The 72,089-nt window shown below is 32.9% G+C and overlaps 1 protein-coding gene across 1 annotated transcript; it reads right to left on the bottom strand.

The window, feature by feature from the left end:
• Positions 1 to 25,265: 25,265 nt before the first annotated feature.
• Positions 25,266 to 64,747, bottom strand: LOC130897789 (potassium voltage-gated channel protein eag-like). Its single transcript, XM_057806693.1, has 11 exons — positions 64,628 to 64,747; positions 59,113 to 59,234; positions 56,873 to 57,268; positions 47,906 to 48,063; positions 43,618 to 43,883; positions 40,619 to 40,818; positions 35,771 to 36,023; positions 32,503 to 33,003; positions 30,913 to 31,334; positions 29,233 to 29,499; positions 25,266 to 27,264 (listed from the first exon to the last, which is right to left on the bottom strand). The coding sequence occupies exons 3-11, from the start codon at positions 57,266 to 57,268 to the stop codon at positions 27,136 to 27,138; spliced, it is 2,592 nt and encodes an 863-aa protein (XP_057662676.1). The 5' UTR covers positions 59,113 to 59,234; positions 64,628 to 64,747; the 3' UTR covers positions 25,266 to 27,135.
• Between the last annotated feature and the right edge of the window lie 7,342 nt (positions 64,748 to 72,089).

Below are 72,089 nucleotides of genomic sequence, written 5' to 3'. Positions count from 1 at the left end.
AAGGAAACATAAAAATTTTAGGATTTTAGAAGACAGTTTGAGAATCAACTGGTTCAACACGCAATAGATCGATTCGGGGGTGTAGCGTGGAGTATTAGATAGTTTTAATAACATTACCAAAAATCGACGTCAAAAATGACTAAGACCATTTTTTTTTCAAAACTTTCCAGTGTTCGCATCGACCATATCTCTACAGTATATTTTCCTTTCAGCTCTTTAAGAATACATTGAAGATGTATGTTTGATGTGACTATACTATAGATTATTTCGCATATTTCGAATTGTTCACAAAAACTTCTATTTAAAAATTATGTGACCTTTAATACACCGTATACTTGCACAGCTCACAACTAACTACTGACTGTGAACCGGAAATGCTACTGGAAGTACCTATTTATGTTTATTATTCTATTTAGAAACCGGTTTTATTTGGGAATTCCAAAGGATTAATTTTTTGTACAATATTGTTGTTTATCTATACTTTTAACTGATTTACTGATTCTGAAAATTAAATATTGTAATGCGGATCTTAACAAGATGTTTACTAATCGTAGTTCGGAGTGGAGCGGTCGAAGCTCCACCTGTTACAAGAAGCTCTTCGTCAAGAATCTGAACCTTTCTAATACTTAAAAAGTATTGTTCCTGAATTTTCAGGGGATGAAATGAAAGCTGGTATTTTCTTCAGTACACAAATGAAGAAAATCATGACAAGTTAAGAATTTCCTATTGAAAAACAATCATCCAAATGACCGGTCTTACAATACCTTATAGGATATGTTTTCCGTTCACAAGAACCTGTACTTGTACTTGCGATGGATATTTGTTGGGTATTTTCTTTGCCGAGCTTCTGTTGGTATTCGAAGGCAAGTTCTTCTGCCAAATGGAATAGAAATTCCTGTTTTTTAATTTCTCCTCCCGTAGTTTCTTCATTGATCCCGGCTAAATCCAAGATATTAAAATTACTTGCAAAGGCCATTTCCGAGATTTAAATTTTATTTTGATCGATCACGTCTACGCCAAATTTTGTCCCATTACAATTGAAGAGTCTCCGGTTTTAGGATGTCAATTTCTTCAACTTGTAAACTATCAACATACAATTATTTGAGCGATAGAGTTTGGTTGAGAAAAGTGCCATATCGACGTTTTTCACTTTAGCCAGTTTTCCCAGTCTTGATAGCTCTTTTCTATTTGCTCGAATCGTAGTTTTTTTGTTAAAAAATTTGTTGCTAAAGGTAGGCTTGTACAAAGTTGTCCGTGGTTATATTTCTTCTACATCCTACATACGATTGTACTAATTTCATAGTGACAAACTCTCCAAGATGAACTGAGGATTCTCTACTTTTTTCTTATCCCAAATGTCGAAAGCCGTACATCATAGGATAACCAAAATTTGTCCAGTTTATTCAGCATGAATTGAGTGACCTTAATGTTTCCAAAGTTGCTTAAAGTCCCTCGAAGTACATATGCTATATGCTTACTTAGAACAGCTCAAAGGTAACTTTAGGGTATGAGCAAATACTTTTACCGAAATATAATGAACTTTGAACAATGTTATTGAGTAGGATGCAACAAGAACATGAGTTAAACGAGTTTGACACAAGAAATTATTTGGAGATATATATTTATTATTCTTTGCTAATAAAATATAATAACACTTGAACCGAAGTGTTTGTTTGCTTTTGTACTGAAATAAAAACGAAATTTTCTCATTTCTTTATACGTAATTTATCAAAATTATCACTGTATCGTTCAGTTTCAAAAACCGTGTTTACTTGTCTAATTTTACACCACGTAATTATGAAACTGCTTCCAAGTGATTCTATATAATTGAATTGGCTCAGAGTTTGCTCTCTTAGAAACAGTATATTGTGTGGCAAAGTAGGAAACAATCCGAGTTCAGACGAGGGTGAGGGCCGGTATCTCTCGTAGTGTGAAGCCGTGCCACACACAATATTTGTTAAACTAGTGTAGTTAATTTTGGAGTCTTAATGTCTAGTGCCAGTCGCACACAATTAAACTCGTTTGTTTGTTTAGGTAACAAATCGTAAATAAAGATCACGGCTACACTTTTTTATGTACTGATAGATAACGATTAACGAATTCTATCATATAGAAGAATTTCATAGCTTTTTATGGAATACCGAGAAAATTATTGTTGGAGAAAAATTTGTAATAGTTTAATACTTAAGCTCCAAATAGAGACACAGAATATGGCACTCCTAGTTCAATAGTGCCATTGTTTCATATCTAAAATTCACTCTGACCAAAAACATTTTTATGGATATCAAAATTGACACAATTTATTTTTTATATATTGTGAAAACTCTCAGGCTTAGGTTACCCCTTATTCTGGATTCGCCATGTTAAGGTTTGTCTGGGTGATTTGGGATGGGACAATACGCACTCTTATTTGAATAGTGCCATATCCCAAAATAAAATTGACATTTTCCAATGTATACTTGCCAGTATGTCATCTCATTCCGTCGAGAGATGTTACAAAAATCAAAGCTGTTGTGCCATAACTCACACTGATTTTGATTATATAAAGAATCTTCAGACGCAAATCGGCAACTTCGACAGAGACATAAATGGAATAGAAGATTAATCTTCAAATATAAAAGTCGTGAGATACGATGAATATTTTGATTAACTAAGAAGCCTCAGGTAAGTGGGAACACCTATAAAAAACCGAAATAATTATGCGGTAAAAATAATTATTCGATGAGTTTATTACGAGAAAAATGTTTATTATCGTACTATTTAATTTTTTATTTGAGCTTCTATATAGTTTTAATGGGTTAAACTCACAGTCATAGAATGGCAATCGAAGTTTAACACGTTGAGCCCCAACCAAAATTTTTTTTGTGCGGTTCATAGGTCCGCTCGGGACCGCTGAAACTGTTCCCAGGGCACAGAGCGTGAGGTGTTGATACTTTCTACAAAGCATGCTTATGAGACAGTAAGCATTGACAGACGATCAGAAATGGTTGTAAAGCCTTAAGCCGTAGTCGACTATAACAAAGACAAATCTTCTATACATCTATCTGAACATATGGCAAGTTACAACACTTTTTGAGAAGAACGTTAAAATGGCATAGGAACATTGCTATTGAGCTGTTATTTGATAGAGAAATGGTAAATGCTCATATGAAAAATAAAACAAAATCAAATGAGCCAAGTGTAGGGTAATGTTCCAAGGACCCAGGACGATCAAACCTATGAGTAAAATGTATTTAAATACGGTCCCTTGGGCCGCGAAGGAGGTTTGGAATAAAATACGTCGTGCAGTCCATAGGACCACTCTGGGTTGTAGAGAGAGTTCAGTTGCTGGCCTATGGATCACACTAGAGCCCAACGTGTTAAGTACGCCACGTTCTAGAAGAATTTCATATACTATATATTTTATTCGTTTATTTTCTGTTGAGCTTTCAAGATTTAATGTTTATTAAAAAAAAAGGCAATGAACGATTTTTCATTAGTCGTTCAATTATCTCCGATAGGATTGGTACTAATGCAATAGGATTATAGTTACTAGTGTTATTTGTTTCGCTATTCTTGTACAGGGGAACAAAAATTATATGTTTTTAGACAGCTAGGAATAATTCCATTCTTAAAGAATTGTTTGATTAGAGAACATAAAACTTTAACCAGCACTTCTGGAAAATTTTATTGTGGTACTAGTATCATGTCCGTTTTTATTCTCACATTTGATAACGTGGTTGAAATTTGCTAAGCAGTTTGACATCCAACCAATTTAAGTTTTACACATTGAAAAAGTCTACTATTTTTACTATTTTAAGCCTATTTTGATTCCAAAAAAGAAAAATGCTGAAGCACTTCACGAAAGAGCAGGCGGTGTTCTTGAGCTTCATTTGGATCATCTTGGTGGGAGTTACTACGGATTTGTGTTCAATTTTCCGCAATAGAATATGATTTTAAGAAGTACACAAATCATATTTATGATCATAAAATTAGAAAATCATGATTATTCAGTCAGTTTTCTGATATTATCAGTTTTAAATGTTTTTTTTTATCTCCTTCTTAGCGAAATGTAATAAGAAATTTTTCTTTTCATTATTTCTTGTAAACATTAGAAAATATGAATTACTAATTCATTAGAATATGTTGAAAACGATACATTTATTATTTTCATTTGATGATAGATGTATATATGTAAATAACGTTAAATTTCCGTCACATGTGTCTACTCAGATTTCTTTTGTGTGAAGATTTAGGTGTATCTGTTAGTTTTAAACTCTGTTTGCATATAGATTACCTCATTGAAGATACAATACAGGATTTTATATACAAAACGTACTCAAATAATATTTTCATGACTCTATTTAAAAGACAAGATGCAATCGAAAGAAGTTGAACAAACGTTTACTGAAACATTTATCTTAATTAAATCCTACAAAGCGTTTTTCTCAATTTTAACAACACCAGAAGCTTCAAATACATTTCCAGCGTCTATTCACATTTTATGACATCATATATACAGGGTGTTCTGGGACTTGATGCAAAAAATTCGTGATGAAAAGTACGTCCTTGTCGAATTCTAATTCACTATCATTACAATCGTCTAAATTCATTTTTTTCACGTGATAATAAATACTAAATGTAGTGTGAAGCAAACTGTCATCGACAGTAAAGAAATTGTTGCTCCGATACCTGGAGCAAAAGAAAGTTCATCCCGGGAGATAATAGGCTGATTTAGTGCCGTATAGCAGGGACGAAAAGCGAATGTTTTATCCAGGTGAGAGGCAAGAAATGAGGCAAGTTACGCATAAAATATTAGAAAAATTAAGAGCAATAATGGCGAAGAAAACACAACAAAAAAATAGAAACTTGTTAAGTGCCAAAATTGTTAGAAATAAGGAATGCATTTATTAAAAAAAAATGGTTAATGGCGCAGAATGTAATAAAAGAAAATCTAATTTTGATAATTTCTGAAAACTAAAAGTTTTTGAAACCCAGAATATATATCTATGTACTGTAGTTCATCAACGATTAATACAACAAAGGCGGCCTAGAACTTTCCAACAACCTATGAGAAAATGCAACCACAAGAATTTTCTGTCAAGAAATAATAAGTTAGAAGTATCGGTTGGCAGGAACTTTATTTTTTAGACGACTACGAAATTTCTGTAGGGCTATTAACTGGTGCTCTGAATCCTGATACACCTGGAACTAATAGTTGTGAGAAGATGCTCGAATCTCTGCTAAAAACAGATGAAATAGTCGAAATTATTCAAGTCCTGATTTAGATATTCGTAAAATGTATAACCTGTATCTAGAGAAATGTGTGAAAAACTATCAATCCTTTGTTAGAACATGAATTTACAGGATCCAAAAATCAGCTGGAAAAGTTCTTGTTTCAGTTTTTTGGGATTGCCATGGAGTAATCATGATTGATTTTTTGGAAAAGGATAGAACAATAACTGGAGATTACTATTCGACATTACTGACCACTCTACGGGAAAAAATTGAAGAGAAAAGACGCGGAAAGCTATCCAAAGGTGTTTTGTTTTTGCAGGATAACGCCCCTGCACACAAATCTCATGTTGCCAAGCAAAAAATTCGTGATTTAGGGTTTGAATTACTAGAACAACCCCCCAATTCACTAGATTTGGCTCCGTTCGACTATTATATCTTTCCTGAACTGAAAAAAAGTTTAGAAGGTCGTAAATTTTCTTCCAACGAGGAGGTAATAAAAGCTGTGGAGGTCTGATTTGTAGAGCAAGAAGAACCATTTTTTTTAAAGGTCTAGAAACGTTGCAGGTAATAAATGTATCCAATTAAGAAGAGAATATGTTGAGTAATAAATTATTCTGATATTGAAATAAAATTCACTTTTTCATCGCCATCTTTACTCTTTATACTTTATAACAGAATAAACGAATTTTATTTATAACTAAATGCAATAGAATTGCGAGATATTACGATTTTATCTTATTTAAATGAAGAAACAAACATTCAACTGTATATTCGGAAACAAAAAAAATAACTCCAATTTAATAAAACATGAACTTTAGTGAGAACTCCTGTTACCTCGACTGATGTAAAATCCAATTTATTATTAAAGACCAGTTAACTTCCAACAAATGAAATATTCCCTGAAAAAAGTCGACAAGCGTCATGTATAACCATAATTGTGATTTAAAATAAAAGCAGTATCGTTTTTCAAAATGAAATGTTATTCGTGGAGCAGCAATACCAAACAGTTGTTGGTTTGCCGCCGTTGTCGTAATTTGTTTTGATGCGAAATTCCTCCTTTCAATCTATCTCCCTTCTACGAGAGGCGTACTGATTTATTATTCTTGTTTGCGTTAAAGTCTTTGTAAGTTCAAGCCTAGTAGTTTATGATACTAGTTTAGTTGCTCTATCTGCTTCTAAACTACTCATTTATATCCTTCCAAGTTCTCCGTTAATCAATATTTTATAAATCGTTACTTCAATTATGACAATAATTACCTATCCATATCAAAATAAAATCACGAAAAATATATGGAATGACATTGAAATTTTGAAATTTTACCACGTAAATACTTGATTCTAATCCCATCAACAACCCATGGAGTAACAGCTGGGCAGAGGGAACTTCTTCATTGGAAGTTATCCTCTACATATTGTCTTTGAAAAACTTGCCAAGCGTCAATGATTAGGGTGGTCGTATACGGATTTCAAAAACAAAAACAGGTAATTTCAAGAAGAAATTCTTCATATTGCTAACTTTTAAGGGCGAAACTTGTCACGAAATAAGAACAAATACCGCTACTTGTTCCAAAATTGCAATAGGAACGGTGATGTGTACCAAGATTCAAATACCTCGAATCCGGGAGGTCTAGCCATTGGAAGGTGTGCACAATTCGATTCAGACAGAAGCTATAAACTCACAAATAATCAAGTAAATAACTAAAAAACTAGACAAGTAAAACAACGTTCTTCTAGCCTATAATCTAAGAGTGTTTGCATCCTTTCACTAGACCAGAACTGTTTTTTCCATTACTTAAAAGCAAAACTGAGAAAATAAAAAATCTCACACGAGCACTTGAATGGTGATTGGTATCCGGCTTAAGACAATAGGAACGGTTCCTTGGAAACAATAGTCCTCCAAAGGAATATCTTTGGATCGATGAATCTAAATTTGAGCTATTCGGTTCATAACGAAGAATTTACAGTCGCCGCAGTGCCCAAGAAAAAAATTGTGTAGTTCCAACAATCAAGCATAACCATAGAACTGGCGATTTGTTCAACATTGGCGGATTTATGGAATAGATACAGTACAAATAAATTTTAGAACAAAATGCCGATTCTTCGGGTTTTCAATTAATTAGATATGGATTCATTTTCCAACAGGACAATGATCCCAAGCATAGTTCTAAATTATGAAGAAGATATTTGGAAGAGAAAGAGGCACAAAGGGTGTTAATAAATATGGTTTGTCCTCCTCAGAGCCCGGATCTTAATCCCATTGAACTTTTGTGTTTCGTAATAGTTTAAAAGCTTTCAAACATGAGCACGGCATGTTAGAATGCTATTTTCATTTTTGTTTAATAAGTTTTCGGTGGTTGTAGACCGATAATTCAACGAGCATGGCATAAATAGAAACAGATATTGATTCTACACTCTATCTTATCAACTTTATAAACTTTATATATTAATTGACAATGTCTTGATATAACAAAGTTGAATAAACAACTTAAGCCTCAAATTACCTTTACTTCGGATATTTGTATGTACTGTTTATTTTCTGAATTCCAACACTTCCCCTGTACTCAGCAGAAAGTTATTCTACAGCAAACTCTTATCGATTGGAGAGTATTCGTCCTTGTTCAACCTATGTAGGGCTTTTACTTTATTTCTTTACCCCTGTTTATATATTTATGGTCATGAGATTCTGAGAGATATATTTTTTAATAATACAACACATCTTTCTTGTATCCTGGATATTGATTTGTATAACAAGGTCATTCATCTCTCGAAAAATATTATGTTTAATAAATGGACGAATCTTCCCGAAATGGGAACTGGAATATGTTATTTCGAATGTTAATTTGCTTGTGGAAAATGTACTGTTTGATTGACAATTTAATTCATATGTATTTTATGAATGGAAATATGGAAGGAGGAAACGTGGACTTAAACTCTAGAGAGAAGCCTGACTTATGGTAAAATATGACAGAGCGTATTAGTCTCTATGAAGTGTTCGTACATATCACATCCTGTAAAAAGACATTCAGTTTTTAACTTAAAAATGGTTCAGTGATCAGTTTTAATGTATTTCAATAGTGCAATAATTTCATAGGTTAACATTAGGCTACGAAATTTTTAAAGATTTTATGCAATTTATTTCGAAATGATGCTTGATAACTTATGTTCTGCGTAGAGTTTTAATAATAATAATAATAATTGTAGTATTAAATTCAAAAAAGAATGAAATGATAGACTTTTCGCATATTAAGAAAAGTATATTTGACATACGTTTCGAATATTGAAAATGCAGGCCAATACATTGCCAATATACCATAAAAATGATAATTATTCATATCTCGATTTGAAATATTATTTGGGAAAGAACCAAGTGCAATTCTTCGACTAACCTACTCCTGACAACGTTAATCGGATTATTGAAATTGGGTTAGAATACGTTTGGTTAGGTTAGGTTAGGTTAGATTAGACTGGGTAGTGGCTAATATTTTATTTCAATTTTAATTCATATAATTCATGTAGCGACTCTAAAAGCTAAACAGGATTCTGGCAAATATAAAACGCTCAGATCGCTCAGGACGCGTTGTGTTTGTCCACGTTGCGTTATGGATGCTCTGAAAGATTCAAACAAAGATCCGTTGTGTAAAAAAATCTCCAGTTCGATGTCTTGTGCTTCCACATCTTCAGTACCTGCTCCAAGTAAATCTCCAGCCTTCTTTTGAACTTTTTGTGGCAGTAAACTCATCAGATAAATCCAGGTTTGCTTAAATTCTTGTTTTATTATCTTCGTATGTCCGTTTAACTGCTTTCATTAACATGTTTGTGATGTTTGTTTGTTTGTCTGTTCTAGTGTTGTCCACAGTTTGCTAAATAGTCAGCGTCATATGCCTTCTGCAAATCTACACGTATAATAAATGGAATCATTGGCCTATTGCAGTTTTTTTTTCGATCAATTGTGTCACACAGCATAGGTGCTCAGCTGCATAAACATCTAGGAAAAATATACATTTCTTTTTCGACGTAATCTCCTTTTACCATGGACAGCCGTCATCAACTTTTCATTGTTGCAAAATTTTTGACAACTGAGCCATATGTTCAAGTCTGGGAACAGAAAATAATACGAGGGGGCTAATTCTGGCAAAAAAGGGGCATGAGGTATGAATTTAAAGTTTAATTCATTAATTTCGGCCATTGCGAAAACGGATATGTGAGCAGGTCTTGATGTAGCGACACTTTTTTGCTTGATTTCTTGGCTCAAATGTTGCAATATAATCGCGTAAAGCTTGCCCAGAAAACCGACGCCATGATATTGTTTAGAGATGAAACGATCTTTGCCTTCTATGGAGCCGATTCTCCCTTTTTATTCTATTGTTTTGATTATTCTTTGTTTCGGGTGTGAAGTGATGGAAATATGTTTCATCCATGGTTAGGAGACGACGCAAAAATTTATAAAAAATTACCAAATACTCGAGGAAAACATCTTCACGATGTTGTTTTTGTTCTATTGTTAGCAAACGCGGCACCCATCTTGCACATAGCTTCCTTATGTCCAAATTTTCAGTTATTATGCGATATACCGCACCTTTCGAAATGTCTACTATAACTGCTAGCTCGCGTATTTTCAGTCGGCGATCATACAGTACCGCTTTGTGGATTTTTTTTAACATTTAGGGAGTCGCCACCGCTGGTCTTTGTTGGTCTTACGGCCTCGCTTAAACTCTACTACCCAATCTTTTACTGTCGATAACGAAGGAACAGACTCACCCAGAGTAGCATCTAGTTCAGCTTCCATATTGGCTGGGCTAAGGTCTTTCAAAAAGTATTGTATCACATAACGATGATCAATTTTTTCCATATTAACAAATTCACTGAAAACGTTCACTATTGATGGCTGCCAAACAAATACTAAACCTCAAACTTGAAACATATGGTTTATAGATTGTGTATATTCTAATTCATTGGTAATTTTCAAGCAATTACCGCCATCTCTAGGTCGGACTAAGTACATCTGGGAATATCCTCGTAACAAAAAAAAATTAAACAGGATAGTATTTATAACATTGAGCTGGGATGCGGATGTAATTATTAACCGTCCCGTTCTTGGAAACAAAAATATTTATTCCTGACTATGAATTATTAATAACCTCACCTCAGTATGAACTAAATAAAATTACTTCCATACCTGTTCATTCACTATGTCTACAAAATTATACGAGATCGACATTTATAAACTGTGTTAGACCGAGTTTAATATATATTTGTGAAGTTATTGTGAATATTTAACTTCAAGCCGATTCAAAATTTTCAGTCGCATATAAATCAATATTTCTTATGCGTGATTTTGAAATGAAAGCAGAATGACGAGAAATTTTGAATGCGTAGAGCATATTTTATATTCCAGGGTAATGACACGTTACATTTTGAATACTAGTACCGGAGTTGACGAAAAAAATTCAATTTAAAAGTATTATTACATATTATACTTTCACGTCCATTCCATTTTCTAAATTTGTAATCACCTGAAAACTGTGCTTAGCAAATGGTTGAGAGTAAATTATTTCTACCACCGAAAACCACATCGAAAGCTGAAAAACGACAAAAAAAATCTCATGCATGTCAGTTTGGTGGGATTACAAAGGTGTTGTGTTTTTTGAGCTGCTTCCAAGGAACCAAACGATCAATTCTTATGCTTTGGAGCTTGGCTGGGAAGTGATGCCACATCCCCCTGCAGCCCTTATCTGGCACCCTCTAATTACCATTTAATTGGAAGTTTGTTGAATTCTTTGATAGGTCAAACTTTCACAAATCACGATGACCTTCAGTTTTTTGCTGATAAGGACCAGAAAGTTTATTAGAGCGTAATTATGAAGCTGGATGGAATAAGGTCATTTCAGAATGGAAAATATATAATTGATTAAAAACTATTTGTTAAAAAAAAGTGTTTTATTTTGTACTACAAAACCGAAATTACCGAATTTTCACTAAGTAGTTAATACTAACAATTTACACCAACTTTTTGTTTTTGAATTTAGAAATAGTAGATTATCGAATCCTCATTTCGATTTGGCTCTTCTAATAGATTTATGAGTATTTTTGTATTCAAATGATTCTTTATTATCAAGTATATTTGAAATAGTACACTTCATTATACTCACATCTCTAAAAGTCTTTTCCTCTCTGGTTATTTAATAAAAAAATGTACAGTAAACCAAGTAACGAAAAATATTGAAGTGTGATTTTTTTTTGAAAAAAGATATAATATAATGAAAAAAAAACAAATCAATAGTTCGTATGACCGCCTCTTCTTGTAATCAATTAGCCAACGCGTCTCGGCATCCCGCGAATCCAGCTATCAACAACATGGTCAGCCATATTGTCCTACTCTTCTTGAACGGCAGCAGTCAGATCTTGAAGGATTACAGGTGGGTTTTCTCGCTTGGATATTGCTCTGCCAATATAACCCCACACATATTCAATGAGATTCATGTCTGGCAAATTTGATGGCCAATTCATTTTTTGGATATCTCCTTCCTCTAGGATGTTTTGTAACATTTCCGTGCGATTTGGTCTGGCATCTTGAAAAATGAAATTTGCTCCATATTCATTGCGCAAGGGCTGAACTATTGGTTTTTCAGCGTATATGGTACCTGTCAATGTTCGCTCAATGACAATAAGTGGTGTCCCCCCAAAACATCACGGATCGGTCATGATAGGGAACATCTCTGGTAAAATTGAGACCTTTGCCCGCTGACTATCACCAAACCCAATCCCTGTGCTCTTGAGCCCACTGGAGACGGGCAGCTATATGTCGTCGTGAAAGTCTAGACATCCTTAAAGGTCTTTCTTACCTTAGATTCGATAAATGGGCTCTATACATAGGCAAACGTAAACGGGGGGCCAAGACTTTTGAAAATGTGTGTATAATTATTTGTTAGTGAAAGTAAGAAAAATTTGTAGATAATAAAACAAACACGATAGAAGGGAGAGAAAACAAGATATCGAGATTTACTTCACCAACTTAGAGATTTATAGATATTTATACCCTTATAAATTTTAATAAAAAAATACCTGCTAGCCTACTCACCTGAAATCAGATTCTAAAAATTATGCCTCTCATATTTAGTTCCGAATATGTCATTTACGAGTATGAAATCCTATAAGGCCTCAATTAATTAAAGTCGTTAAACTGCCCGATCCCCCCATATACCCCATTAAACATGCATGTGTATATCCATTAGTAATTCCAACCCCGCTAACTTGGTGCTAACATACTGTGAGCTCTGTTTGTGTAGCAATAATATTCCCGGTACACTGAGTCAGTCAAATTCTAGTCGTAACATCTTTGTGCTTGTAAATCGCAGGTTGGTTAATTTATAGAGCGACTGTGCCGTTGGCGTTTGCCTACTAACAGGTTATGCCGTTTCGTACAGACTGGGTAAAGTAATGAAAATATCTCATAGTCTGAATAGATTGAGTGTTTGATTATCGTTCTAGTTTTGTAGTCGTTGATCGGTTTTTTTTTCAGTCATTCACTGTTAGTAGCGACAAGTTAATATGGAAGAAGGAATCGATATGATTTGTAATCAATTTAATGGATTTCTACTATTTTTAAAATTCCTGTTTTACAAAAAATAAGAAGATTGAATTGAAGGACTTCTATATAATTTGTTATACCACGTATTTTATCTGGTGACAACATAAACAATCAAATTTAAGAATTGATACGAGAGTTGCTATTTAAGTTTGACGTATACCAATAAAAAAAAATATTTATAATTGGACATTATATTATTTTTCAAAATACTCTCCGTAAAGATCAATAAACTTTTTCATGCGTTTGGATCAATTGAACGCCTCAACCGCTTCTTCCGGTGTAGAAAAACGAAAAAACGTTACCTCGCAATTTATTTTTGATTTTCGGGAATAAGAAGACATTTTTGGCTGCCAAACAAGGATTGTATGGCGGATGACCTATCAATTCGGTGTTTTGACCGTACAAAAACGTTTTTGTTAGTTAAAACTGATGTGAGAGCTCGCATTGTCGTAGTTGGGAAGGATTCGTATCCTGCGTTTGGTTTCCCTGAGTTCGATCACTTCTGACAAACAAATGCTAGTATACCACGTAGAATTGACAGTTCTAATGGAACTATGACGATATGTCCAGTTATTTCGAAAAAAAAAATGTGCTTTTAAAGCACCGTTTTGGTATTTCTTTGCACCAATCGACACGACCTTCGTTTTTAAGTGATTTTGAAATTAAATGGTATCCAACGCGCATAAATTTTTTTGGCAGCCAAATTTTCATGCAATATTGAATGTGTGTGAGTGGATCTAATGACTAAGTATGCCTTAATCTCACGGCATATCACATGATTATCTTGCAATATCAGTTTACGCACAGCATCCATGTTTTCTGGCACACACAACAGCCGATTTTGGACGAACTTTACGAAATTCATCCTGTAGCAAAGTGCGACCACGATTAAAACCGGGACGCCCAAGATCAATAAGAACAGAAGACACAATTCAACAAGTTAGATCTTCAGTTCAACGTAATCCTGGTGTATCGACTCGCAAGCGATCAGCCGAACTTGTGGTATCCGGCGCGTCGCGATTCAACTTGTGCAGAAATTACAGCCAAATGATTTAATTTGAAAAAGAGCTTGAAGAGAACCCACGTGCAAGCAATGAAAAGCCTCTGCATTCGCCTAAAGTAACCGTTGGTGGTCATATCAGCCCACGAAATCATCAGATTCTATTTCTTTCAAAATCAACAGTGGCAATCTGTCACTGTAATTTCTGAACGATACATAGCCATGTTAAGGGATTTTTCCTTTCCGCAACTGCAACAATTTGAAGCCTATAATCGTACGACGTGGTTTCCACAAGGTGGCGCGATATGTCATACATCTAATGCCTCTTTGGCGGTCGTAAATCAGATGAATGCTGGAAAACTGATTTTTCGCCGAGGTGACATTGCATGGCTGCCTAGAAGTACGAACCTAACACCACCGGATTTTTTTATGTGGGGATACCTGAAAAGTAGAGTCTACTCCAATAACCCAGCCACGTTTAATCAGTTGAAGACCAACATCCGAGAAGAAATAGCAGCTATATCCCGCGCAATGTGTCAGCGAGTTTTTATCAATTTGAGATCTAGATTTGAGGAATGTTTGCAGCGCAAAATAATTTATACATCACAGTTTAGCTTCGCATGTCTTCATTACCTAATGATGACAATTTTTGTGTATTGCTGTTTATTGATTGATATTTTATCAAATCTCTTAGTTAAAATTGGTGGTTAGGTTAGGTTAGGTTAGGTTAGGTTAGGTTAGACATACGAAGCTAAACTATGATTTATAAATTTAGCTTCGTATGTCTAACCTAACTATGATTTATAAATTATGTTCTTTTTCTGGAACTTCAAAGTTGAACAACTATGTGAAGGGATGATTTCTGCGCCCTACATATATACATCAAATTTTTCAGCATAATTTTTTTCTATAGCATACTAAAATTTTAACGAAATCGGAGGGGTGTAACCCAATCTAGATAATTACCTAATTTTTTTATTATTATTTTTTTAAATTCGCAAAACTTTCTGGTCAATCCTGTACAAACTTGGACATTAATAATTAATTCTGCTTCATTAGTTAATTTTCCAATTTTGAATTGAAAGTATAGTCCGTTGCCCGTCGAATTAATTATTGAGAATAATGAAATTGAAAAAAAGTTGGCAGCATAATTTAAATAGCATTTCGTCGCGCTTCCACTACCGCAGCCAATAAGTTATTATCAGTGAAGTTGCGCGAAGTTAGTTGAGAATTTGTTTCTACTACGCCTGGAGCTTATTAAACTAATTCCGAAAAGGTATCTTGCCTGTTAATCGTACGGACGCTTTGGTACAGGGCCGTACTCAAGCAGAAGAACAATAAAATTCTTTCAGCTTAGCACATTCATGTTTTATTTAGTATGCTGATTCCTCATATGTTAATTATTTCTTCTAATTATACAAAATTATCAACAGAAAGAATATTTTCACTAGAGTTAAAAAATTATAGTGATATATCATTACTATGGATATGGAAAGTGTTTTTGTATGATTAATTTAATAAGTAGACTGTATTTCTTACGCTGCTTTGACTGTATTTGGAAAATAAAAATATATGAGGGTGCAAAATTGTAATAGGGTTGTTGGTGATCGTGTGATAATGTTCAGTGTTTCTTGTGTCTTTAGATATATCAATTTGAAAATTTGAGGGATTATACCATCACATTTTGAAATTATTTACAATCTTACAGTGTATTCCAGTGCCATATCAAACTCTATATTTGGCATCAGCTTGAAATAAAAATATTTCAAGAGTTTACGATTTTAGGTATAAAAGAGGAAGTATGTTGGTAGTACCTTTCGATACTTAGATTTATTTCAAAACCCAAGATAATTAAGAATTAATATTTTTATTTACCCAATACGAGATTCGATGAATATTCAAAATTTGATTAATTTTCCAGAATTTCTACTACTATTCCAATGCTTTGGTGGCAACAGATTTCTCTTCCATTGTACAGGGTATTGAATTTGCTACGACTTTATGTAAGATTGTAAATAATTTTATATGTCAAGACCAATGATAACTATAATTCCTCAAATTTTCAAATTAATATCTCAAAGGACAAAGGAGGCACATTAATCGGTCACCCTGTATATACTACAAAAATTTGCTCATTATACACAATGTCATTTTCGATGCCTCCTTTGTCTTTTGATATATCAATTTGAGAGTTTGGGGGATTATACCGTCAAATTTTGAAATTATCTACAATCTTACAAGGTGTTCCAGAATGCTGTGCCATTGTAGAGAGTATTGAACTTGCTACGACTTTTATAAATTTTTAAATACCTCATAAAACGCATCATAACCCTAAATAAAATATGGGGTGTTTCTTATAAAAATGTAATGATCCCTCAAACTTTCAAATTGATACCCCTGAAGACAAAGGAGGCACTGAAATTTATCACACTAATCAATCACCTTGTATTTAATAGAATGGTTGCTGAAAGTTCATCAAATATTATGTAATTTAGTGCATGTAATTTAACCTTTCACGTAGGGATAAAACTTTTTTCTGAAAATTATTTGTTTAACTATTCAGAAACGAAGTAAATTCCATACTGACAATATAAAGGAAACTACTAAAAAGGTTAAAGATACAATATAAGCAAAAACTAGTTCTTATGGAAATAACAATGTCTGGTGATTACAATATAATGATTAAGCAATTTATTTAATGTTAATTGAGGAATTTAAACTATACAACATGTGTTTATTAGTACGTTGAACTGAAATGAAATAAATAGCTTGTGTCACTGACTTTAGAACACTACAAGTTTTATTCATTTATTTAAACTGTATAATTGAGATGTTATAGAAACGGCAAATCCGTTAAGACAAATTTTATTTTGTTATAAAAAGAGTTTTGATTCATTTTCCTTCACAATAATGAATCAAGTTTTCTATACATTGCGCCCTCTTCTAAAAGATCCTGAAATCAACCGTAACACAACATTGTAATCTCTTGTAGAGACCTACAGAAAAACTCAATAAATAGAGTATCTGATAGATACGTTCAGAGATGGCACGACAAGCACATAACGGAAAATTATTTTATTTTCAATTTCATAGAAATAAATTGATATATCAATTTACGTAGTACCTGAATGATGTTATGAAAATTTGTTTTTATAATTTGTTTTGTAATTTGTAATTAGAGAATTTTTTTTAATGATGCCATGATCCACTTTCTACACCGTGAAGAATAAATATATTTCTTCACTTCTTCATGAAAGTTTCAAATTTGTTTAAGTTAATGAACTAACTACAAACCACGTCTCATTATAGATGAGGCTGTTCCAGCAACAAATGATTTTTAGTGAAAATTTCTTATTCCAATTCTCCGCAGATACATTTCTTGTGAAAGTTGTATACTTTTAGAAAGGCTTCGGAATATATGTAGCATAATATACGAGGATATATTGAAAAATTCTTAGCCTACTATAGAACCAAACAAAATTTCAATGTCAATATCTTTTATTACCCAACATATTCTCCTCTTAATTGGATACATTTATTACAGCGAACCTGCAACGTCTCTAGACCTTTCAAAAAATTGTTTCTTCTTGCTCTGTAAACCAGACCTCCACAGTTTTTATAAACTCCTCGTGGGAAGAAAATTTACGACCTTTTAAACTTTTTCTCAGTTGAGGAAAAAGATGTTAGACAGACGGAGCCAAATCTGGTGAATAAGGGGGGTGTTGTAGTCATTCAAACCCTAAATCACGAATTTTTTGCTTGGCAACATGAGATTTGTGTGCAGGGGCGTTGTCCTGCAAAAACAAAACACCTTTTGATAGCTTTCCGCGACTTTTCTCTCCAATTTTTTCCCTTAGAGTGATCAGTAAAGTCGAAAAGTAATCTCCAGTTATTTTTCTACCCTTATCCAAAAAATCAATCATGATTACTCCATTGCAATCAGAAAAAACTGAAGCAAGAACTTTTCCAGCTGATTTTTGAACACGAAACTTCTTAGGTCTTGGAGAAACAGAGTGTCGCCATTTCATCGATTGTTGCTTTGATGGTGGATCCTAGAAATTTACCCAATTCTTATCCATAGTAACAATTCGGTTTAAGAAGTCTACATCGTTTTCAAATCGAGCACAGATCGATACTTCTACCATTGCACGCTTTTGGTCAACATTCAAATATTTGGGAATCCATTTTGCAGCAATTTTTCTCATGACCAAATTGACGTGAACTATATGATGAACGCGTTCGTACGAAATATTCAGTGCTCCAGATATCCGTTTTAGACCAATTCGACGATCTGATAAAATCATGTCATGAACTGCATCGATATTTTCGGGGACTGACACAGAAACTGGCCTTTCAGATCGGTCATCATCTTCAATGGAAATTTTACCTCTTTTGAAGCTTGCAGTCCAATTTTTCACTGTCGCTTACGAAGGACATTGATCACCAAGGGTATTAAGCATATCTTGGTAAATCTGCTTACGTCTTAACCCTTTTTTCTTTTAATTTATTGCGTAGCTCTGGTTTACTTTTTTTACGTCAAACTTTACACTGACACTTCTACTAAGTTATTGTTCGTTGCTATGGTAACGCAATATTTTGTTTATGCATGGAACTGGTAAGTAGTGTTTTGTTATTAAAACAAAAATTGATGCTTTGAAAGCTTTATTTAATCGAAATAAAATTAACACTGTGCTGCATTCTCATTTGCAGCAAATATTTAGCGAATATAAATCCAATATGTGATTGGAAATATTTATGACAAAAATATAAATATCCAATCACAATTTGGATGAAGAAATATCACAAATCATATTTATGTACAGTACAATTATATCAGTATATTTTATTGCTACTCATATAAATTCTATAATAATCATAAGTCATGTAGTCTGCTATAATAGGTGGAAGTGAAAAGATAAAGAATCAATACAACAATGATCAACAAAGAAAATGTAGATTTTTTCTTCAAGTTCAAGATTTGTTTACTTCTATTTTGAGTTAGAAAACATTATCAAACGTTTTTTGGGAAAAGTATGATTATATTCATGAATAAATCTATCTATTTTATAAAATATTAATGCTGACCAAACCGAAATTATTTCAATATAAACAAATGAACCCAAAATTGTCCTTTTCTGTACAAGTGATATGGTAATTTCAAAGGATGGATAGAAATACTTTAGATCCTTATAGAACAGCAGAAAGGGAAAACTTTATGATTAATTTTTAGGTGCAAAGTATGATTCTACTCAACATCAACATTAACTAATCTGAGAATGTTTAATCAAAGCAAGTTAAATTGAACTTTGAATTAGATCTTTCAATGCTAGCAAAACAAAATAAAAGCACCGTCTTCGTACTAATAAACGACAGTCCAGTTGTCCAATTGAGTTCTATATGTACACAAAAGGTTACTCGTCAACGCTTCTTGTTTTTTTTTGCGGTATTCATGTAACCTGGAGAGCTCGCTACAAATTACAACCCCGGAAAAGAATCAAATTCTATATCACGGTCATCTAAAACTCTAAAACATACGTGATGTGGTTATTAAATAATCAGACTGGTGATATATAATATTTTAGTTTGATATTATGTGTATTTATTTATTATCACCTTTAATGTATACCCTTTCTTTATCCTTACATTGCTCCATCGGAATGGTCTATTGTACGAAACAGTACTGGAAGTCTTTTTCTTTCGGGTCACGCTTTTTCTTTCACAATTTCAACAGATTCAAATTTTGTTTTATTTAATGCAGATATTAGATAAGGAAAAAGGTAGAAGCCGCACGGCGCAAGATCTGGCGAATAATGTGGGTGATATGGCACAGAGATTTTGTACTTGGATCTCTCTTGACGGACAATGCGGAATGAGGCACTAGTTTTGCCCACACTCTAATTTTATGTCGATTATTTTTACGGCAAAATAAAAAAAAAACAGCAAAGTCAACGGCTACACTGGTTTGTATACAGACACGTAGACATCGGCTTCGAAATAGTTTTGTGTTAAACAGCCGCACTAGTCTTGTTAGTTAATCGCTACGACTCGTACATAGAAGTTTCTCACAATATTTGAGAAATTTAACGTAAAAACAAATCTTAATCTTTTTATATCTTTTTTTATGTATGGTTTCTTGCACAAAATTGTTCATCACAATAAAGCCTTTCATAGAAACATGTACACTACTTTTTAAATTCATTTGGTGATATTTCTCGTGTACTTTGTCCTAAAAACATTGTCTCTTGAAAGTAGAGTGTTTTATTACATACTAATCTTCTGTATCGCCCATGTAACTGCATTTTGAATAATCGCTGCACGTACTATACTCGCCAAAGAAAAGTTATGAAGTGAGTAAGTGAATATGTAGGTTCTGACAAGAAATTATATGATTGCGAAGGAATACTAGGCCGGTATTTTAGCTCGCTCCTCTCACAAGCGAGCGGTCACCAAAGGGAATGATTTGATTGGTAGCGATATGGAATTTTTAGATTCTTATGCACCCCTCTGCTCGCAAATTTGTAACACGAGCGACTAGTTGCGGCAACACCGGAATATTAGCGTGTTTTGTCAAAATAGTTTCTAGCTCTGTACTTGTACTGTCAATTAAACGAAAACTATTCTAACTTAAAATTTTTTTTAATAGTAGCAGTTTATGAGTTGAAATTATTCCAGGTACATTATATTTTAAAAATAACCTCAAACATTTAACTGAGGACATATTGCATAGATAAATATTGCACGTCGCTTGACATTAAGCAAGTTTCTTGCCAGTGCGTCATGTCTGACACTAACAAAAATTTGATTCAATATTTTGTGACGCCATTTGCACGCAATAAAAATAGCACCAAACCGATGATGCTGCAAGTGCAAGGTCTTGCATGAAACAATCAGATGAACATTATCTGCTCATGCTTATGATCAAGAAATATTGCGTCTTGCATGGCACGTTGTATTGCATCATGACAAGCGGCTTTTTCCTACATCTTGCTGGTAAATACCAGCACTAAAAAACTTCAATGGTGTCCATTACTAAATGAAATCATTTTATTTTAACATTTGGAGTATTAACAATTTTGACAGATGGGGGAGGAACAAAATACCAATAGAAATAATATCATATTAGATAGTGATCGGTACTTACAGCTACTGAAGAATAGAATAAAGTTGAATATTGATTATGTTTTAAGTACTGTGAAACTTTCACTGTTAGAGATCGATATGAATTTACCATGACATCTTAAAAATGTACCAATTATTTCAATACCCTCTAATTGTCTTAAGTAACATAAAAATCCAGAATTCAAAATATCTTGACGTCGCAATACCAGAGAAACAGGTTTCCAAAAAAAAAAAGACTTGACGAAGCAGCGGATAGCACCTTGTGATCGAGAGGTTAAAATTAATTTAAAATATGGCGATTCATTTGTAGAATTATTAATAGAAAAGGTTTAAGTCTGGTTAATAATTTTAGCGCGTGCTTGTTCCAATCATTTCGAAGAGGGTAGTTTCATTTAATGCATTTAGGTTTAAAACATTGTTTATTTATTTATATATAATTTACCCAAAGAAATAAATAAAAACTGTAATCCATAATATATCAGAAACAATATTTTTAAATTGAATAATTTCATAATTTTGCTAATAATATTTTAAATTATATTCCTTGTAAATCGCACGCGGTCTTAAGAACGTGAAATCTAACTGGTGAATTCAATAACCATATGAACAATACGTATATGTATAGACATATCTTTGCATCAGATCTACTTTTGGAATCAAAATAAAACTTTTGATTCCAACGTGACGTCAAGAAGTCGAGCGTGCCTGCGCATAGGCATACCGGTGTATGTGTTTCTTTTGTACCATACAGAATTGTAAGCATTGAAATTTGAAGAACCTATAAATGAAAAGTCATACAAACTACTATTGTCTATAAATCTAAAATTTTCCACAGCTAGTCTCTAGTTGCTGTTGCTGGTAGTTACCTGAAGATAACAAGAAAGTAACATAATTAATAAATATAATGTGCATCTCAACATGTAGAAGGGTTAAAACTAATTTTGGAATTATTGAATTTAAGATAGTTCAATAAGTTGTAGTCCAAGATAGTCAAATAATGTTGCTAATCATTCTCGTGTGATCATTGTTTGTATTGAATATGAACGAGATGGTATTGCTTATCAAATGTTTGAGGACGTTACAAAGCTGAAAGCTTGGAACTAATATAATATGTATTTTAACAGAAAGGAACTAATTTGTTTTTGTTCAAAAGTGGATATGGACAAAAATCATCAAAATTAAATTATGCGTATTTAATAATTTCTCGGCAAAAAAGCAAAATAATTCTAGTTTGAATGTAAATGATAAGATTGTTAAACATGTTGATAAAAATTGAAATAGTATTTACAGACAGAAATATATACAGCAATAAAAAATTTGTCAATATTTTCACTTAGTTTGCAAAGAACACTTTTTTTTGTTGTACTCAGTGCAAGATCGATGTTACGTTTATCATATTCACAAAACGTATCGATCTTGCAACTAGTGCTAGGAGAAGTTTTTGATTAACAAACGGATTCGATTTCCTCAAATGACAGAAAAATACCAAATTGATTATATTTAAGTTGCGGGTCTGAAGCCGCAACGTAATTAGAAAAGTTTCCCAGACATATTTGAAGAGGAAGATCATAATTAATATTTCCGATATTTCATATGTAAATATTTTTGTGTCATTTTGCCCATATTTCTGTCGTTGATGAGTCTTTTCATCAAAATCATATCTTAAATTGAAAATTATGATAAAGCTTTGAAATTAACATTCGTTCCAAATATTTGCTCGGTCAAAAAGAAGGTAAATCACTGTTCATATTTTCCGACATCAAATAATATGCTACAATCAAATTCTTATATGAATGAAATTCTGTGGGATGATGAAAATTTGTAAAGTTTGAATGAATGGATTAAAAATAAGTTATGACAGTGAAATATATTGGAGAATATAAATATGTGAGCGTGTAATGAATGCAGAATTGGAGAAAAACCACTCGGATATATCCAATCATCATCGATGTTGAAGCTTTTATAAAATCTATCCACTTATAAATAGAGAAAATGTATTAAGACATCCTGAATAATAAAGTACACCATATTAAAATCTGTTAAGCATGTTTTCTCCAATCTACAATTTTTTTATTAACATTTTATAGAATGTTTATAATTCTTAACAGTATATAATCATTTTTACAAAGATAAACTGTGAAAAGGTGAACTTAGTGAGAATAATACATCAATTAATTATTTAATTAATTAAATTATTAGTTAATTTTTCATTCTTATAAATACTTTTTTTGAATAACAGTTATTTTTGTAATTTATCTTAATAAATGTGTTTTGTATATTAAAATATTTTTTACACTCCGATTATATTTCAAATAATATCAAAAAAGTATTTGACAACAAATTAAATTTGATTTAATACGTTAATTATGAGAATTTTCCTCAAATTGCTCAGATTGTTTTCATATTCAATTGATAATTTATCATTAAAAAATTCATCTTTCTTTTTATTTCAGTCACTTTCAACAGTTTTTGAATTTGATTTTTGTATTTTGCTACTTAACGGTTTGTTAATGTTTTTATATTTTGTTTCCTTATTCCTGAGTTTTTATTCTACTTTAGAAATATTGTGATGTTTGTCTTATATTTCTTATATTAATAATGCATTACCTTAAAATTTTTAATGTTAAATATTTTTTTAATAAAAGTGGAACCGCCAAAAATTACTAATTAAAAAAATTTCCTCATGAGTTAGAAGAGTACAAAAATAAATATTTATTCATTAGGATAATTAAAAGAGAGGAGGGAAATTGATTACATGCATTAAAAATTGAAAGTGGCTGAAAAATTTTATGTAAACTCAAATTTATCCAATGAAACTGTCATGAAATAAATATAAGAAAATCAGAGACAGCTCTTTCAATACTTTTGAAATTATAAGAAATAGTCAACAATATTATAACGCTTTTCATAGAATTGATAATCAATCAATCAATTGCCAAATATTTAGCTTGTTTGAAATATGAAATTATATGAATTTTTGTTTTAGTATTTCAGAAAAAGTATTTTTGGACGTTTTTCATATATTAGCAGTTTCATATTGATTAATAGAATTTTGAAATTTCATGAGAAAAATTCGTTCTCACTAAGTACACATGGTTAAGTCTCTATTTCATATTTTGTAAACTCTGAACTGTACAAATAATATATATCTATATATTTTTTGAAACTTTAAATGAACAACGGAATAACAAGAATCCCCCATCCACTACCAGTAATGTCCCAGTCGTACTAAAAATTAACCATATTTCAACCTCTTCTTATGTAACTGAGGATATCTCGAAATTATTAACATTTTTACTAAATCAACTTTCAAAATTCTAATGTTTTTATCCAAATTACCCAATGGAACTTTTTCATTGCTTAAGGGTAATATTTTTCAATGGGTTCAGAGTGTGGTAAACTAAGAAAAAAGTCATTATTTTAACAAGAAATTTACATCTTTTTTTAATAACTTTCTTTTATCCAAAGTGGAGTAAATATATCTTATAGATTCTTCTGTTTTCATCCATTCTATTTGACTTCTCATATATCTTCTTTCTACCCTTATTTTGTTTCTAAAAGTGTCTTCGAAAGTGAATTTCTACGAAACATAAGATAATGAAAATCTGTATTGACTTAATTTCTCATGAATCAATATTCATTACAAATGATTATTCCTATCAGTTTCCCCAAATTCACCAAATCAATTTCCTGTAGTATTTGAAATAATTTTTTCAAAATCTGTGGATAGGCAGGCGCGGATCGATAGAATGGCCGACACGATCTCCTGATCTGACGTCATTAGATTTCTTTTTGTGGATGTATGCTCCAAGTACTTAATACAAAAAGAAACTCCTCAACTTGCGATTAGATCAATCACGCCTGAGATGTTGAATAACGAAATTTTGAACATCTCTTAAACTAACATTAATGTTTTTTGATGTTTCAGACACAGTTCCACACCGTATATGGTTTTCTTCTATGAATAATTAAATGTCTATTTTGGTTTTGAATTTTCAGGTTGTTTCATGATTAGTCTATGAATATTTTTGCTACTTTTGAGGTTATGCTGGAAACACCAAAACACAAACGGTTTTCGTTGATTCTCATGTCTTACTCGATGCCACTCCGATTCCACAGATCCTAGACTTACAATTCCTAAACTAAAATAAAACAGTTTTTCACACTTTCACACAAAATTTTGGAAAGTGTATTGAGATGGTATAGCAGAAGAAAGTTATTTTAGACGTGGGATTTCTAGAAATTTTAACAGAACAGAACAGAAATAAAGCAGAACAATAAGACTGGATTTTGGATTTTGTATAGACAAGTACTTTTATTTTTGCGGAGAAATTGGGAATATTTTTGAATTAGAATAAAATCATTTAGAATTTTTTTCTATATTTTCATAGCCACATATGAAAATAATCGAAGGTTGCCTTGCAAATGGATAGAAATAAATTTTACAGCATATCAAGTCTACAATTTCATCCTAAGATTCATTGTGATGCAACAAAACTCAAATTTTGTTTCATAGAAGTGACAAACAATAAAAATTTCAGCTACCTGCCTAAGTGAATTCAGTTCCCCCAATTTATTCATGTGAATGTTAAAACAAAAAGTTTTTTTGGGTATAAGTTGAAAAACCAGTGAAAATAAAATCAGACCGTGTGTTTTCTACCCCTTTCTAGTAGTGCAAGAAATTAGTTCATTATAAATTAATCGTGTGTATTTGAGCATAATTGAATTATGGTAATATACATTCGAGAGTGAGTAGGTAAGAAAAAAAAGTCTCATGCAACCCTTGGTTTCTGAGTAATAGGCATTTAAAGTTGCGAAATCAGAATTTATATTTAAGTATATTTTCTAAATTATACTTTCAAATATTATGAATTTTTAATGGATGATTACGTATGACGATATAGTGTGTTTGAGGGTATAAATAATTCTACTACACTGCTGAAGTCCAGGGACGGTTCAAGCCTAACGGTTAACAATCTAAAACAGTTACAGGGAAAACCTGTAGAATCTAAAGATAGCAAAAATGAAGTTTTCAATCTTTGCTTAACTCGATAAAATTGTTATTATCCATTGAAATAACTTATAGGAGGAATATCGTGTTATTTATATAAGGAAAAAATTCTCATTTCGATTCTAGTGTTTACCGGTGTTGCAAATACCAAGCTTTCAAGATATCCTCTAAAAAATTATTACCCACTATTCCTGGCCACACATTAATACAAAATCGTTGTTGTTTCTTTATTTGAAATGTACCGTGAGGAAGTGTTTTCAATGAGTAATTACAATTTATTATAATTTTCTTTAGAACGGCATGTAGAAAGATCTGAAAATCTACATATCTGTAAAAATTACGGATTGTTTCCCGGGCATGAGCCGTCCCCAGCCTTCAGAGAGTAGTATACAACTATTTATTTCGTCAAACACACTGTACGGAATCATCTATTATAAATATATAAGGATGAATGTATAATTTAGAAAATATACTTGAATATAAGTTCCGTTTTCTTTCAGGTAAGGAATTTCGAGTAACTAATTTTGTAATAGTATGTCTCACAGGTAATTGAGAATAATCAGTATGACCACCGATAGTACTTAGTAATATTAACAAAATAGACATATTTCAACAATAATAACATTTGAAAGAAGAGGGCAGAAAAATGATTTTACGAGAAACATGAATGAAGCTAGAGACGTTCATAGTCGATATATAAAATGTATGATTACAAATTTTTCGTTTTGTTACAATTGCTTCGTTATGAAACAAGTGACTAGTATATAGTATATAATTTTTGAAAATTTTCTTTTTTACAATTATTATTAAATGTTAGATGACATATTTTTACCAATTTCTAGCACCACCATTGAGTATTTTAACCTGATAAATTATTTGTTTTCATATTAATAATATAAATTTGATTTGAAGAATTTTCAAACTAAGTACCTAGAATTTTAGACCTTCAAGTTAATTTCACCTAGCATTAATGAAACCTTTATCCACTCTAGTGAATAAAAATCGAAACTACGTATGCAGCCTTTTTCTAATTTGCTTCTCTTCACTATAAGAACACTTGAATGTAGTACTGTTATTTTGAGTTGTACTTCATGTTTTTCAGAGAGCATTTCAAAGACGAGTGCTAGTTTCTTTAGAAAAAGTAACTTTAATTATATTCTAATTTCAATGAAAATCCTAATTAAAACATAATTATTACTGTTAAAGAAAGTCCTTGGGTTTTCTAGAGGACGGGGTAAGCATGGGCTCTTCTAACATTTTTGTCGTTTCAGTAGGACTGGTTGCGGCACTATCTGGAGACGTCGCCTTACCACTCGAAGGTGTTGGAACCTACAAATCACAAACGATTTTTGTTAGCACAAGAATATTAATATTTTAGGCTCAATTAACGAAAAATGGGTAAAATATGTTTTCAGCAATAATTATTTTTCAATAGTTATCTAGCATTTCAATATAATCATAATTATGCGTAATTTGAAATATAAGAGGATGATCCCAGAAGTATCTGTAATCTCCTTTTAGCTCCATACACTTTTCCCAGTGATGTTCAATAAGTTTGATTTTAAGAATCGTCAAACTCCCCAAAGTAACCATTAACTGCTGACGTTACCTTTTCCAGTAGCCATTTTTTCAAGTCTAGAAGCAGAAAATAATCCGAGGTGGCTAAATCTGGCGAATAGGGTACATGAGGTAGCAAATCAAACTATAATTGATTAAATTTAAACATTGGAATAAAGGGGAAGTGAGCTGGTGCAATCCAAATGCGGCCTTCTTTGCTAGATTTCTTCGCTCAAACTTTGCAATGAGTACGTATAATACTCGCCGTTGATATTTCTTTCTTTTTCAAGATAGACAATGGAAATTATCATACGCGGATCCCAAACATATGTCAAGACCTTGCATGCAGATGGAACGGTCTCTGCTTTCTTTGGACTCAGTTCTCTATAAATCCATACAGTCCACTGTTTTGTATGTTTTTTTGTTTCGATGGAAACATCTTCACGACGTTGTTCTGTTTTATTGTGAACAAACGCGGCACCCATCTTGCACACAGCTTTCTAATGTTCAAATTTTCAGCTAATATGCAATGTACCGCACTTTTTAAATTTCCTCCTATGTCTGATAGCCCTCGAATGTTCAGTCGATGATCATCCAGTGCGCTTCGAGGATTTTCTTCAACATTTCTGGACTCGACACCTCTTTTAGTCGACCATTGCGTTGCTGGTCTTCGCAAGTCGTACTGCTTTGTTTAAATTCTGCTACCCGATATTTTACTGTTGATAACGTGAAACCAGTCTCACCCAGAGTAGAATCTTCTTCTGGGACTATCCTCGTACAAAACTAGACCTGTTCATTTCTCAGTTATTAAAATAAATGAATTGAGTTGGGAATGTAATTTGAATAAAAGGCAATATAAGAAACCGATCGTTCAGATTTCGTCTTTTAATTATAACTCGTTTTCACAAAATCCGCCACAAATAAATAATCGTTCATTGATTACAAACCAAAAATTATGAAATAAGATATTCTTTGAACTTATTTCTTCATTTTCCTCAAGTTTTCTGAGAATAGTGGGCGGCGAATGTCTCTAATCCTGCCAGACTTAGACGTAGTTGACTTTTGGACGTACTCCACTGGTAAATTATCCCATTCATCCGGAAGCACAATTGAGAGCTGATTTAAGTCACACCTCGACTTTATAAATTATCGCACAAATCTTCGATAGAGTGCATGTCGAGAGATCGTCCAGTCAAATCTAGAACTATGATCACAAATAAATGGAGCGAACGGAATTGATTCAACCCCTAAAAGAAAATAATCTCTTTCGAAAGGTCGTGCCCCACAAAGAATACATTGAACGAATGACTCACTTGATCATCTGCACATTCTGACTCGAAGGTGTGTATAGTATAGACCAAAGCGAGACTCGTACCTTGTCCCGAGCTATCATACATATTTCGCATCACTAGAAGCCTTTCACTAAGCTCAGAAACAGTTAAATAATAAATCTGTCATCTTGTTCGGTTGTGGCGCCTGATCTGAGCAGATCAATGTAGATAAGTGGGATGAGACACCGTTTTTGAGACAACTTTTTTATGGTAAGAAATGTATACCGTTTGAATATGACTACTCTATTTTAAATAATTTTCTAGAATTTCCAATTGTTTTCATTCGAAACTGAACAGTCATTTTGTTTTTTAGATTTTCATTCAACATGTAGAAAGATAACTAGTTTTCTTTATAGAGATCGTAATTTCATATTTTATAAAACGTTACGTATTTACTAGGGAAATTTACCTGGGGTGCAGATCCCTTTATTCTCGTTTTTGATCTACGTTTTTTTAATATGACTGGACCTAGACCAGTTCCTCCTTCCGTATTTCGAGGTAGGAGGTCCGTAGGCCTTTCTGGTGGTGTATTGGAAGACTTTTTGGACTCGGTCTCGTTAGGTGATTGGGAGCTCGAACCGCTGTCTGATCCCAATCGCTTTAGTATTTCAGATATCATCTCCTCTATTCGATTGACTTTCTGATTCACTTTTTGGATTTCTAATTTCACGTCTACCTATGATGCAAAACGACTATGACATGATTTATTATAATTTATATAATTTATTTGTACTTTAGTACAAATATGTGAATATATAGAACATTACACTGTTCGAAAACTCTTAAGAAGATGATTCACAATTTGCAACTTTGGAAGTAGCTTAATATGAAACACCAACATTCAAACCTTCAAAAATATCGTTTTGTTGCATACGCAAACACCCAAAATTCATGTAAAGTAGTAAATAGATTAGTGATTGTTCTGTAGAAACCGATTTGATGTTTGGATAGAGTCCAAACACTAAAAGGCCTGGCAAAATATCACATACAGACTTCACTTTATTTTTCATGAAATGAATTACGTCTGTTTTCATAAATTATTGAAAGATTCTGTTTGAAATTTAATTACAGGACATCAATTACTTTATATGGACTGTTTTTTTTTTATTGAAATTTAATTATCACAAATATGTACACTCCAATAATTATTTATACAAAGGTACGAGAAGTATTCTTGTATTAATCTTCATTTTATAATTTTTATAAATATTTTCAATCAATCTTCTTCGTTACCAACAATATTTTGTCATCTAGTTTGCAAATTTCCAATGCTGGACCGATAGAAATCGATTTGTTCAGTGAAATAGCTGAAGATGACATTTTTGTCACCATCCAAATTTGTTACCACTTAAAGAACGTTGTAGCAAAGAGTGTGATATCGATGGTGGGGTGTAGACAGTATCTTTCATCCCAATTCATGAATTTTTTTCAAAGTTCATTTTGTGCAATGTGGCCTTGCATTATCGAAATAAACAGTTTCCCGTAAATTCCACAAAACCGGATACGTAGTACTTTGTATGTCTGCTAGGACTTCCGGTATCACAGAAAAATAATTTCCAACACTGTGCTGTAATGTTTTGACTTTCAAGAGAAGTGCACTGTACTTTTCAAGCAGTCTGTTGATCTATAAGGGATCATTTTCGAAGCCTCATGACGTTCGACGGTACCTGGTTGCGTTCTTCAGCACACCAGTAGTAAACCTTGGAACTGGTAGTTCCCGAAGGTAGTCGTAAGTGACTTGACAGGCCTTTGAAAAACGAAGAAATCAATATCTTAGTTAGACGATGAGTCTTTGAAGTCGGACTGGGGGCGGTCGAGAGCATTCTTGCAAGGATTGGTGATGAGATACCATCGTCAATATGTCGGTGACCGTAGTACACACATGCTTAACCGTAATAACATCGATTCATTTTAAGCTAGTTTTCACTTAATATAACAAAAACTATTCCCAGCGCTTCAATTTCGTATGATATAAAAAGTGATATTACTTTTTGAAGTGTATGACCAACATTTTATTAAATATGAATCTAATATTTTGTTAATTGGTTTCGTTACATCGCTTCTTTCATATAGAAATCATTTATCTTACCTTAAAATCCATGAGATTGGTCATGAGTTCCTTATATTCTATTGGCGCGATAGCATCAGGGACGGCTGTTTGATACATTGAAGCGATCGAAGGGTCTCGCAACCCGCAATCGTAGCTCTGCATCTTTCTCAACGACAAATTTCTCGAATGTGGCGGGTCCACTTCACCCATTTCGTCAATGGTGTCTTGTCTAGTAATACCGGGACTCGATGTTGTGGACACTTTCTGAAGTTTTGGAAAAATCTTATTTCCTGAACCAGGCGTTAGTTGGTTTCCAGAGCTACCAGATGATGATGAACTAGGACGTTCTTTCGGATCTTTGGCGCTTAAGCTTCTTGTGAAACCTTGAGGAACTGTCGATGTTTCTGAACCCGAATCTAAGCTAGCGGAACCTAACAATCTACCCCATTTACTTCCTCTAGCTAGAAATATAGATTTAACATTTATAGAGTTTGTTTAGATTTACTGGTAATATACATATGCAAGTTTTTAACATTACGCAAAAGGTAAGAAAATTCTTTATGAGGGTTATATAACATCAAATGTGAAGTTGAGCAGTTAACCAAAAATACCAATGGAGGATGTATGATTTGAAGACACCTTCAGACAGCCAAGAACGCGATATTAGGAATAACAAAGGTAAAGCAGATTATGAGAGTATAGTAAATCAATTTAAGAGCCTCTAAGGTCTCTAGCAGAGCTGCTGTAAAAACAATAACAACCGAAATTGTACTGAAGTATAAAAAAAAAGTTGCAAAGTCCAGCTGCATTGGGTATCATCAATAAACTCAGAATCAATTCTTGGTGTAGCTTAAACTGTAGCTATTAAATATCTGTGGTCTGCTCCTACTATAAACTGCGGAAATGGAAGGAAAGACATTTCATGAGATAATCTAATGCACACGTATATAAACCTTTTTCCTGTCTTACCAATCAACTGCTCCACAGGTGCGAAATTTGACTTGTGACCATTCGTATAATCAGGCAAAGCACCTAAAACATCTATACTTTAAGCAACACGAACAATTCAGAATGCCACTGGTGTATGGACGAGGAAGAAGCTGTAAACCACGTTATTGGTTAGGTTAGTCCTCAGCACTAAAATATATGAGGTGTAAGCATATGCACAAAACTGCACCGTGACGTTAAGAGGTTCAAACTACGGTGTCTGATCAGCGTTCCTACCAAAAGACATCGTGTAAAACGACGAGCCTATCAGAACTGCACACTAAATCAACTATAAGGCCTATATCGTTTATGTACGTATGTGCAAAATGAATTTTATGAATCCAAAGATTATTTGTTCTGTACAATGTACGCCCTAGTGTGTAAAGAAACAATCGCACTGATGCGTGAAGAAAATCACCAATAAACTTCGCTAGCAGAAAAAATATTGTATGTAATTTGTGTGTAAAAGTCTTTTTCGACTTATGTGATTGTTGCATTCGCCTATGGATCATTCACATATTCATATTCGTCGAAAGAGGCTGCTTTATACGCTCGTTACATAAATAATTTTTTTTAAATTGTTTGGAATATACTATTGCCAGAGTATGATAAATTTAATTATTTTTAGATTATACGACTTACCAGTGGCAGGTCGGGCAACAGTGGTTTTGACACCTCCTCCACTGCTGTCATCCTTTTCAGCAACAGCAGATAATTTCGTAGTCGACATCACCCTTGAAATATTCTTATCATTAGCCTCGTCTCCTTTTTCGACGTCGGATGGCGTAGCTGGAGGTGCCGCAGCATGTTGACTCCGATCTCTTCGAAATTTTGAAAATATTTTCCGCACCAAATGGTCTTGATTTTGATCTAACTGCGGTTCGTTTTTTCGTCTTTCAGCCAATTCTTTTTCCCGTTTCACATCGGCAACTTTTCGAAATATTAAACGATGTCTTAAGTTGTAAGTTAAAATGAGATTTCGCGCGAAACTATTAGCGAAAGCTTGATAGAAATCTAACACTTCTAATAATTTATCTCTTTTTATAGTATGTAAATCACAGTAAGTTAAAGCACGCACATTAGCAGCAGATTGGCCTACTGCGTTGTCTTTCCAAAACGAGTCACCGAATACATCACCCTTACCTGCAAAAAAGTAATAATTGTAAATTTATTTTAAAATGAAGTGGAGAAGGAGATTACTATAAATTTTCTATAATATATAAATATTTCTATAAATAATGTTACACTAATATTTCTGACTCTCTTCGTCAGGAAAGTCTAAAAAAGAGACGATCTGGGGGATCAGAAAGCTTAGAAAGGTATTGCAAATATGAGTCTAGAGCTTTAGAATTTCTCATCACAAAAAATTTTTTTAAAAGATCTTTCACTCTACTACTACTACTTTCTTTCGAGTTTACCCAAAATACGACTTGCTTAAGCAATAGGATGTTCGAGAACATGGTATTCTTGTTGTAAGATTGGCCGAATCAGTTTTATTAACATTAGTCTGAAATGTGAAAGATTCATAAAAATCGGAACTTGCCTAAAATAGGGCTCGAAGTAAGAATTTTCAGCATTAGGAGTCTAAGAATTAAATTGACCTTTTTTCAGCCATGAGAAAGATCAGTGATTGGGAAATATACAGTAGGAATGACACACTTTATTCAGTAGATTCTTTCGAGTGTAAAACCTTAAAATTTGATAATAAATTTAATTGGTTAACGACTTTCTCCATGACCTTGCCAATGGCTGGGACTGAGACAATCAGACGGTAGTTGTTGGGAACCGTTGTTTTTTCTTTTTTGGTATAGGTCAAATGTACAATCTGCAGGGAAAAGACCTCTTATATATGATAAGAAGAAGAGTTTGAATGGCGAACTTATTAGTTTAGTTTCTCATTCCTCTAATATAATTCGTGGTATTTTATTGGAGCCAGTAGCTTTATTGATACCCAAGCCTTTGAGACGATTTGCCAAATCTCCGTGCCGAAATTCTATTCTTCTAGCATCGATGAACCAACTCTAGGGTTAGTTGATACAACTATATCGATAGATTTCTATTTTTAGAAATATTTTCACACCCCAACCGACAATTAGGTTGGCTTTCTAATATTTTGTAAAGCTCGATGAACCAACTCCAGGCAGACTGGGTGGTAGTTTTTTCAGCGAATCAAGAGTTGAATTTGAATCAAATATGCGACCCAGCATGTCCGCTTTCCCTTTTGCGGTCATTTCGATGACCCATCTTCTCTAGTCAATGGTGAAGCTTTTGTTATATACCAGAAAGTCCCTGATCCAGTTGGGCGATTGAAAAGTTACTCACTTTCTCATTATATCGTTCCTTGCAAGCATCTATGGCGTGTAAATAGCATTTTTGTTGCTCACTAATCTAGTGCAGATTTTATCAAATCATTGATTTTTGTTGTAAGGCCCTTGAAGGAGTAAAGGATATAGGTTTCCATACCTGCCGAGATTACTTCCGAAACCTCGTTTGCACACACGGAAGGGTTACTGAAGTTGAAGCAACATCATTCCAAGGAAGTTCCCCCCCCATTTCCGTGATGGATCCTAATGGATGGATTTCTAGTTCACTCGTTGCTGTCATTAATTTGTGATCTAATAATCGGAGTTGTGCATGTACGGTCGAGTTGTGCAGTCCTAATAAGATGTCCATGGGTTCTACTACATGTATTGGAAGTCTACCGGTTAGATTATGAGCGTTTTTGTATTGGGAATGTGGAAAAATAAAACACCAAAGTGTATTAACTTTAATATATTCCGAGCTTTCGAATACTTATGTATTCATCGTCTGGGACTGAAATTATGGTCAATTACAATATAAAAATATGTTTAATTGTATGAAAATAGTTATTTAAGATTTGAAAATTTTGTATTCTGTATTATAAGTTTGTTTGGTTACATGTTCATTTGAGTGAAAGAGGTCTTCGTCCGAGAATAAAATGTTATTAAGGTTGCCAAAATGTTCAAAATTTTCATTCAATTCTTGTACTTTGTTGTTCGACATATTGTCAAAGAATGTGAACGCTTGCGAATAGACAACCTTGATTATTCAAATTCACACTTAAATATTGATTAATTTTCTGTAGTCACGATTCAACTAGATAAAGAGTGACAACGTGACAATCTTGAAGTGATTTATTGTAACTAAATTTTCAAGGAACGAGCAACCAAGCTAGAGCAACTTCGGCTCTTACTCTAGCGCGATTCTTGTACTTTATCAGTTTCAAAAGTGCAAAAATGTATAGTTCACTTTGCAATACTACCCTAGTAAAATATCATAAACACTTGACAAACAGCTCAAATGAATTCTCAATAACAGTATATTAAAAAAAAAAACAATTAAGCTCTAAAATCCGCAAAATTTTATCACACGATTTTCGATATTGGTTCTGAATTTTCTATTTTGTAATACGCGCATTTCCAAATTCATCATTTTGAAATGTACAAATCTTCAAATATACCATAAAATTTTTTCCTCATTCCAGTTTTTGTATGAACATTATTCTATTTTACTGCAATACTGTTTTTATCAGAGAAAAAATGTTGACGATTATCGCTTGAATAATGTGACTACTTTGTTAAAGCTTCCCAAACTTTTCATTTTCCAAGTATTTCAAAGTTGGAAATGCTTTTGATCTGATTACACTATTTATACAGAAAGTTGCCGTCATACTTTACTATAAATCATAATTGGAATTGAAGTGAAAAGAAGAAAAAGCGAAAGTTGTAGGAAAGAGTAGTGTTGAATCATACCGGATTCTTTAAGTTTTTTCTTATATTTATAACACATTTTTATTCTGCGATTTTCAGCAAAATAACAGTAAAATGAAAATTCACTCATATAGAATAGATCACGAAATTGAATGTTATGTTTTGTTACATCAACTTACCTAAAATTGCAACAACTTCATCATCTTGTATAACTTCTAATGATCCAGTGACTATAAAGCATAAGGAATCTATTGACTCTCCAGTATGATAAAGAAGATCTCCTGGTGCAGAGTGAGACATCGTAAAGTGCATTGCGAGGGCCCTAAGACATCCGTCAGATGCTAATCGAAAAGCCGGATGTTCGTTAAATACCTTTCGGTTCAAGTGAACGCAGATGTCAGCCTTCATATCTTTCGGACAGAAATTTAGTACCTATAAAGAAATTATTCGTCGTATTACTAAATAATTATAAATTAAAAATATTAAAACCTTCTTATATTGCCACAATCTACTTCAAATAGTGGAATAAATAATAATATATGTTTACTTGAATTTCTAGAACCAATTAGATTAGATAGTATAATTGTCAGTGTTGTATTGGTACTCATGAATAATGTTCTAAATCAGATACCACTGTCCCTTTTAATCATTTCAATCTAATGAGTTTTGTCCAACCATAGTAACAAATTTGTTCAGTTTATTTGTCTCATTCGAAAATAAACTCTTCAATTATTATAGGTTTGATTAGTCACGGGATTCATTAATTCTTTTATAGTTATTTCCATCTAACTCATGAATTATACATAATATTTGACAATATCAATTTTCTATATAATCTCTTCAGCGAACAATCTAGATCGTCTCAAGTGTGGGTCTAACTTGCACCAACGAATTTCCAATTCTTTTTACCTCTTTTTATTTATGGTCACAAGTGAATCCAGAGGAATGTTAACGATCTTTATAAATTTCATTATAGAGTGTTCAGTTTTAATTAACCTTTCAGTACTCACGTCAAGTCTCACAGACTCAACAGCTTCAATTTTACAACCGTAAGAATGGATGCTTCTACATCGTATAGCTTCTTACTTTTAGACCAAGCATCGCACCCTAAAGCGTCGCGTCGGTAGGTTGGCTAAAAATAAAATGTGGTTTGTTTTGTAATATATTAGTTGGATTGTGGAAGAGACTAGGAATGTTTACTTTAACTGCTTGAAAAAGTACTTGTAGAAGAAAAGTTTGCAGTTGATGGATGGGACTTGGAGGATGATACCACCGAGAGAGGGTTTGTAAACTCTGATACAAAATAATCTAGTGATGATGACGACGGGCAACATTAAAACTAGAACACAACGATCTAACATTGATATTCTTCTTCCAGGTGTTGACCACCAGAAAAACATGTAAAGAATCCAGTGGATTATTGAGGTTCATTTTTTTTCTGCTGAAGTTTTGGAATGTATTGTCGATTATACCAAAAATCGATTCCGTCTCTCAGAAACTTTCAAAAGTCCACTGATCTCGTTGTAATGAACGCTTTCTAGGATTTGTTATATTCGACTGGTTGTTTACAGAATAGTTGTGTCAATACTGCAAAGCTATGGAGCAAAAACGGTACCGGCGTTGCAAAGATCTGGATGACCATGTCCAAAGAGCGATTTTTATTTTTGCTGCGGTATTTGCGTTCAACTCGTGATCAACAAATTGATGGCTATAACCAGCCTTATATGAAGAAAAATTATACCCTTAGCGAGTATGGAGCAATTAATTAAAAGTTGGAAGCGTTTTGGAAACGGTAATTATCCAAACAGTACATTTCTAATAAGCCCAATCAATATGGAATAAAAATATTTGCGTGGTTGATTCAAAAACAATGTTTCTCAAAAATTTGTAAATTTATGTTGAAAAGCAATCAGCTTGGCCATATTATGAGACTTTTACCACTTCAGGCACTGGTCGCATCTTGACATCATCATTACTTCTTGTTGAGAAGATTTAAAAAAGCACAGACTATTATCTATTATTAATTGGCAAATTTCTTTGTCCTAACGTTTTAATATGACACTTCTAGTGGTTTTGTTAAAAACATTTCTTGGGTAGGGGAAAAATACCCAAAGCGTTCGTGTTTGTCCATATCATACGGTCTGCGGCTCGGGAGACATTTTTAAAATCTCATTATGTCCCGCGCTTTACAAATATTTGCCTATTCCTGATAAATACTAATATCGAAAACAGTTAAAAAAATTACTGGTAGTGTACGAACCCGCAATTACGGTTACACGGGGTGATTCGAGAACTGGTAAATATAAATAATTTATTTAAATAAAAACTCCAACTATCAAAGTTTCAAAAATACGATCTGTTAAAATAAAAAGTTGGCATCTATTTGATTATTTTTGTAAAATTTGAAAACAAATGTAACAAAATACGTTTAATTTGTTTCGTCCAAAGGGTAGTTATTGGAGTTGGTAAATACACCAACATGGAAAACAACTTTTCCGTTTTCGTCAACCCTTCATCAATTTGTATTAGCTTGTGATACATTTTCGCAATTATGTCCACAAGTGATATTCACAAATTGATATAAGGGAGGTTTTATTAAAAATAATTGTCGCTTTCATCATTAGTCGAAGGGTATGTATTCATTATTTTGTTACAAAAAATAGATATCTTCTAGAATATTTCCATTTTCCTCATTATTTTTATATTTATGAATTAATGCGTTAGTTTCTAAAAAAATTCTATGAGAAATTAGCGCTGATAATACAAAGATCTGTATTATTAATGAAGCTTGAAAATTGCTTAATTCAAGTAGTGGTATTTTATACTTTTCATAAATATATGTCTGGTATTGGAGAAAAATTCAGGAGTGTAAAAAGAGACTAGAGGAAAGGAATCTAGAACGACTAAAAACTGAATAAAAGCAAAGAGAAAATATTCAGAAACTAGAAAATATTGGAGAATAAAAACAAAGAGTTTAGAAGTTTTTACTAAGAGGCTGAAAAATCAAGAGAGAGGACAGTTAATCACCAAGTATCTTATATCAGGGACAATGAGAGAAGGCTTTCTTAGATCTTCAAGAAAAAGTTAAGATTTGAACTCAATACTTTGAAGGAATATCAAATGGACAAGAAAAATAACGGGAACAGGAAGAAGATATCGGAGACGAAATAGACAATGGGGATCACGTGGCGGAACTAAGTGATGAGGAATCTTAGAACAGAGAAAAATTTCAAATACCATAAGAGCGAAAGAGAGAATGAGATCCCTGCAGAAGTTATCAAATACGGCAGGGAAGATATACAGAAAAGAATATGTAGAATAATACAGAAAATTTGGAATGAAGAGCAAACGACTGATAGATGGAATAATATGTCCAATAGTCAAGTAGATGTGAAAATTATAGAGGAATATCACTTCTTGATGTCTTTTATAAAGTATAAAGTATTAGGTACCAAGAAAGAATAGTCGGGGAATACTAATGAGGTTTTAAGAAAGGAAGAGAAACAACGGATCCGATATTCACCATTGAGACGTTATGTTTATTGATTTTAACCAGGCTTTCAACACCAGGAATCCCGGGACAAATGTGCAGTCGGTCGAGATGACATTAGATAACTCACACATCAGAGTAACGACTGATGAAATTGTATCAGAGACATTTAGGGTTGAAAAGGGGAGTTCTAATTTCGACAGTGACTTTTAATCTGGTGTTGGAAAAAATTTTACTAGCTAGATACAAACAACAGAGCTCATTTATCACCATAAACAGCAAATAATTGGAAAAAGCATTCTGTGAACTAGAAGAGACTGAAAAAAATCATAGATTAAGAATAAACCAAGAGGAAACAAGGTATATGGTGGTGAGACAAAATGTGATTGATAAAAAAGAATATATAGAGATTTAAGCAAGAAATAACAAAAAATTTAAGGTAGAAAAAGTTTTTGAATTCGAATACCTGGTAGGAGCACTGTCAAATGAATAGAGGACAGAAATAAATAGTCAAAGAAAGCCATGTGATTATTGAGGAAAATGATAAAATCGAATGAGTTATCTAGAGCAGCCAAAATGGAAATATACTTAACAATAATACGACCAACAGTTACAAACTGAAGTGAAACTTGGGCTTTAACAAACGCTGAAGAAACAAAACTGGTTATATGGAAAAGGAAGGCGTTGAGTGAAATTTTTAGGGGAATTAAAACAAATGAAGGACTATCGAGAAAAAGAACTAACGAAGAACTGAAGGATTTGTATAAATACCCAACAAAATACGTAAAAGCCCAAAGAGTAAAATGATTGGGGCATACTAAAAGGATGCCGGAAAAAAGATTTGCAAAAAGGGCAATTGAAGAAGGTGGAGGAGCTACAAGAAGGAGAGGGAGATCAAAAAAATGATTTGATGCATTTTTGGATGATATTAGAGATGTAGAACCGAATTGGAGCGCAAAAGTACAGAATCGCAGCCTGTTGAGATGAATTGTGAAATTGAAGACCGATGACAAATGAAAAATAAGTCATGGGCCTTATAGGCCTGTAGTACTGTACTGTAACAGTGCTCTTAATGGTAAGCAATTATTTTTATTTCAATCATTTTATATTTTTTGTTTCGGCTCTCCATTTTCTCGGTAAAATTCCAAGGAAAAGGCAGATTGAAACCACGGAATCGGATCATTTCTCACTAATGAATGAATAACCACCCTATCCCCACCATTCTCTTGATAATCGCTCTAAAGTGGGAGCCGAAACGTCGAGAATTTTTGAAATTCCAACGCGTTTCAACCCCTGAAACAAAGTTCTTTTGTTTATATATATATTTTAAGAAAAAAAACCGTTTTAGTATTTATTTTTTCAACCTGAGGGTAGATCTAACAAAATCTAGCATCATTTATCCGTGTAGCTCCTCGTTTCCCATATTTTTAGTAAATGCACTGTTCGCTTGAAACGCGACCTCGCTACCTTTGCAGCGATAAATCACATTCATAATAGGATATCGAACAAAACAACTCGAGCTGAAACAAGAACATACCTTATCCTGGTCCAAGCCTTTCGTCATAGCCCAAGTTGACACTACATAATCCATCACCCGTTCAGAAAGAGCTTTAGGAACTTCGTGAAGTTTCATGAACTCCCGTACGTTGTTCAACATATCGTGATATTTGGCAGTAGCTGATGTCATCTGCTGAATTATCGTAGTAACGTGACCGAATATTGTTGCGTACAATAGCGCTGAAACAAAGTTTATTTCGTGAATAGTCATTATAATTTCTATAAATTTTTGATACATAAATATAACTAGGTTGATATAATTATATAGTGAGAAGAATTTCACGGAAGAAAAATGTCAGTTTAGCGTGTTATTAGAAAATGTGTCAGTGAATATACAGCTCCCAGTTTAAAAAAGAAAAAAAGTTTGAGACATCTTCTATAAAATTGTACAATAGGGAATATTCATGTATTATATGTCAATTGCCACGTGCGTTATTTGTTTACTTCACTTAAAGAAAAGTCGAAACGTCAATTTTATCTATCTTTCAAAAATTATTTAAGAAAAAAACTAATTTTGTAACAGAAAAGATCTAAAATCAAATTTTTAGAAACATATGAATTGTAACGAAGTATTTGCCAGCTGTATTATGAGCGTTTTCTTATTGGGAACGTGGCAATGAAAAACCAAAGTTGACTAACTTTATGTATTCATCGTCTGGGAAATAATTAATTCAGATTTGTGGTGGCTTTAAGTTGTATAAACTCTTTTAAAAATTTTAAATTCATAGAATTCAAAATTCAATATTCAAAGTGACTTCCCAATAAGAAAACGTTCATTTTGAATGCTGAATTTTGAATCCTATGAATTTAAAATTTTTAAAAGAATTTGTACAACTTAAAGCCACCACAAATCTCAATTAATTATTTCCCAGACGATGAATACATAAGTATTCGAAAGCTCGGAAAATATAATAAAGTTAGTCTACTTTGGTGTTTCATTGCCACGTTCCCAATAAGAAAACGATTATATATGTTGTGGATGTGACTTGTGTCCGGGACAACAATAGTTTTACAAAATTAATCATTTATTCCATAAATAAAAAGACTTTCACAATCTGAGTGCCCAAATGATCTGAAAAACACCCTAACCAATTACCGTTTGTTTCTGAAAATTAATGTATTAGTTCATACCAAATTTTTTGCTTGAAATTAAAAATCAATTTCAGTAGAAGAAAAAACGCATTCTATTTACGTATCTAATCTAATACGAAAACTGGCTGCCAGCTATGTGTAAAGTAGAAGAATGATTAATGATCTTTCTGGTGTTTGGAAACTTCAGACATTTGCTAAAATGAAAATAGTCAGAGTTATAAGTGATTTACCTTCAGTACGTCTTTTAATAAAATTTAAAAAGGGAAGTTTCCATGTTTCCTGGGGTTCTTCAAGGTTAAAACATAGAATCAATATATGCATGAGAACATTCCGTGAAATGGATTTCTACAGTAATAAATGTGAAGATAAAACAACCTTCATTCCAATACAAATTAAATAAATTGAAAATAAAGATTTTCTTTCCAGTATCGTACAACTTACAATGTCAATAAAATAGTGAGTAGCGTTCTATTAATAAAACGAAGAATCCAAGGCTGCAACCAGACACTTTTTATAAGACTATAAAGACTAGTCAATTTAAAGTATCACTCTTTTTACTATCTTTTTCTATTTCTTTTGTTTTGTCTCGTTGCCAGTTTTTCCGCAGTTGTCTTTTTACTAAGATTTTTTTCTTTCAGTGGAGGTGACATTTCTATAATTCCCCAGAGGAAAGTGGTGTAGTGGTTCATGTTGCTTGTTGTATTTTCTTGGTCATTAATTCAACTTCTGAGTCTATCTCCAATTCGGATTTTAAAGGTAACGGTATCCGTGTTACTACCGAGTGGTCAGATGATATCAGTATTCTATTTGCATTTCTTGGTATCGATTCTTGTAGTAACACAAAAGTCTAAAGTATCGGGAATTTTATTTATGTCTGTCTATACGTAAGCTCCCCAGTAAATACCAAATTGTTGATAATAATTGGCATTCATGGTCTTAAAAAGTTCTCTACCTTCTTTTGTTGTTAACCTTGAACCCATATGGCATTATAATCTCTCTCCTCCTCCGTTGAATTTATTTCCTAATGTTCTAAAGAATCATTCCAAATGTTCCTTTGTGTTTCTATGTTTGAGAGGACTTGTAAATAATCTTTAGTCAATTTCTTTCGTTTAGTGTTTTATGCTGTCATTAATGATAATAGCGGATAGTGTCCTTAATGTCTTTCTATTCAACATCTGTTATTTCTGCACGCATATCCCATCTCATAACATAGCTCGTTGAAAAATCGATGACGAAAAATTTTAACAGAGTATTTTAGATAATTTGATGATGTATCTTATTCTTCTTCGTCGTCAATTTTCGCTTCCAATTTCTCTGTGATCCTACTCTAATATTTCCATGCATTTTCCATGCCAATTTGATATCAGAAATTGATTGGGTTCATATTCATTTATCTACGCATTGCTCCATCTCATGCCACGTCAAGTTTGGATTACATGCATCTTATTCTGGGAAGGTCCGTATCGATTATCATCATTTTCCACTTCCCTGCTTTTGATACAGCCCAAACATATGCCCAATAAACCATATACCATCAAATCTTCAAGAATGATCCCTTTACATCTTTCCTCTATTCATTTAATACTTACTAATGATGATGTTTTAAATTGTTATAATACAATGTAGATTCTAAAACAAAAGTCACGGAGCTTTTACAGTTAAGGACTCGTACCCATTCGAACTCAATGAACATTGAATTAGAAACTCTAAATATCTAAATATTGAAGTACGGGCATATCTCTGAATCTACATTACTTCAAAATATAGTTTTTTTTTAAATCTACTCATACAGAATGTTCTTGAAATTATATGTATTAAATATTTTACTAACATCGTCAATGAAAACTAGAAAACTAGAAACTCCGGTAATCAAATGTTTTGTCTTACCTGCTATAATCATCATGCAAATCGTGAATATTCTCTCGTTATCAGTTTCTGCAGCAACGTTGCCGAAACCTACCGAAGTCATACAGGTCATAGTGAAATATAATGCCGTGACGTACATTGTTTTTCTGGATGGACCATTTATCAATTCGGGTGTACTTGAGTCATTAGGCCAAACGTACGAATAAGGATTTTGCGTAATGTTAGCTAATTTCCACAACCAACTATATTGTACTCCATTGTCAGCATCTGATCGGCCTATTGAATACCTAAAAATAGAAATAACGAATATTTCAAAATGCTCTCTTTATTTCTGTATATCTAACTATCAGGCTTTTCATATAACAACAGGAAAGTTGTTAATGATGTGCAAAGACAACAACTTTCTTCATTTCTAATTAATTTCCTTTTAAGTCATAATGTAATATAAATACTACCAACAATCTCTTTGGAGTTTGCCATTAACCAAAAACATGTATTAGAAATATTATTGAGAACTTCATACTTCATAATTTTTTCTTTCAATTTCCAAGTTTTTCTTTATATGAATGTAAAATCTGTTTTCTCTTTACATGTAATATATTCAGCTGACATATTTGGCTAGAGAAAAATTTGGATGGAAATGTGCAACATCATCCAGAAAAAGTTACTTAGTTGAGAATGATGGTATTTGAGTCTAAATTAAAATAAAAGAAGAGTGACTACTTTGCAAGGAAAAGAAACCAGTATAATATTGAACAAAATATTTAGGAAGGAGGTGAATTATTTCAAAACAGCAAGGCAAGTGAGTCCTTGGAATTGCCTTGGAAGCAAATCTAGAATATGTCGTGGAAAGCGTCAACAGACAGCGTGATTTGCGAAAGAATAGCATGAGATTATAGCTCCGAAAGTGAATAATAACCACCAGAAGCTGGTGTGTATCTGTACTACAGGGGATAATATCGGCAATGTTATCCTACATTCCACATTGTCGTAGAAAAACATGAAAAAAATTACAAACTCAGGCGGATAGAAGGCACCTTCATTGGATCGGGTGATTGCGATGAGGATTTTTGATTGGAAAGGCGAAATATTTCACATTATTGAACATCCAGAAACGCAATAGGAATAGTTGTATATGGGACAAGAACCAATGATTTTCATCAATAGCAACCGATTCAGTACCTTCCAGGAGTAAGCTCTAGTTATTGGAAGGTTTGATCATTCAATATACATGGAAGTTATCGGATGAGAGATAAAGATATCCTGACCGATAGTTTAGCAGGTATAAGAACGATTAACACACAAGTAATCGCCTTGGTCATGAAATGTCCAGAAAAACTGAATGAACTATACAAAAAAACAGTACTCTATTAATCTTTGTTCATTGTTCAATGAAGTAATAAAGTAATTCCAATTATCTACTCTTGATTAAGGAGTACTTCATAGGAAAATTGAATTTCATTTTAAGCTCGGAATATATTAAAATTAGTACACTTTAATTATGCCACATTTCCAATAAGTAAACTATTCATAACTATTCACTACATATGTAATATCAATTCTTTATTTGTTCGAGAGTTTTCTGTAAAGTTTCCTAGCTAATGAAGAAACAAAATGTTTATTTTTCAACATAGTTTCCTTTTTATCTCCGTCTTTATCCTCAAAGTATGCATTTACGTATACGATAACCTCCTCGTCTGATGAAAATATCTTTTTTTGAAGTGAAAGTTTCAAGTTAGGAAACAGGAAATAGTCGCTGGGTGCTAGACCCTGCGAATACGCTGGACGGTCAATCAATTCCAATCGCAATTCGTGATGATGATCACCAAAGTTTGCGTTGTCCTGATACAAAAGCACTTATTTTGATTTCCTCCTACACCTCATCAAGCAATGATGTGTAATACTCCCCTGATATTCTTCTACCTTTCTAAAGATAGTCGATGAATGACTATCCCAAAAAAAATTGACATCTATTTTCGGATTAGATTAGTCATTCACAATCCACTGCTTTGTCTGTTTTTTTATGTTTCATGAATGGAGTGGTCGATCCAGGTTTTTATCTACAGCATCAATAATACCTGGGAAATGTTCATTCGAATGGCAGTTTAGTCCTAAGTGAGCAAACGCAGCACCAATGTCAGGATAGTTCATCATTAATAATTCAAGTCAAATCAAGATAATCGCTGTTTTGATAGGCCGATAGCCTGTTTAAATTTGATCAGACGGTCGTCCAATACCATTTGGCGAAATTTTTTGTTAATATCTCTGGTTGTAGCAGTTTTAGGACATACCAAACCCTCGTTGTCTATCAAGCTGATACGGCCACGGTTGAATTCAGCTGTCCAAAATTTTAAGGTCGTTAATGGTGGTTAGTATCTTCGTACATATTATCTATTGTCGAACGAAAACTAAGCATCAGAAATGGAGGAAATTTCAGTGAGAATCTTTTTATATATTCGAAAATGTATTTCCCAACATTTTATCAATAAGCAGGGCCGAATTAAGCTAGTGGAACAAATCTAACGTATTGATATTATTTTGTGAATTTTTCCGGGTTTTCGAATTCCTTAAGGGGGCCCCGTCATTATTTTAGCCCCGGGCCTTATAAATCTTAATCCGGCCCTGTCAATAAGTGCTGACATCATTAGTTTTAGGTGGGAAACTTTTCAGACAACCCTCGTATAGTAATTTAGGAAATTGATATGAATATGTAAGCTTCTATTTAAAATTTCAATTTTGCTTTAGAAGTTGACTCTTTTTAAGACGTATTCCTTTAGGGAAATGAATTTTTAGAAAATATGTATATTTTAGGAGTAATAATAAAATAATAAAATAATGCTGAACAACCCAACAAGAAGTTGTTATTAACATCCAGTATACCTCGACTGATATTGAATTACTAGTTTTCCTGGAAGTGCATAACTTATTATGAAAATAGGGAAAGACAATTATGTTGTGAGAGCATACTTCAAAACGGCACTTAGTTCGTTACATTCAAATTGAGTGTATGCTGAATATCAAAAACGAGTCTTGAGTGTCAGTTAAAGGCACATGGAGAGCGAAGCAAAAGGGCCTCGAGTTGTTCATACTATATACTATTTGTCAAACTCATTTGAAAAAGGATACAGGAGTGAAAAGGCAACATTCTACAAGTTAACTCCTGGAAGGAATTGAGTTGTACTTGTTTGAAAAGTCGCAAAGAAGTTGGAATAAGAGAAACAGAGTTTTTTAATAGAAATGATTTGAGTGAGTGATTTTTAGACAGTCGTCTTAGTGAAGAAAATACTTTTTTGTATGGGTAGTTGTTTGATTTATAGAGTAATCATATAAAAAATGTTAGAAGTGAACAATATGATCATTAGAAGAGTCGTCTTTGATTCTATAACATCAGTTCGAAATATTTTACTTGTTTCTTTGTTAACTGAATTAGTAGACAGAGGAATTTTGAGTGATGCTACCTGCCCAAAATATTCTTATGAGACAAAAATGGCACTAACCAAAATTAAATGAGAAACCGAATTGTTTGTTTTGTGGCTTGATGATTAGAAAAATGTTTTTTTTTTTAATTTTAAAATAGGTCTATCGCCTGTTGCTTCTTCAATATATTTTCCCATCCTTCCTTGTTAGATATTTTTTTCTCATCCCTCTCTACGTGGTCACTTCGCCTCTATTGAGGTCAACCTATACTCCGTGCTCCAATTGGAGCAAAAATGGTTGAGCAGCGTTATATATTATCTTAATGGCGTTTAATTTAGTTTCAAACTAACCTCAGTTTCACGTTTCCGGTTCCTGTATGTCCATGTGCTCAGTGCAATGTCTAATCGCCGTTGTAAAAACTCTGCTAACAGTTTTTGTTATATTTGTGGTGACTTTGTTATGAAAAAATACCAAAGAAACATTACAGACTTTATAAAAAAGGTTTATCTAGCATAATTTTGAACTAAACTTGGAGATGGTCAAAAAAAGAGAAAAAACACTTCGAATTTGCTGTTTCTATGATATGGAGAGAACCAAGAAATCATTACATTACTTTTGCAGTGTTGATATTAATTGACAGTAAGTAGTTTTGAAAGAACCAAACTCATAAACCTCAAAAAAAGATCAATGAACGATCTAGGCATTTGAAATAAGATCGAGGCTTTTTTGCAAGTAACTCAAGTAATTATGCACAAAGTATCTTAAAAATACGAAAATTCAAAATTTGAACTTGATTTGAGCCTTTTAAAAACAACTACGTTCTATTTTAATTATTATAATCATTGTGAGTTGATATTATGATAATTTGAGCTGAAATAGATTTGATACTTACCAGACACAGGCTAGCCAATGGGCAACCAACATATAGAAGCAGAGAAGAAGAATTAACATCGCAGCTCCGTATTCTAAGTATCGGTCGAGTTTTCGAACAACTCTACCTAAACGTAGTAAGCGGACGACTTTCAGAGCGCTGAATAGGCTACCAATTCCCTAAAATTAAAAAAATATGTATAATATTAAATAAATACACTATTTATATTTTCTTGATATATGAATTTATTCTGGTATTCAGTTTTTTTTTGTGTAAATATTCGAGCATAAGATTTTTTTGTTATAGAGCTTTTGTGACAAAAATTATCGGGATAAGTCAAAGAGTAAATTCACTAGTATCTCGAAATTGTTTGACTAAACGGTCTTTAACAAGAAAAAATTACAATTTCAATCCAAAATTTCACAATATTTTGGAAACAAATACACCCTATTTAAGACTAACATTAAAGATATTATCCCAAATATGAACGTTTATTATTATTATATGCGATAATATTTAATATTTTAAAAAGTATTTACAAAAATTATAAATTTATAAAATGTGGTATCTACGCCTATGGTAGATCAAACAAAATTGTCGTCAAAGGTTTTTTATAATCTGCAATTGATATTAAAAGAGATATAACTATTTTTATAAACATATTAATAATTGTGTTGAAATTCATTAAACATATTCAGAACTTGGGAATATATCTGGAAAATTATTGTCCTTGTCACAATTATATATATACCTATTGTTACTTGGTCACAGAGTTTCCCCATTTTCATTTAAATTAAATAAGGCATTAAGCGTAATTGTCCGAGGATCAACATAAACAACATCCTATGTATTCGTGTGCGTACAGCATATTTGAATAATATGAAGCATTGTGCTAAACTCTATTCCTACTAGTGGCTCACAAGTTTTCTCATCACAATATTTGTGGTGAAAACTGCAATTTTCGATTTTCTTTTGGACGTTATTCAATCTAAAAATGTCAATTACGACAAATGATCATAATTTATTCGTTTTAATATTTCATCTGAAAGCACGCACCACTATTATTTTTTATCTTACTAATTTATTTTATATCGTATTTATTTATTTTATACAATTTATCACGACGACATGCAACCACAACAGAAAATATTAACTAAATTAGTGTTAAATACATACAGGGGGTGGCGCGAAAACTTTTGATTGAGAGTTATGGAGAATTAAGTTATATTGTGGATGACTTACAAACAAAAATAACTAAATGGCATCATCTAATAACAGATTTGAAAGCACGTAAGATTCCTATGCATCAAATCATTCTTGCGATTTGTATTAATGACTATATATCGTGTAGGCCTGTCTATTATAGGACTCCGGAAACTTTGATCGATCATAATCTGAAGGTAACCTGGATCCCGTTCATTGTTGTTCGGGAACAGATGGAATTAATTAGCTTGCAGTCATATGATAGGATCCTTTCTACCCTGGTAGATCAATGGGTAAATGCAATCCGTTAATGAGCTACTACTTGGTTTTTTGAACAATAGAAATTATTTATTTCCCTCATATAGTTGTCTACTATTAATTCACAGGAGCAGCTTGATTCATATGTTACTGAGGTTTGCAACTTGCAGTTTTCATACTTTTTTGCATTTCAACATTGAAATAACTTATTGGTATTAATCTTTACTGGAAAATGGTTAGATACATGATAACAATTATTAAACATCTAGAAACGAAAAACTAAATAAATAAAAAAATAAATAACGTTTCAACTATAAAATTTTTCACAGCTATTGCCTATCCATTATGCTGAAATAATAATTTTATCTAATGGATAAATAATATCTCAAAAGAGGTCCCATTCTGACAGGTGATGAGACATGGATTTTGTATGACACTCCCGAAAAGACCCGCCATTCACAACAATGGATGAATTCTTCAACAAGACCCACAGAACTCATACGAATCTTCACCAGCCGTAAGTTAATGCAACTTTTTTTGGGACCAAAAAGGAGTGCTTGCAGCCAGGAGCAACAATTGATGCAGATTCCTTTTGTGAAAGTTTGGACCCTTAAGGGGAATTATTCAAAACAAACGAAGAGATATGCTGTGTTCAGGAAATTTTCTGATCCACGACAAAGCCCGTCCCTATAGCGATCGTGAACTGAAGTAGTAGCTTGAAGGGCTGCGTTTCCAAACTGACGTGAAGCTCAAAGAAACCATCACAACTCACTTCCAGTTATTGGCAGCTACATTTTATGAGAGTATTGTTCACAGATGATCTTTGATCGTCAAGGCGATTGTTTCGAGAAATAAGTAGTTGTATTGTACTAAACTTTTGGTAATAAAGTCTTTCTTGTATTTTACTCATCTTTTCTTACAGTCCATCAGAAGTTGGAAAAAAACAAACCTTGTAATAAAATATTGGGAATAAGCAGCTTTTAAGTAAATTGAAATGTACATGTTGGCGGATAAGCTCAAAACACTCTGTATGTAATATAATATAATAGTACATAAGTGAGTCTGCGAACAAAGTGCTTATTGTTCATTGGTTACAATTTCACGTCACTAGCTTCGTTATCAACTGAGATATCGTTATTGAAAGCGAACTTAATTTTTAAAGAAATCGAAATATCTCGAAAAAGCTCCAATTCATGTAGAATTCGAAAATGAAAATCGATCGTTCTATTTGAAATAACTAATTTGACGTCTACTTCCGGTATAACTAAGTTATGAATGTAGCGGAATAGAATATTTTAGCTGGAAAACTGGTATCGCGGAAACAAAAATTAAATTTACAGAAGGAACAATTTCAAATTGTAAGGTGTCTCAGATTTTGAGCTAGAAATATCTAGGTGAAAAGGTGGAGAAAGACACCATTCAACGCATATCACTCAAAAATAATTTGTGAAATTACTTAATCTGAAGTGTTATTTCATTTGTACAGAGAAATGCTGAAACGAGAGACAAGCTATTTAACACGACAAAACAAGATTGCTCAACAAATGTTGAAGTTTTAACTCATTTTATGTTTCATAAATACCAACGGAATTGATGCTAAGCTAAAACATAATAAATCAATGAAATTCAGTATTAGGTTTTAACATCATCTGGAAACCTGTCCGGTAGAAGGTACTTTTAACATCTGCTACGTTAATGCACTCGTCACGCCGATAGAAAAACTATTTGTAGCATTTTTGTGATCACAAGATTTATTTGTTTTCTCAATAATCGAAAATTGGAAGGATAGTTATGATGAGATTTCAATTTTCAAGAGATTTCTAATGATCCTATACACGGTTTCTAATAGTTATTTATGTATAAAGTTATTGCCTTTATAATCAGTCATAATTTTTGTTACGAGTTTGGAAATTACTATTAATCTCCATCAACTAACCAAACGAGTGACAAAAAAAAACTTTAGTGCCACGTTACATATGATATTTTTTTGGAAATCGCCCATATTTAGAATTGAAGCGAGCAGACTAGGTTATAAGTGTCGCGATTAGTAACGTAGCTAAATAATATATTTTATTATTATTATATTATTAAATTTTTACTATTATTTTCTAAAAATCGCCATGCAAATCTCAATTTCTTCTCATTTATTTATATTAATGGTGATAGAACAGGTTTAATTATTTTTAATGTTATTAATTGAAAAAAAATATGTTGAGTTGTGTTGCGGCTAAGTAAATTGTTTCGTAACTAGATAATTTTTGTAGATGAGTACATTCAAGGTCTGGCTATTTCGTCTTCCTCCTTTTATCGAATTTTTTTGTGCTCGAGACTGTACACACCTACAGGGCTGCTTTTATTTCTAAGTACATATTTATAAAATGTTTTGCAAATGATTATCGCTACACAAAAATGAATTTACGATTCACGAAGCAGTATGATTCAAAAATATGTTAATGTTACTTTTTTTGTAAAGATTTTGTAAGTTTTTTTTAAATCACTTTATCAATGAATCATTCATAAACATAGCATTCAATGAACATATTAATAATTGTTTCCTTTATCGTTTCAATATCATTCTAAGGAATATCCAAGATAATCCTGTATTTAAAAGGGTTAAGAGGTAAGAAGATTTATGAAGATATGCTTAATACCCTTGGTGAAAAATTGGATTGCACGCTTCAAAAGTGATAAATTTTAGTTCATGACATAATTTTATCAAACCACCGAATGGTATTAAAACGGATATCTGAAGCACTGAATATTTCATACGAACGCGTTCATCATATAGTTCACGTCAATTTGGTCATGAGAAAAATTGCTGCAAAATTGATCCGCAAATGTTTGAATGTTGACCAAAAGCGTGCAAGAGTAGAAGGATCGCGTTCGATCTGTGCTAGATTTGAAAACGATGTAGACTTCTTAAACCGAATTATTACTATGGATGAGAATTGGGTACATTTCTACTATCCAGAAACAAAGCAACAATCGATGGAATGGCGACACTCTGGTTCTCCAAGACCTAAGAAATTTCGTGTCCAAAAATCTGCTGGAAAAGTTCTTGCTTCAGTTTTTTGGGATTGCCATGAAGTAATCATTAATAAATTTTCTGGATAAGGGGAGAACAATAACTGGAGATACTATTCGACATTACTGACCACTCTACGGAAAAAAATTGAAGAGAAAAGACGCGGAAAGCTATCCAAAGGTTTTTTGTTTTTTCAGGACTATGCCCCTGCAAAAAATTCGCGATTTAGGATTTGAATTACTAGAACACCCCCCTTATTCACCAGATTTGGCTCCGTCCGACTATCATCTCTTTCCTCTACTGAAAAAAAGTTTAAAAGGTCGTAAATTTCCTTCCAACGAGTAGGTAATAAAAACTGTGGAGGTTTGGTTTGGAGAAAGGAGAAACACTTTTTTTGAAAGGTCTAGAGACTTTGCAGGTTCGCTGTAATAATTGTATCCAATTAAGATGAGAATATGTTGATTCTATATATATATATATATATATATATATATATATATATATATATATATATATATATTTAATTTATATTTTGTTAGTGTAAATATACTTGAAATTCATTTCGTCTACAGAATTCTTCAACTCAAACACGACTGTCTTGAAAAAGTTAGAGTGAACTTTGATAAAGTTTTCATATTGTCTAAGGTGTCCGAAAGTTTTATCTTAAAGAGTATTCTCTTTGTTGATTTATACGAATTTTGAAGATGAACTCGTGAAATGAGTAGTTTTCACTAGTTTTTAGTGAATTTTCACTTGAAACGATGATTTAGGAAGTTGGAAAGTAAATTAATATGATTACATGTTTCTTATTGAAATATCAAATTCATCTCTACATTTTCTTTATCGTATAGAGAGCAAAATGTGCCTTACTCGTCTCTGAGGAGAAACTTGTTCATTAAATCTCTTTGCAAAGATAATGGCCGAATTATCGATTATTTTTGAATGACATGGGTTTTTATAATTGCGAAAATATAAATGAGTGGCTTGATTTTTGAATGTCCACTCAATTTGATTTACTGTTGCTTTTCTTTCTATGTAAACTTTATGTAAACTTTTATATGGTGGTCGATCGTAAGTAAGGATTTATGAATTTAATTTTTCGATTGCGTGATAGACCGTTTTTATCATAAAAACGACTTCATGCTTAACCAATTTTTTCGAAGATCCGCAGTCTCCCTATGAAGTAATTTAGTACATTCGATTTGTTTTCTGATCTGCATAATCGCGTTCCTTTTTAAGATTTTTAAGCACATGGGGCCTCCTAATCCAGGTTAGGTTAACTCTTACTATAAAACAAAACATCTTTTGGAAACCGTCTGGTGTTTTATCGTCTCATCGTCGCAGGCCTCAATATTTTTATGAAATCAGTGTGCTTTGGAAAAACTGAGCAAGAAATGATTTGAAATGAATATCAATCCTATTATGCTCGTATAGTCCGACTAGTGCCTGCCATATGTAGATGCCTGGGATATTGATCTTGAACTTCTGTATGTTATAGTTCGGGAAAGACGTGTCCTGGTAGCTGATTCCACAGGACTGCACTCCTCCAAAGAAAGGAGCTCCAATAAATTGACGTTCTGAGCGTCTGCAGGTGAGCTCGGTGTTCATAAACCTCGTCTGCCTGTCGATTAGATCTTGTAAAAACTGCTCTGGGAGAGATTAAATTGAACAGCTCGAAAGAGCATTTGCCGTGGTAGTAACTGTATAACAAAGTCAGGTCAGTCAGGTTTCTGGTTAATCTAAATCGCCTATAAGTCGAACTGCTCTCATCTGTATTGAGTCGAGCATCTTAAGGGTACGCTTGGAAGCCAAGCTCCAAATTTATGAGCAATATTCCGAAGATGCACGAATCTGGGCCTTGTAGAGAATAAGGAGCTATTGCGAGGTATAAAACTTTTTGGTCTTAACGAGGGCTCCAAGTTTTTGTGAAGCTGTCTTGGCTAAAGCGGTCACCCATTACCCAACAATCGAAAATGCGATGATGGTGATATTTTATGTCCAGAAAGGACCAAATCCTGAGCTGCAGTGCTAGCTTTCTTTAAAAAAATAGCAGCCTGCTTCTTTGCGGCATTGCTTCTACCCCACTCGAGAACGTTTTTAAGATATTGTATATTGATGATGATGATCTGTTGCTGCCTACGGATTTGGGTGTTACCCGAGTTTTTTGGATTTGAACGACGACACCAGTATGCTTTAGTCGGCAAAGTTATAGATCGGGTTTGCAGTTATGTCGAGTAGATTCGGAGCAACTCAATGGAGTTATACCAACCGAAACTCCATTGATTTGTTCCAAAAAATAACTAGACAAAAGAAACTGTTGTTTCCGTGTAGGTTTAGTACTGCGAATGAACCAAGAGATGGCAGTGAAGCGAGAGCTCGAGTTGGCTATCTAGAGGATATGGTTGATCTATGGTTACTGCTGTGGTTAATTAAAATTTATCCATCACTAATCTCGATATTCAGCTGTAAAGTTTGTCCCTTAGGACTCATTCTATCCACTGTACATTCTTTTGTTTCTTTCTGTTACCTTGGAACATTTCAGTTATGTACATAATGTTACGATAATGCTCAATATTGATTTAATTTATGAACAATACTCAATATAGAATGCATGCATATGAAACTCATTATAACCGTATTATCGACTAAGTAAAGAGAACGGTGATAACAAGCTAACTATAAAATCCAATTTGCAACTTTAACTAGACTAATACCCACTTCCCGTAACGGGATGAAAATTCGCAAAGACCAAATTTTGGTTTTTCCAGAATATTTTGCCTCTACACATGAGCAGAATAATTTGTCGACAATCGATAATATTATCTTTACTAGAACTCAAAAAAAATACGATGGAAAATAGGATGAAGACAAACACTCGAATTTTTCTGTTTTTTAATCGATAGTTACACTTTTTTGTTATTTTCCATTCAATTCTATTTGATATGTGAAGAAATACGTCAGTTATTATCCACGGATTGGAGAACACACATCATCCACTCTAAAGACACGTTGACGGCTAATTTTTTTGCTCACTTTAATTCTAGACTTGAAAAAATGATGTATGGCTCTTTTCCAACTTTGTTTTGTTAAACAATTGACCTTCAATGTTTTTGTAGAGATTCGTTATGTATCCAGAAGGCTTCTAATAAATAGATGAGAACAGAGCTAGATAGTTGATTTTTTCACATACGGACACTTTATCTCATAAAATTACAATTTAGATATTCAATCATCTTTTTATCAAAACATTGTAGGAGTAATCTAAAATGATTTTTATATACGACAATAACAGTTACTTTGCTAACCGTGTTTTAAAAATAGATGTACTGTTTGCATGCTTTCTCTACTGATCAATCTTAAAATATTTATTGTTAAGAAGATTGACTGTTTATCACGTTAACTAATATTATTACAAGCTGCTTATTTATATTTCTATTACTGATTACTATCAAGATTATTTGCAGAATGAAAGTTTCTTTCTTAGTACATTGACTTATTATGAAAAATCAAACTGAAACTCGCGTAATATTAGAGTTTGTATAAAACTGTGATGGCTAATACGGATCCTCTGCAGCTGTAACCTGAAATATTTATTGTGATATCCCATATGAAATATTGAATTGCCGTTTCCTTTCTTTTATTCAGACCTCACAGTCTTGACACTAAAATTAAGCTCATACAGTGCACCCCAGTTGTAGAAGTACTTATTGTTTATAATGTTCTGTGAGTTGACCTAGTATTAAACTGACCACCACACGAACGTGGCTTGTGAAGTCGGTGTAAACTCAGGCCGGTAAAATTTCATGAATCTCTTCGTATGTTGTTGTTATCTTTAAGCTCATTAAATCGGAGACCATTCAGTTTTTAATAGATGCTTTTAAATTCAAGAAAGCTGGCCGCAACACTACCAGATGATTTTTGCTGATCCTTCTTTAACCAATATCTCCATCTCTACATTTCTCAAATAGCCTTCGAGACCTGTTACCCAAGATTAGGTAATTGCATGAAGGATTATCTCTTCTAGAACATGTTTAAAGACCTATTTAGACTTGATTTCTGAGAACGGATCATATCTGGGTCAGTTGTGTGTGTCATCATTCAAGAAAATAACGAAGTTTCTACCCTTGTAGCGAGTCTCTTCAATCAGTTCACCACAGAGTAAAATTGATGCGGTTTCTGCTTGGAACAGTGAGATTAATATTTGTTGGAATAATTAACTTCTGCACAATTGTTTTGACTAATATACTATGAACCATTCTTGTGGTACAGAAGTTTGTCTCTTCGGTTGGAGTCCGATAACTCCCCAAAACATTTTGTTCCGTCTCTGAAGAGCAACACGCAAGAGAAAAGAAAAACTTTTTCCAGATATCTAACCTTCAGCAAATTGCAGCTATGTCCTATCTTGTGGTGGCCATATAATGTCTAGTGGCACTTTGAAAGGTTTTATATTTCAAATTTTTACGAATTCAATAATTGTCTGATGATAGATAATGTAAACTTACATCTTCATCATGATCAAAGGCGTTGAAGACATCATACGGTAAACAACTTAATAAATCGATGATAAACCAACTCTTCAAATAATTCATCCTGATGACCTTGGGATCTGACACTACTTCTCCTCCAGGTCCAACGAAGGTCGTGTGAAAATTTAATACTATGTCGATAAAGAATATCACATCAACAATTGAGTCCACAACCAGAAGAGATACATCTTCCGATGTTTTATTCTTAAAGGCTACGTTGTAAGGAACCATAATGGCTGTATAAAAAGTTAAACAAAGAATTATCCAATCCCAAATAGCCTTGAAGGCGCAATAATGGAGAAGGATGTGTGGAGGGGTCTTGGGGGCTTCTTGACGGTACTGGGGCATTATGTCTGCACTCAGACTCATCATCTGAAATAAATATAAAAACCATTAGAAAGTTTAATTTAAAAAAAAATAATCAATTTTTGAAGCGCTTGGTAGGACTTTCAATTAGAAGAGATAAAAAATTAAATTTAATTGAGAAATTTGTTTCGGAAGATGAATATATGGCAGCAGTGGCTATTCAGAAAGAAGTCACCCAATCTAGGTCTAATTTTCCAAACATTGGAAATCAACGTCAACTTCAGATCAATGTTAAAATGTTACAACAGCAAGCAAACAATATGTGAATCATACCAAATAAATTTCTTCAACGAGTTTGTATTATTACATGCTGGAAGGGTATGTGGTATAAAATCTACCCTCTATTTGATGGATGAGTAGCTCAGATGGACGATTATATGCACGTTAAAAACCACAAGTAGTTTATAAGTTGGGTTAATCGAAAACTGATTTTCACGGTTAATATGCAAACACAACATTAGAATGTATAATGAGGAAAATTCACTAAGGGAATTTAAGATCAAGTGGTGGAGAAATGAGAGGAAAAGAGAGGTGTAGGATGACTAAGAATATCATGGCTGCGAAGCTTAAGGGAGTGGTTTAACTGCACATCAAACCAATTGTTGTGCTGTGAATAAAATAGCCATGATAGTCGCCTTCGTCCGAAGATGACACTTTAAGAAGAAGAAGGTGGACAAATAATCGTCTACTCTAATGATTTATAACTTGTAACCAAAAAATTTATAATGGAGGCAATGTTGACCGATCTAGTAACAGAAGGAAACGGAATGGGCCTAAAAACCAATGGAAACGAAAGAAAAGTAATGGGATTGGGAAAGCAATGTCAAGGGGGAAAGGTGAAAGTTGGCCAGCGTAAATTTATGGATGTAGAAAAGTTTAAGTACCTCGGTGTTATGATCAATAATAGAGGAGACAGGAATACTGATATAGAAGAAAAAAAATAATACAAATAGAACTTCTCTTGCTAATAGGAAATTATTCGAAAGTTATCAACATATATAAAAAGATGATTAGAGCAGTAATGATGTACTCAGCTGAAACAATTACACTAACAAGAAATGATGAAGAAAAATTGAAAAGAACGGAAAAAGAAATAATAAAAACAATAATACGACCAGTAAAAGTTAGTGAAGGGGAATATTGGACGAAACGAGAGATAATTGAAGTAAAAATAATAACTCAGCGCGTTAGGTGGTTGGGGTATGTATGGTGGACAGAAACAAAATCTATAGAATTCATTATGAAGTAATGGGATTCCGGTGGTAGGAAAAGATGCGGCAGGACTCGAACCTAAACAGAGTAGAAGTTATAAACTAGAAGGAAAAAACAGGAAATAGGAATTTGTGGCAGGAAATAAGTGAGAAAGTGTAGACATGGACTATGGGGACTGATCCACGCCAACAGATGATCTAGAGAGCATATTTGCGGCACAACCTCATTAGGGGTCAAATTGGTAGTGGATAATACCATTCCTATTCGGCAAAGTGAAGCTTAAATATACGATGATTAATGACAATACCAGAGAAATACGAAAGACAGAAGATTTGCTATAATTTGAATATCCACAATTTTCGGGAGCAAAATTAGAAGAGTTATGTATGTATTACAAAATTTAGGAAAATGATTGCGGGTTGTTTCCGTTTGGCGATATTCCTTAATGGAAAAAGTTAATGATGATTTCCTAACTTCCCGGGCAGTTAGAAAATCCTTCATCATAATAACTCATTGAGTCCCGATAAACATAATTATCTTTCTCTTATTTAATAAACGAAATTTGGACTGGTTAAAGCAAATTTTTAGTAATTTTTGAATTTGAATTTCGATTCTATAAAAGGCTTTTGACTAATTACCTGTGCCAAATGTGACTGTTTGGTGGCATCCTTGAGGTTTGGCAGATGTGATGAGAACTGCGATACCAGAACAGATCGACTTCTTGTTACAGATCTTGCAAGCTTTGCGAATTTTGATAGACCTTTAACAAAAACCAAGTAAGAGTCGAGACTACTAAACATAACGAAAATAAATTGATAATTGTAGATTAACTAAGTCTACAACTTATGAAATAAGAAAGTTTTTACTTCCAAGTGCAATTCTTTTATACTGCGATCATATTTTAATTTATAGTCGTGTTTTTTTTTCAGATCTAAATCACTATCAGTTCCAAAACAATCGTTCGAATGATTGCCTGACTACCAAGCAAAGGCGTTTTTACTATCTTTTATTATTATGGAGAAAGAAAATCGTAAATCGATATCAGCTCAATCCTGTTAACATATATTTTAAGATATACGCACTACATACTAAATATAAATATAAACTACAAAATAAATATTAATATTAGAGCAAGAGAAATTATCAATCTTATTATACAGAATGCTAAAAGCGTAAAATTCTCTTCCTTACTAATTTACAGGTTGATTTGTGGAAGTAACTTTAAATTTAATTGTCTTTAGCGTTTACGCATGTTTCACATTTCGATCAGTCAGAAAAAAGTGACAAGATTAAGTGAAGCTACTTTTCAGAACAATGGATTCAAAACAAATTGCACGTGTTAATTCATCATAGCTTCTTGATAAAAAAAAGTTGTACAAGCTCAGCAATAGCTTCAAAACTATTATACGGACTCTACTCCATCGAAACGATTGGTTTGCTGAATTTAAGCGTGGTCGTACAGACACAGATGATGGTGAACGTTCTGGTTATCCAATTGAGGTGGTTACTACAGAGAAGAACAAAAAAGTCCAGAAATTGGTTATTTCTAATTGTGCTTGAGATAGCTTAGGCTGTAAAGATATCAAAATGCAGTGTGTTAATTATGCATGAATATTTGACCATGAGAAAGCGTATTTTAAATTGGGTGCTGCGTTTAATCACAGTTTGTCCAAAACAACAACTTGTTGATTATTCAGAACAGTGTTTGGCCATGTTTACACGTAATAAATCGGATGTTTTGCATAAAAATGTGACAATAGATGAAAGATGGATCCATTACTTTACTCCGAAATCAAAACGATCATCATATGCAGCGTTCAAAGGCACAATAGTCAGCTGGGAAGGTTATGGATTCAGTATTTTAGGATGCGCATGAAATATTGTTCATCGACTCATATTTCGAAGAAAAACCCACTATTTCACCAAGCAATGCACCGATTTAATGGCAAAGATGGTTAAATTGAGCGAATTATACTTCGAATTACTTCCTCATCTACCATATAGTCTTGATCTCAAAAAAATGCTCGTCAGTTTAGAGGCAAAAGACAAATACTTCTACAAGCACGGCATTGAGAAGTTCGAGAAGCGTTGGAAAAATTGTATTGCTCTTGAAGAATATTACATTGATGAACAAATTCGATTTTTGTCATACAACTCATTGAGTGATGTGTTATGTATAGATCCAACTATATCTTTACGGTCATCATCATCATCAAGCCTTTCAACCCTATGTGGATTATGGCTATGGCTTTTGGCGCTGTAAATCCTTTTTTTAAGGTGGATTACCCATCGTTTTCTAATTTTTAACGTACTATTATTTAAGCTTTGGTAAAGTTTCTGTTACTTCTGTCGAAAATGCCATTTTCCGACTGATGTTGTGCAGGACACTATGTACAGATGAAACCCAATTTACAAGAGATAAATAAATCCCGTAACTCATATGTTTGAACAGAAGAAAATCACCATGTTTTTCGATAATGTCGTTGATGGTATTATAATTTTTTGTAATACTATTATAAATGATTCCCAAAGTATCGGTAATTATATGAGGCAATTAACAAAATTGGAGCCAAAATTTATAGAAGCTGCTGGGTTCCATTTCAAGAATCTAATTTAAATTTATAGAAGACTCTGTAAATTATCGAAGAAGAGGAGCTGATGTTATCATAATTTTCTCTAGAAACAGGAATAGTTATCAAAAATATCAATGAAGTTTTACTGTTGTCGACAAATACTTTATCCTGTTTATGAAAATTTTCTTCTACCTTTTCTCTTTTTTTATGCTCTGGTTTCACTTGTAGCCGTTTACTCCACTGTGTTGTGTCCTTCTATTATTGTTTGTTGTTATGTTACTCTTCGTTCTTTATCATAACCCACAGTTTAATAATTACACTGTGTATTGCGTTATATTTTTCATTCTTTATGTCTGTAAAAATTTGTGCCTTGGTATTGTTTACATCGGAGCGTGGTAGGTTTTTTGATATATATTTGTTATATCTCCATCTATATTCCCTTCTGTCAACACACTTCTAAGTTGAACATTCTAAAGTTTCAACCTTGACTTTTATTAATAATTTTCAACATCTACGGATTTTCTATAGCTGTCATCTCATTCTCATAATTTACTGTAGTGAAAGCATCGTCAGCACATCATCATTTTCACGTGCTTCATGTTTATATAAGAAATTATTATACAGAGGTGTTCAAATTGTCATTCCATGCTCTCGACTAACTAGTCCATAATTATCATTAAGAGTAATGGATTTAAACTGTTTCATTGCTGTATCCTTCTCCATTATGAACTATGTACTTAGTCTTATTAGTATTATTATTTCTTTCAGTGCTATTCATGATCTTTTCATTAGCGACAAACATTCAAATATCTAAATCATCCATCCTGTCACAAGACTTTTATTTCTCTCTGTCCTTCCCACGAGAAAAATAAATCATGTTTTTTGAAAATATGTATTACGGATGTTCTGGGTAATTTGAGAATGATTCAAAAACTACAATTTGAAATATGACGTATAGAACTGTTTCCTTTCAGTATCCAAACTTTTCTGTCGTGAGTTATAAATATCGAATGCATTAAAGCAGCACTACATAAAAGAAAGATTATCATCAATATTCTTAATATACTTTTGTGAATTTTATAGCAGGCAGTCGTTGAATGTCTTTTACAATAAATGTAAGAATTCCCTCTGTTATAGTAATGACGTAGGAAGCTACATTAAAATTTTCATTACTGTCTATCTTTACTGCCCTTAATAATGTTGTTATTATAATATATTCACCTCAACATTAAATAAAATATATGAAAATATCACCTCCATTTTCAAACCAATAAAACACTTCACGTTTCATAAATATTTGGCTCCAATTTCTTGCTTGCGCGCATTTATAGTCGACGCTACTTTTTTATCAATTCCAACTAATAATATGTCGTCTACTTATAAGAACAGCCAAATATTTTTCCCAATGAATAGACAGGTATCCACTTTGGACCGCCTGAAATTCCTGGTATATGCAATATTAGAAAAACTTTCGTTATAACATATGAGTGCTTCGTCTAGATCTTTTTTCAGTGCTAGGGAACCATTCTTAACACCTTCTGGCCTTTATGATCGTATTGTTAGTAACTTAGTCACCATGGAGTACAGATGTTTCAAATTGCCAACCGTCTGAAAACCCTTAAACTAGGTCACCGCTCTTTGTTGTCGATCTGTCGTAGGCATTTGGCAGAATCCGGCATTCTGCAGACTGCCTAAGGAGTTGACTATTTTCATACAACTTTTATATGTTACACCTCGAACGGCTTCTATTTTCATAAAACTTTAACCTAACCTAACGCATCTTTCAGTTTTTGTTCAAACTCATCTCGATTCAATGAATCACTACCCATTTTCTAATAATTTATGATCACGACTAGCAGAAAAAGTGGGTTGAGGCAGAACTAAAAGCGATTTACGATGAAAAGAAAACGCGACAGACTTTCTCTTATCGTAGCTGTCAACCGAATGACTGCTAGTTATCGATAATTTTCTCATCCGCCGGAATTCTGTCAACTCGTCAACTCCCTAGGCAGTCGGCAGACTCTAGTCCGCGATAAACTCCTGATCCACACTATTGGGTTGCAAAATTCCTTATTTGATCTGCATTCTCCAACACTATTTGACCTGACTCTTGATTCATAAAGATCGTTGTCGTCAAATATTGACGTACCGTTTGTTATTTGATGTCTTGTCATTCAGATGTCTGTATGATGTAACCCACCAATTCGTTTGAATCTGCGGCAAACCTTTTCTACTGAAAGGTTTTTCTACTGTCTGTCTCTTCTAGCATTAATCACATATTTTGTAGGGGAGATCTAAATGTTTGACACTTTCTCCAAATTTCCTCATCTGAGATACCAGAGGTCACTGGAATTTTCTTGATTTCTTGGTCAGGTAATAGAAGAAAAAATCGAAGGAGAACGTGGACCTGGTCGTAGACAACATTCTTGGTTGAAAAACATACGCGATTGGACTGATATGGACACATCATCTTTAATTCGCATCACTAAGGACCGAAATAAGTACGCTGAAATTGTCACCAACCTTCATTAAATGGAGATGGCACCTGAAGAATACGATAGGATTCTATTTTAGCTAAAAAAATCTTTTGTTCCCTAGTTTTTAAAATATTGAAAATTCAGCGATATCTCGTATCTAGGTAACGCAAGTATTCTTCAATTAGTGAAAAAATTAGAACGAAATCACGAATCGCCGTAGAAGTATAGCATGGAGTGAAAGAGCTGTTCGAAGACAAGAAACAGACGTCGTTGAATGAGAAATGAGATCTGTCTCTAAATAAATTTTTAGAAATAATACCGAAGTTCTGAACATTCAGAATAGAGAAAAAGAAAATACTTTTTAGTTATTTCTGATTCTAATTGTTTGAATTCATATATTCCAAAGCGAAAACAGAAATTAATGCAACAGCTTTCGAAGGTACAATGTACAATATGTCTTACATCATATAATTGGTATTTGATTAAGGCAGTTTATCTTTTAGAAAACCTCTTTCCCAAAGGCAACTTTCAAGTGAAAACAACGATACGGAGCTACATCAGGCAAGTACGGAAAGTAGAAGTAACTCAGTATCGAACATACCAGATAGTTGATTGTGAATTACAATAGATTTGAATTACTCAAATATATGATCAAGCTGAACAGTAATAGATATCACAGATTCACTGTATTAGTATCCTTCGTATATGAAATTGGAAAAAGCAAAAAATACCCCGAGTTACATCGAAAAAAAAAAGGTAGAAGTGGGTTAGATGGAATGAGCTGATTCTTTAGAAAGATTATGGACGTTATATTTCGATTAATGTTTCAAGAAAGAAAGTGCTCCAAAAAAATAAAGTGGGATCGTAAGTGGACATTATCAGAGTAATTCGATCATTTAGTTCAGGGTTCGAACTTATTTAGACCAATTTTAGACCGGAATTTTCCATATTCGGGACATTAATAAGAATTAATGTGCATGATAAAATAACGAGGTTAACAGGAGTTTATATATTTCTGAATTTAGCATATCAAAATATAAAAATTCATTTTACGAAAGTTTCAATTGCATAAACTCGATATATTTGTTATATTTTGAATTTACCTCCTTTTGTATCGTCCGTTTCTATTGGTTGTTTCAATGCTGTGATATCCCTGAATGTTAACAAAAAGAGCACAACCAAATCTCGTTCGTTTTTTATCGGCGATATCTGAAGAAGCAGCCATAGTGGTGTTTCTAAAAATAAAAATTGATAAAAATAAGACATTTATCATTACACGTGTTTATTAGTAAAATAATAATATTAGTAAAAGTAATTTTTCACTATTCGACATAATAAAGCCATTGCAGTACGAGCAACGAGTTTAAGGTAGTTCCAGCGTAAAATAGTGAGAGCAGAATAATGTTTAAATCATTTACATAAATACATATAACTTCTAAACTATCAATTGAATTAAGTTTCACGACAAACCTGAAGAACCTCTTCACTGATTAATCTTATTAAATTTTGGAAATATATTGGATGAGGAATTGTATTTCCATGGTCCAGAATTCAATAACTTGGACTCATTTTCTTCGAGATATGTTTATCTCTAAAGGCCGCGTGACATGATACAAGACAATGTCAATATATTGCATATATGAAAATTGCATTTTATTTAATAATTGTGTGCGGTTTAAAAATGAAAATAACAAAACTAGGTAAAGTAAACAAGAAAAAACTGGTCAGTGCATCACTAGCATTAATTATAACTTCTGTTAATTTGCTTTTGGAGTGTGATATACAAAATATAGTATTAATCAAAATCCTAACCTCAAATTAATATTTTGTGCCTAGATTTACAATGAAAATAAAGTTTTACGAAAATCAGCTGATCTATTGAGCCCAAAATAACTAGATTTTTCCCTAGAATTGCAGCTTGCACTCAATAAAATAACATCAAACCGATAAAGTTGCAAATTCTATATCTGGCATAAAACAATCTGCGCATGCTTTTGATCAAGAAAAATTGCAGGTTGTCTTGCATCATGTTAAGCGGCCTTAAGAGACAAAATCATGAACAGAATGAGGTCTCATTGGTAAAATAAAATCTGGAAATTTCATTTAAAATACAAGGATATATTCTACTTATAGTCAGAGCAAATTCATTTTATTTTTTTTCCTATTATGTCATTTCTATAAATAACTATATTGTTCCAAGTAGTACCTAATTGTTTTAGTAGGTTTGAATGCTACCTTGGGGGTATCAAAAAGGCTTTCGACAAAAAAAATCAGCATACATAATCTAAACTAAATCAAGTAATTCGTAAATGCTATAAACGTAACATTCCAGGGTGAGTGCTATCTACTGACTTGTGAAGGATATAGATCAACCACAAAAGATTGATTGGTATGACGATGAGGAATTATAAGAAAGATCAAGGATCCCTCAAGGTATTTGGGAGAAATGTGGATTAACTTTGTGATGTTTGGTATATCAGGATCATGCAATATCTATGGATTTAAAATTAATAAATCAAAACAAATAATGGCATATGAATATTGAGACAGAAAAAATAGAATTTATAATAAATCATGACGAGAAAAAATATGTGGAAATAAAAGAAAAATAATAAAATAAAAATTTATAATCCCTGTTGTTACTTCAAAATTTATATGCCTTGACTCTTTGGCAGTTAATTTGATGAGACAACTTGTGGTGTTAAAGAAAAGTCATTAAATTTTTGATCAGTTTGAGTCAAATTTATTTTGTTTAGAAAACTACTTTAATTTATGAATTGTTTTGAAAAGAATAGTAAGTAAAACAACCCATATACGACAAAAATATTCTTGTCGCTCAGTGTTAATGCTCCGTCCCGTCAAACTTGTAGATTCCGGGTTCGTATCTGGTCTGAGAAAATTCAATATTTCAATTTTTTTGACGTCTACAGAAATAAATTGAAAACTTTTATTAGTGTTATACATGATAAAATCATAAAAACAGATTTTTTGTAACAAAACAATATAATATAACTGAATCTAAAAAGCATTTAACAGCAGATATTATACAACGTGGATTTTATTGAAAGATTGAAAGCTCAGATGTCTATAACTACGAAACGTGTAAGAAAATTTTGTTCGAATCTCTCAAAAACTTCTTCCACCGGATTTTTAGTTCCTATATCTAATATTGTCATTGTAATATAATATGGGGTTGTCTGAAAAGATTCCGATCTCCACCAGCACTTATCAAGGGTAGGAAAATATGTTTGATTATGCGTTGAGACATTCTCACTAAAATTTCATCCATTTTTGATGCTTAGTTTGAAATTTGACAATATTAGACATGGATCGTTGTGAAAATCTTTCTGAAAATTATAAAATTTACTATTGAGCTGTCATTAAATATTTGTTTCTGAATAGTAATATGCCCACGCAGATAGAAGTTGGACTCTGTGTACAGAGACTCTGCACTATTATTAAAGATCACAGAACTTTGAACATTTTCATTGAAACGAGTTCAAGACGGTCCAAAAACCGTGAAAACCGTGATATTATTGAAAAATTTCAACAAATGGTACTCAACAACCATCGGATTGGGGCTAGAGAGATAGAAGTGGTTGTCGGCATATCAAAAGAACGCAATGGCCATAAACTTTGCAATCGTAAACTATCCGTGTGTTGGGTGAATTGTTTGCTCATTTTGGATAAATAGCGTATTCCAATGAACGTTTTCTAGGCTTTATTCACACGGCTTAAGTAAAAGAGTATTACGCATCATTTCTTCATAAGGTAAAGGGAAAAATTGCAAGAAAGTGACCGTAATTGACAAGTATTTTGTCATCAGAACGACGCACTTTCTCACATTTTAGTGATCGCTGTGGGTAAAATTCATGAATTGCCTTTCGAATTATTCACTCACATTATTCACTAGATGTGGCCCGTAGCCACATTTTCTTGTTTCCTAACCTCGAAGTTTTACTAGCAGGATAGAGGATTTTATCGATTACGTAAACGCTTATTTTGAGAAGAAAAACGGCAATTATCATTTAGAAGGCTTAAAAAGGCTGGACTTAATAGGAAAAATAAAATTAATTATGGAAAAAATGTCTTGTTTCCTTGTTAGCTCTGAAACTTTTCATGTAACTCTCGTAATTGGAACGATGTAAGAAAAATTTTCATGCTCTCGAACTTTTTATTCACGACGGAACTACCTTAGAGGCAAAGCGAATAATAAATAATACGAACTTAGATTGTATCATACAATACATTAAATAATGATATTGATAAAAATAAATTTTATCGATTTGAAGTGTACTATCCGACTGTTCGTTCTATTCTCTGAATTGTGGTGTGCATTTGAAAAATAGACGCGAAACACAATAATTCCTAATTAACAGTGGCATAACTACAAAGTGGGTTCCAAGTCCTTAACATTTATTATCACACAAATTGTTTTGTTTTCATTTAATTTTTTTTACCTACTTAGTTGCTTACACAAATAGAAAACTGTATTGAAATTTCATTGCATTTGTATGAAAAAATTGTTAGAAATAATGGTTAAAATCCAATTAATAATTTCGGAGATGTACGTGGATAAACATACAGGCACACACAAACTCGCGCGCGTCCGAAAGCCCGTCCCTCTAAGAATCTACTCAAACATAAATCCACGGATGGATACGAAGCAGGACATTCCACCATTTCATTGTCATTGCGACAAGTCCTCATCCTCGTTCGCGTCGCAGTTTCGCGCGTAGCCTCCTTCCTTTTCCCTGAGTTTTATGGGACGTTCAGGAAGTCTTATTTTTTGTTTAGCTTGCTATACATTCTGGTTGTCTGTCCGTCTTAATGTTGTGTTTTCGCTGCTTCGGGTAAACCATTTCCAGCCTTCTTCGGCAAGATCTAGTCCGAGTAGTTCATCGCCTTATTCACAGCTGTCCCAGATGTATAACTCGGCATTTGCTTATGAAGTGCGGAATTACCGTGTGGGGAGTGTCTTCTAGTAGGTTGTCTCGGAAAACCTAGGATCTTTTTTTTGTGTTGTTTTCATGTTTTCTTTCCATGTATTCAAATTTATGTTTGGGATGCTTACTTATGCTCGTGGAAGGCTCGATTCAAATTTGTATTTAAGAAACTATACACTATTCTATAGTGGGTATCTCGAATAATGGTGGTCACCAATTTTCACTTTGTTTATTAAATTACCATACAAAAAGAAAACTTTAATATTCAAAGTATGGCGCATCGTATTCTATGTCTTAACCCCAACAATAACAAGCTGTTTGAGACCTTGGCAAAACTATTCCATGGGCATCATCTCTAGTGTTTACCAATGAAAACATAAAATCGTAAACACAAATGTATTTCTATTGGCCGAAGCTACCTGGAAGCGTATGTACACAATTTCTTCAAAATATTCCTGCTAGACAATCTTCAATAAGCAGTGGCGTGGCTTGGTGAGATTTATTTAATTCATTAATTTCATTAATTTCTTTAAATAAATAGAAATATGGCGTTCTTTAGACAATGGGCGAATGAAAACATTGAAATTGCAAATGTAGTGAGAATATAAACAAGTATGAATTTGACAATAAAGATTTAGATATACAAACACAGCAAGTTATTTTAAATAAATTCGAATGTTTAAAAAAGGAGAATATTCAGCATTCTGATAATCCAATCATAATAAGAATTGTTGAATTAACTAGAGTAAATGAATTTTCCATTTATCGAGTAGTTACGAAAGGGGTTGCTGTGGATCATTTACACAACTGAAAAACGTGTAAAGGAAAACTGAAATCAGTCGACAACGCTATTCAAGATTTTCAGCAAAAGGTAGCAGAATATACCAGTTTAGAAACATTGCATCAAGTTTTGTCAATATGAGGTGTAATAACCAAAGATATGTTTCCGGCAATTTACAAATTCACAAAAAAGTTGATATGAATTTAAACGTCTAATTTGACAACTGGCAATTCAGTCCTTCTGATAAATAAATTGTTATAATTTTTTAAAGCAAATTGACAAATAAATTCCAAAGAATATTTTGGAGAAACTATAATTTCACCAAACCGGTAGCCGTGGTTTAAGTGGTTGATTTCTGTACTCGTTGGAAAAAACTATTAAGAAGCCCTATACGTGTATATTCTCTCTCAAATACTAATCTTTGAGAGTATTTGAGTATTTTGTATACAATAAAAACAAAAGCTTTAACTAATAATATTTATGGTTGTTGAAGTCACATCAATATAAAATAGAAGAAAGTAATTTCATTCGTTAATGGAATTTCAAATGTCTAAGAGACACTTTGATTCACTTAACTATGACGTTGCTTCCCATTAGGAGCGGTCAGTGTACAATAAATCTTAAGGAATTCAATAATAATTAGGAATTATGTAGGTAAATCTACCGTTCTTCACATTAACATAAGACAAAAATTAGGTAATCCGAAACGATACGTTAATAGAGGTTAAAACAAGGGGAACTTTGTATTAATTAACTAAGTGAATAATAGATCCTGATAGTTCCCATCAGGAGCGGTGAGATAATCCACGTTTAAAATGTCGAGTAGTTATTGCATGAGGGTTTTCATCTGAATACTCATGATAGTAAACTACGTCTCATCAGTAAAAAGAAATTTCTGTTGAAAGTGGATATCCCGACGTGAAATAAATCATGAGAAATTGACTCGCTGAAATATGTCTAGAGATAATAACTCTTGTACGTTTTGGGCGTGATATGGATGGAGGCAACAAGCACTAGATGATGGCAATTCTTGCAGACCTCTTTTTGGTCTCCTACTCTGCCTTATACAAAACTAATTAAAAAACAGTTGGCGTTTACATAAAACTTTGTTTGTGTAATAAACTGGAGGTTATGGGAAACAGAATATACTTTGATGCTGGTTTCTATAATGGTTTCCAACAAAGTTATCAGGGTTTGTTTTCCCGTTCAGAAGCAATCTCGCAGTGGCGGATAAATCAGGAAGCAATCTAACATTATGCTTTTTAATTTAGTTTTGTGAGAAAACGACTAATTGTACGCAAAAACGGCAAGATATTATTTTTGTAGAGAATTCATCAAACTTTCGTTGTATAAGAACAATTTCTTTCTGTTTCTGTATCCAACGTATAATCAGAAGTGCATTTCCTTATACTAAATTTTTCTACCTTCCGTCAACTTTTTTTCAGCATGTTACAACACTTTTTTTCTCCAAAATCTCATTCCACTGTACTATTAATATTAAATATTCGCACCAAATTGTTTTTTCTTTTATAAAAACAAATTACGAGCAACCTAATTATGAAGCACTTGATAAAATCAATTAGTATACACAGACCGGTCCAAAGTGAACTTGAGTATTCTTGAAAAGTTTAACTTGTTGAGATGCTGTCAAGGGCTGTTAGGGACTGAATGTAGTCTTGAGAAGTGGATCTGTGTATAAATCAAGTGGAACAATTAATCTTTACGTGCTCATTAGTAAAGTAAGTGAAACGACGATTGTGGTAAAAAGACATCCAATATTGCCATATTGAAATGAAGTAGAAAAATCACAATTCAACATTACAGGGAGTATTTTTTTAGTTCAACATGGATTTATAGTAGATTTTTCTTTAGTTAAATTCCAGACATATTAATTAAATTCGTGTCATGTTTTGAATAATTTCTTGACTAGGTCGTGCGAACATGATAAGCCTTATTGAAATACGTACCGGATGGACAACTAAGAACGGCCGTCGGCGGTCTCATAAATGGATTATCTATTACTATTTGTATTTTTTTATTGAAAATATTCAGTGGAAAAGTGTGGCTTTTCCGCAAAATGAGTAAAGAGTTTTGGAGCCAGGAAAATTTGATAAGGTTAATTAACGTTTACGAAGATAAAACTTTATTGTGGGATCCTAATAATGATGATTATAAAAAAAACCGAAAGAAGAGATGCATTAGATGACATTACAAAAGATTTTGGTGTAAATAATATCGCCGAGATTAAAAGATATATTGAAACTCTTCTAGTGCAATATAGAGGAGAGAAAAAGTTACTAGCAACAAATTGTAAGTCCGGGATGGGGCCACAGAAAAAAAGAAGCCTTGGTGGGAATTCACTTATTTTAATTTTTTGGCTGACAAATCAACACACCGGGAAACGTTGTATCAGTCCAATTGGAAAATAGCGACAGTCAAGTGGGATCGCCATCCATTAGCACCTGTGTGGAATCGTCAGAAAAAAGCTCCACGAGTAGCATGCCGTCGACGAATTCTAATAAAAAGAAGAAACTTACATGCTAATGAAAGAGTGCTATGAGAGAATAAACAAAGAGGGAGATGAACAATCTGTTTATGGCGAAAACGTAGCCATCAGATTAAGGAAAATAAAAAATCCAAAAGACTTTGTGTTTTAAAAAACAAGATCGATAATTTATTATTTCAATATGTAATGGAATTTGAGGAAACAAGGACATTTTTAACACCAGAAACAAGAGCTTGGCAATGAAATAAAAAATAACGAAGAGGACGACATAAGCGAATATAATGACGAGATCAGAGATTCACCGTTGACACAGTTTACTTCGCTATGTGGTT

The sequence above is a fragment of the Diorhabda carinulata genome, chromosome 9 (genome assembly GCF_026250575.1).
Source record: "Diorhabda carinulata isolate Delta chromosome 9, icDioCari1.1, whole genome shotgun sequence".
NCBI lineage: Eukaryota > Metazoa > Arthropoda > Insecta > Coleoptera > Chrysomelidae > Diorhabda > Diorhabda carinulata.
This window is presented reverse-complemented; position numbering and strand designations above follow the sequence as displayed.

Coding starts and splice junctions, on each gene's coding strand:
- LOC130897789 (XM_057806693.1), bottom strand. CDS start 57,268: ATGATGAGTCTGAGTGCAGACATAATGCCCCAGTACCGTCAAGAAGCC. Junction 36,024..40,618: donor AAGGCTTGGACCAGGATAAG/GTATGTTCTTGT, acceptor ATTTCTTTATAG/GTACTAAATTTCTGTCCGAA. Junction 33,004..35,770: donor TGAAGTTGTTGCAATTTTAG/GTAAGTTGATGT, acceptor ACTTTTTTGCAG/GTAAGGGTGATGTATTCGGT.